The 69,145-nt window shown below is 45.6% G+C and overlaps 7 protein-coding genes and 1 long non-coding RNA gene across 9 annotated transcripts; 6 read left to right on the top strand and 2 right to left on the bottom strand.

Annotated features, from left to right (window-relative positions):
- Positions 1–5,948: 5,948 nt before the first annotated feature.
- On the top strand, positions 5,949–7,520 carry LOC112886818. The gene is made up of 5 exons (XR_003227439.1): positions 5,949–6,179; positions 6,376–6,451; positions 6,627–7,021; positions 7,200–7,278; positions 7,387–7,520. It is a non-coding gene; the product is annotated as an uncharacterized LOC112886818 (long non-coding RNA).
- A 5-nt stretch (positions 7,521–7,525) lies between these two features.
- On the top strand, positions 7,526–10,537 carry LOC112885567 (protein FAR1-RELATED SEQUENCE 5-like). Its single transcript, XM_025951155.1, has 4 exons — positions 7,526–8,411; positions 8,442–9,562; positions 9,659–9,790; positions 10,214–10,537. Exons 1-4 carry the CDS (start codon positions 7,646–7,648, stop codon positions 10,535–10,537), a joined length of 2,343 nt encoding a protein of 780 aa, XP_025806940.1. The 5' UTR covers positions 7,526–7,645.
- A 1,407-nt stretch (positions 10,538–11,944) lies between these two features.
- Positions 11,945–15,055, top strand: LOC112885566. The gene is made up of 5 exons (XM_025951154.1): positions 11,945–11,996; positions 12,117–12,348; positions 13,089–13,434; positions 13,467–14,687; positions 14,780–15,055. The coding sequence occupies exons 2-5, from the start codon at positions 12,137–12,139 to the stop codon at positions 15,053–15,055; spliced, it is 2,055 nt and encodes a 684-aa protein (XP_025806939.1). The 5' UTR covers positions 11,945–11,996; positions 12,117–12,136.
- A 15,706-nt stretch (positions 15,056–30,761) lies between these two features.
- LOC112887981 (transmembrane protein 205) lies at positions 30,762–34,151 on the bottom strand. The gene is made up of 3 exons (XM_025954288.1): positions 33,811–34,151; positions 33,419–33,638; positions 30,762–31,176 (listed from the first exon to the last, which is right to left on the bottom strand). Exons 1-3 carry the CDS (start codon positions 34,005–34,007, stop codon positions 30,961–30,963), a joined length of 633 nt encoding a protein of 210 aa, XP_025810073.1. The 5' UTR covers positions 34,008–34,151; the 3' UTR covers positions 30,762–30,960.
- A 5,990-nt stretch (positions 34,152–40,141) lies between these two features.
- LOC112884028 lies at positions 40,142–43,080 on the top strand. The gene is made up of 4 exons (XM_025949323.1): positions 40,142–40,234; positions 41,075–41,530; positions 42,233–42,348; positions 42,453–43,080. The coding sequence occupies exons 2-4, from the start codon at positions 41,075–41,077 to the stop codon at positions 42,874–42,876; spliced, it is 996 nt and encodes a 331-aa protein (XP_025805108.1). The 5' UTR covers positions 40,142–40,234; the 3' UTR covers positions 42,877–43,080.
- A 6,923-nt stretch (positions 43,081–50,003) lies between these two features.
- LOC112887628 (serine/arginine repetitive matrix protein 1-like) lies at positions 50,004–51,536 on the bottom strand. The gene has a single exon (XM_025953857.1). It carries the CDS (start codon positions 51,531–51,533, stop codon positions 50,568–50,570), a length of 966 nt encoding a protein of 321 aa, XP_025809642.1. The 5' UTR covers positions 51,534–51,536; the 3' UTR covers positions 50,004–50,567.
- A 4,106-nt stretch (positions 51,537–55,642) lies between these two features.
- LOC112886865 (CTP synthase) lies at positions 55,643–62,049 on the top strand. Of its 2 annotated transcripts, XM_025952879.1 has the most exons (23): positions 55,643–55,882; positions 56,740–56,819; positions 56,910–56,996; positions 57,072–57,122; positions 57,214–57,331; positions 57,412–57,468; positions 57,735–57,799; positions 57,961–58,044; positions 58,360–58,410; positions 58,491–58,553; positions 58,669–58,715; positions 59,232–59,301; positions 59,387–59,449; positions 59,755–59,844; positions 60,054–60,092; positions 60,182–60,331; positions 60,429–60,506; positions 60,577–60,662; positions 60,959–61,007; positions 61,107–61,187; positions 61,267–61,360; positions 61,584–61,680; positions 61,790–62,049. In XM_025952879.1, exons 1-22 carry the CDS (start codon positions 55,726–55,728, stop codon positions 61,658–61,660), a joined length of 1,737 nt encoding a protein of 578 aa, XP_025808664.1. In that variant the 5' UTR covers positions 55,643–55,725; the 3' UTR covers positions 61,661–61,680; positions 61,790–62,049. The 2 variants fall into 2 exon arrangements, with proteins under 2 accessions (XP_025808664.1, XP_025808665.1); XM_025952880.1 differs by lacking the exon at positions 58,360–58,410.
- A 1,124-nt stretch (positions 62,050–63,173) lies between these two features.
- Positions 63,174–64,586, top strand: LOC112887592 (aspartic proteinase nepenthesin-1-like). Its single transcript, XM_025953815.1, has one exon. The coding sequence runs from the start codon at positions 63,174–63,176 to the stop codon at positions 64,488–64,490; it is 1,317 nt and encodes a 438-aa protein (XP_025809600.1). The 3' UTR covers positions 64,491–64,586.
- The last annotated feature ends 4,559 nt before the right edge of the window (positions 64,587–69,145 follow it).

The following is a 69,145-nucleotide window of genomic DNA, read 5'->3' as shown; positions in this document are numbered from 1 at the left end:
TCCCACCGCACCCAACCTTCTTTAAGAAGTTCATCCTTCTAGATATCTTATATGTGTACACAATCGCCATCAAAGAGAAAGTAGGGATGCCCTACCACGCCACACCACCCATGCTTGGTACATCCTTTCTTCGATGTTCTCTTGTCTAGGTGAATATGGCCTTATTACACTCGAAAACTTATCGTTCTCTATCTACCAAATCTCGGGACGAGATTTTCTTAAGGGGGGGAGAATTGTCATGACCCAAATTTTAAAAGCACGGGATTAAAAATTAAGCAACATCATCATGAGCATCATCCAAGCATTATGGAGCATCATATGCACTTAATTACATGTTGACCATCCATTTTCTTGTGTGAATTAGGTGCAAGTTGTGAAGTAAGTTTAAATTTTGCTATGTGGCTGTGCCCCCAAATATTTTATTCAAATACTAGATTTCAAATGGTGATTTTTGGATATTTTTATTCAATTTTTGGATGTCTCTGCCGAGCCATAAAATTCTTGGAAAGTTTGAAAACTGCAATGTTGTTTGATTTTTTGTGAGCAATACATATTAGATCTTTATGATCTTGTTGTTGCATTGTGTTCTTGATGATCTAATCTAGCATCAGTAAAAATTTGGTGAATTTTGGAGCCCGGGAAATGCATGTTTTAGATTTTGTAAGTTGAACCGTTGCTTTATTCTTTCTCCCTTTCCTCCCGGCCCCACCTGTCTGCCTCTTTCCCCTCTCCTCCGCGCGCCTGGGCCCACGCGTCAGCCTCCCCCTCCGTGCCGCCCGCGCCTCTGCGCCCGCCCGTTGGGCGCCCGCGCGGCGCGGCACGCCGGCGGCCGCTGGCTTGTCCAGCGTGGCCGCCGCCGCCCCCTCGCGTCCCGCGCGCCGCGCCTTTTCTCCTCCCCCGCGCTCGCCGTTTCCTCTTCCTCCTTCCCCATTCAAACCGCACGCCCCCGCCCCTTCCTCTCCCTCCGCTCCGAGCCGTCCGCCGCCGCCCCAATCCCCCGCCGTCGCTCCGCCTCCGCCCATTTCCGCGCGGCCACACCACCCCCTCACCTTCCTCGCCCCGTTCCGCCCGCCCGCCGGCCTTCCCTTCGCCCGCAACACCCTCCCCCGCGAGCGCCTCCTTCCGCCGCCGCCGTGCTCCGTCGAGCCGCCGCCCGCCGCTCCGTTCCGCTCGCCCGTGCCGCGGGTGAGCCTCGCCGCCTCGCCGCGCGGCTGGCGCGCGCGTCTCCCCGCCCCGTTCGCCCCCTGCCGCTCGTCCCCTTGCCGGCCGCCGCCGCGTCGCGCCGCGCGCGCGCGTTCGCGCGCGGGCTGCGCCGTGGGCGCGCCCCGGCCGCGCCGTGGCGAGTCAAGGCCGCCCCCCCTGGCCTTGACTTCGCCGGGCCGCGCGCTGGCCGCCTGGGCCCGCCTGTCGGCGCCCAGGGGCGCTAGATCCGGGTGGATCTAGCGCTGGCCACTTGGATGCTTTCATCATTTCATGTGATCTTGTTAATTGCGTAGAATTTGTTGTAGATTTCCAAAAATTGTGAAATTTGTTTTGTTTGAATCCTCTGTAATAGATCTACTTAGATAAAATAATTTTATGCATGTTAGAGTCCTGTATTTTAAGTTATAGTTTATTCTTGTTAAACCAAGTGAATTGTTGATCTTATTTTGTGGTGCTCTAAAAATGCCAAACTAAAGTTTGTTATATTCCCTGTCAAATTCTCTTTCTCATAGTGCAAGTGGTGTATATGTTCCAGTACTGTTTGATAGGTTTTTAATGTGTTTTTAGTTTTGCTGCCTGCAATCTTATAAAATGAATATCTTTTGATAGAAAATTGATAAAATGGTAAAACCACTTCTGTTATCCTTGTTATCATGTCCTGTACCTCTGGTGATTTTATTAGGGTTTTTGAAAATGTTTTGCATGGTTTGTAAGATTTATCTTGAATTTAGTGGCTGAAATTTGTAAATATCATAAGTAATTCTGCAAATAAGTTTTCGATGCAAACTCAACTCTCATGAGTTTATTTTGAGATCCTCTGGGTGCAGAAATTAAATCATGATTTGTTCTTGTTAATGTGTTGCATGAGCAAGTTTGCCTTCGGGCTTAGTATTTAAATTAGTAATCGAGCTTGTAGTGCCATGATGGTATTACTTTCGCGTTGATGTGACATTTCTCTTTTATTATTATATCATGGCATATCATCTCATTTTCACATCATTGGCATCATCCTAATGCATACATTTCATTCATGCATTTTAGTGACCGAGACGCCGGAGGACGCACCCGTTGAGCCCACCGAGTTCGTTGAGACCGAGCCGGGAGCCGAGTGTGTGGTTGAGCAAGAAGAGAACCAAGGCAAGCAGCTAAGCATGATTTCCTTGACCTATTTAACTTGCTTAAATTTAGTTATTTCACTTGGGTATCTATGCTTATGATAAATACTTATCTATTGCATCGTTGGTCCTATTTCCATGCAATGTCCTCCCTTGATTTGTATATCCATGTCCTTGGCACACGTAGCTAGTTGCAACTTAATTAACTAAATGCTTAGTTGTGCTTAGAGTTGGTATATATCTTGTAGGGAAAGTTGGAATAGGATCACTTGTTTCACCACCTTTGATTATCTTGAACATATTATCCGGTGTCGGGTTGTTGGTTGGATCGGTCTAGTTGGAAGTGTGTTTTTGGGGTTTGAGCGGAAGGTAGGGCCTAGAGAAAGGAGTCTCGGAGGCTTAGTCCGCTTAAACCGATTAAGGACCGTCCGTGGATGACCTTGGAAATTGAGCACTTATCGTACTACCACATATCCATTCATGGGGTGGATAAACCAAATACCCTCTAGTTTTAATCGTTGATGCACGGTCCTAGATGCGTGGCCGTGGGGCTTTGTAGAGAGCCTTAGGGGTGTCCCCGGTGGACCTAGGTAACTCTCCGCGCAAGTTAGGCGTGATGTTCAACGGTTAGAACTCGTCGGGAAAGGTGGACGCGAGTACCCCCTCACCCCACGTGATCGGTTGGGTGAGTCGCATGGTCCTTGTGTCGTGTGGGTAAAGTTGTACACCCTTGCAAGGTTAATAAATCAATTCGAATTGCCGCGCTCTCGGTTATGAGCAAGCTCAAGTTTCGACGAATTCTTCGTAGTTGTATCGATCTTGGTCGCATGTGGTTTATGATGCTTATGTCACCTCTTATGGTTGGTCAATGTTTAACTAAAATTTTATGGTGGGTTGGGCAAGATAATAAAAATGCTAGGATTGCTAGAATAGGTTTTGGTTAGGAAGTTCATGCTTATGCTAACAACTTAACCCTAAAGCCTTCTTGTGAGCCCTCATTTGCATACTCCTTGTTTATTTATTCGCGTAAGTCTTGCGAGTACCTTTGTACTCATGTTGCTATATTTCTTAACTAAGTTGCAGGTGAGCCGGAAATTGTTTTTGGCCACTTCTACCCCGCCGATCCCGGTGCGGGCGAGGAGTAGGTCCTTGTGGTGTCGACGGCGTCCTTGAGCAAGACTCCGTCTCGTTGCGCGTTTTATTTTTCCGCTGCGTACTCGTCTTTTGGGAAATTATCTTGTCACACTAAACTTCATGATCTATGTCCCTTTTATTTTGGATTGTGAGCCCAAGGCTTGTAACTCGTGTTGAACCGTAATTTCAATTTGAACTTGCTGCTTAAAATTGCTCTTTGTGGTACAATGGCGAAATACTAGATTGTGAACGGTATGTGTATATGCATGATCTTGGGCATATGGTGGAGCACATACCGGGACTACCGGATTTAGCCTCATTTTGGGTGAATGTCGTGTTGGTCGTCACGATTTAGATGTGGGTTAACACGTGGCACGCCGAAGCGCGAGCGCGTGTTAGCTCTCCTCTTAATTATAACGACCGGCGACTCGTCTAAAATGGTGTTAAATTGGGCGGTTCTCACAACAATGGTCTGTTGAAATACAAAGGAAGGATATGGATTGGGGACAACAAACCTCTACAACTTAAGTTAATTACTGCTTGTCACTCCAGTGCCATTGGTGGCCACTCCGGCATTCCTGTCACCTATTCAAGGATCAAACAGTTATTTGCATGGAAGGGCCTTAAAGCTGCTGTTGCTTCTTATGTGAAATCTTGCACTGTGTGCCAGCAAGCACTATGTGAAATCTTCCCTGGTCTTTTGCAGACGTTACCAGTTCCCTCTGAGGCTTGGCAAGTTATCTTTATAGACTTCGTGGAGGGATTGCCCCAGTCTGGTAATGCCAATTGTGTGCTTGTGGTGGTAGATTATTTCACCAAGTATGGCCATCTTATTCCATTACACCATCCGTTCACAGCGGCGGGAGTTTCCAAAGTGTTTATGGCTCAGGTATACAAATTACATGGGTTACCAACTGCTATAGTCAACGATCGTGATAGAACTTTTACTAGCATGTTTTGGAAGGAATTATTTTCCCTAGCTGATGTGAAGTTGCAGATGTCATCAGCGTATGATCCTCAGTATGACGGCCAGACCGAGAGATTGAACCAAACAATGGAAACTTTTCTTCGATGTTTCGTTAATGCTTGTCCAACCAAGTAGCTCCAATGGATTCCCCTTGCCGAATTCTGGTACAACACTTGTCAACATTCTGCTAGTGGTCGTGCTCCCTTTGAGGCTCTCTATGGTTATACTCCTCGCCATTTTGGAGTGTCTACCATTGACTCAGTGTCATCTCTCGACCTGGATTCTTGGCTTCAGGAACGAGAGCTTATGCGTTCTCTCATCAAACAGCACCTGACCCGCTCCAGACTTCGTATGAAGAAACAAGCTGATAAGGGTTGATCTGAAAGGCAGTTCTCTATGGGTGATATGGTTTTTCTTAAGTTGCAGCCGTACGTGCAGCCGTCTCTGGCTCCCCGCGCCAATCAGAAACTGGCCTTCAAATATTTCGGTCCATTCAAGGTGCTGTCCCAAATTGGTCAGGTAGCTTACAAACTCGATCTGCCAAGTTCTTCAGCTATTCACCCGGTGTTTCATGTCTATCAGTTAAAACCAGCTGTCTTCAACCGATCAGGTAATACTGTCTGATCCCACTAATCTGGATTCTCCCAGGGTCCCGGAATCCATCCTGCAGAGGCGCCTCGTCACCGCGGCATTCAGCACGTGCAGCCGGTTCTGATCAAGTGATCGGGCTGGCCGGAAGACATGGCAACGTGGGAAGATCTCATCATGCTGAAGCAAGCTTTTCGCTTTGCGCATGCTTGGGATCAAGCGGCGTTTCAACAGAGAGGGAATGTCAGGCCCCGTGTACCAGAGGAGGCCACCACCGTCGTGGGCCGTCGCATCCGGAGGCCGAATGTTCGAGTCGCAGGTAGCAAGTGGGTTCACTGAGAGTGCATGTGGGCACGCATCGGGCCTGGCTGGTGTAATAGAGTGAGCGTGCTGGTTAAATATTGACGGTGAGAGGAGAGAGGGGGATTGAACAAGTTGTATGAACTCTTACCCATTCTCCAAGTTAATCTGTCCTCCGAACGCCAATCTTCTATCCTCTTCTATTTCTTTCTCTCTATACTCTGGTCATTTCTTCTTCCACTTCCATGCTATCTCTGATGCTAACAGGAGCGCACCTGCACTGCCACCTCCTCCAGGCCACTGGCGCATGCGACCTCGGTGGACGACTCGATGGCGGCGTCCGTATTCAAGGACAAGCTTCTGCGATTCAATTCCACCGTGCCCGACATCGCCCGCGCCAGCGCCGGTGTCGTTGCCGGTGGCAACAATCTTTTCTTCGCCGGAAGAGACAAATTCGGCCTCGTTTGGGAGAGCTCCGGGGTGCTTGGGTTCCACGTACTGTAGCACCCCGGAGCCAGAACTGGTGGAGGTACCTTTTGTGGCTCTACTGGTTTTACGTCTTTCCTAGTTCAACCTCGAATTGCGTTCCGGCTCAAAACAGTACAGATGTCTAGGAAAGCAAGTAAAGGATAAGAGCAGGGTAATATTGTCCATTCACCTAGGTAGAAAAAGGAAAATGAAAAGAAAAGGATGGAAACCTGGAGAAAAAAGAAGCAAACAATTCGCACGGGCAGTATCAAACGTAAATTTCTCCCTTCCGCTGGCACAAAGCGCCGCCCAGAGGCGAGTAGCGCAGAAGCTGCGATGACCGCCTGCGACCTGCCTCGTCGTCTCCTTCCCCGCAAGCGCCACCACCGTCGCCGGGCTCAAGGGTGCGTGCCTCCCCATCTCCTCCCATTTCTCTCCGCTAGAAAAAAATCTGCACTTTTCTTTCTTTGCTTCTTGCTGCGATTCTCTGCAAATTGATCTCCTTTACCCCACGAATTTGTAAGCAATCTTCTAATTTTGTGCGGCGTGGTTGGAAAAATCACGAACTGAAAACCCTGTACCCCAAAATTGAACACGCAGGCCGAGCGAGCGCGAAGCACGCCGCCTGTTTCCCTCGCACCGGGCTAATCGCCGTCACATCCTTGTAGAGTTGCAGGTATGGTGCCGGAATGACAATGTGAATGTGCAAAGGCTCAATCTTTCGCAGCCAATTTCACTTCGGTTGCCTTGTTCATGAAATTTGGGTGAAGGGATTGGGTGAATGCTGTTGAGGAAAATTTCATTTCCTTTGGTTTCATCCACAGCCCACAGGCCACTGCTTCATTTTGCAGGTTAAGCTCGATGGCTCCTGGTTTCAGGTCATATGATTGCCATATGATTTGTAAGATCATTCACATGGTTTGGGGGGAAATCCCTCTGGTGTCCAGGGAACGAGATCCTCTAAAGTCGGCAAAAACGACTTCCCTCTCCAGTCACGCATCTGACCCGTTGCTTTCCTATCCAACCATCAGATGTTCCATCTCCTGTCTCACGGACGGTGCCCCATTAGGCTTGCTGGGCCGGCCCAACATCAGGGACGACGCGTACGTATATCTGCTAGTGGGGAACTGTAAGTTTCCTGGCGCGAATAATCGCTGCTTTGGCGCCGGACTCACATTTTTGGCGCGAGCAGCGAACGTCGTGCGGCGGCGATCGCGGATCGACGAAGGCCGTGCGTCAGGCTCAGGTTTCTGCTTATGCTCTCCATCCATCTGCAAACTGGTGCCAAAATATATTTGGATTGTGCTTGAACTGCTCCCGTGTCCATCTCTTTAGCTAGTACCCTGCATACTGTGCTTGTTCTGTTCTGATTGTTTTTCGTCCTCGCTTGTTGAATTGTGCTCGAACTGATGGATTGAATAAAGACCGGTATAGAAGCTTGAAGGAAACATCAACTCTCTTGCATCAAAATTAAATCTGCATACCGAAGATGGAAGAAAATAGGTGCGTAATGCCATGGTTGTTTCTTTTTATTTATTTGCATAGGGTATAGATTTGAGTCGTTCAATTCGCTGCCTAATATCATGCCATCTTTATTCTTTTTTCTTGTAGGGAAGGCTTGATTTCTAGTCTTTTACCTCAAGTTGGCATGGAGTTCAATACTATAGATGAGGCCTGGATGTTTTGGATTAGCTATGGGGGTCAAAAAGGCTTTGAGGTGAGAAAAATGTACACAAACAAAAGAAAGTCAGATGGGAAAGTTAGGTCTTGCAGATATGTTTGTGCAAATGAGGGGCATAGAAAGAAAGATAAAAGGGATCATCTAACAAAGTGTCCAAGAGCTGAAACTAGAACTGATTGTCAGGTTCGCATGGGTCTTATAATGGACCGGGAGAAGGAAACTTATAAAGTTGCTGATTTGATTTTGGAACACAATCACATGCTTCAGTTGCCACAAACCTCGCACTTGATGGTGTCTCAAAGAAAAATTTCAGAGTTACAAGGTTTTGAAATTGAAACAGCTGACGATGCAGGAATTGGGCCCAAAGCAGCACATGAGTTGGCGTGTGTGCAAGTTGGTGGTTCATCCAATCTCAGTTATACTCTTCGTGATCACAAGAATTATTTACGGGCCAAGCGCCAGCGAGAGATGGCATATGGTCAAGCAGGAAGCATGCTTATGTATTTTCAAGATAAAATTGCTGAGAACCCTTCATTTCAATATGCATTGCAGATGGACATAGAAGAACAAATAGCAAATATATTTTGGGTTGATGCTAAAATGCTCACTGACTATGCATATTTTGGTGATGTTGTCAGTTTTGACACTACTTTTGGAACAAACAAGGAAAGTAGATCTTTTGGTGTATTTGTTGGGTTCAATCAGTTTAGAGAAACAGTGGTTTTTGGTGCCGTTCTCTTATATGATGAGACATTTGAGTCCTTCAAGTGGTTATTTGAGACTTTCCTCAAAGCACATAATGGCAAGCAACCAAAAACAATTTATACTGACCAAGATTTTGCAATGGGAAAAGCAGTTAAGGAAGTGTTTTTAGAAGCATGGCATGGCTTGTGTACTTTTCACATTATGCAAAATGCTGTCAAACATCTAGCTGAACCCGAAGATGAAGATGAAGGCAGCAAGAAAAAAGGCAGCAAGAAAAAAGGCAGCAAGAAAGACCCCAAACATGTAGATGACGAAGGCAGTGAGGAAGAACTAAGTATTCTCTCCGACTTTAGTGCATGTATGTATGAGTATGAGGATGAGGCTACATTTGAACATGCATTTCAGCTCATGAGGACAAAGGCGAGCAAGCAAACTTGGTTGAATAGTATATACAAGGTGAGAGAGAAATGGGCTGAATGCTATATGCAGGATGTTTTCACATTGGGGATGAGAAGTACGCAATTGAGTGAGAGTCTGAATAGTGAGCTGAAGAGACATTTCAAATCTGACTTCGATATCATTAGATTTCTTAAGCATTTCGAAAGGGTGGTGGCAGATAAAAGAAAAAAAGAGTTGGATGCTGAATTTGAATCAAGGAGAAAACAGCCTAGAATAAAAGTGAAGACACCTGTGCTACTCCAAGCAAGCAAGCTTTACACACCAATTATATTTGAAGCTTTTCAAGGTGAATATGAAAGGTCACTGGTAGCATGCACCACAATATTGGAAGGCAATAATGAATACCTTGTAGCAATTGGGAGCCTTGATGAAAATTTTACTTGCTTTGAGAAGGAGTACAAAGTTACCGGTGATCCTTTAAAGCAGACCAGTACATGCAGTTGTGGGCAGTTCAATAGATTTGGAATATTGTGTGGCCATGCTCTAAAAGTCCTTGATTTGATGAATATCAAATCACTCCCTGCACAATATGTATTGAAGCGATGGACACGGGAGGCACGTTGTGGAATCGTACAAGACAATGAAGGTCGAAACATAATAGAGAATACAAAATTAGATGATATGCTTCGTTACAAAGATATGACTCGCAGATTTCTCAATTTAGCACTCCGAGCAGCCAGCAATCCAGGTTGCACTTTGTTAGTAAACAACACCCTTGGTGTGCTTAGCAAGCAAGTTGAAGAAGAAATCAATGGCTGCACTGATAATGTGCAACCTGTCACTGTTCCAATAAATGTTGCTCCCCCAAGTGATTTGGTGAGCACTGCACGTCTAAAGAAAAAAGAGGTGCAAACAAAAACCTGGAAGCGCCAAAAAACATGGCTTGATAAGAAACGCAAATTTACAAAGAAGGGAAGTAAGAAAAAGGGACAAGGCTCAATGGTTTGTAGCAGCAGAAAAATATATCTCATTCTCTTTAATTGTATTTAGTGGAAAAAGGCTTAGTTGTATCTAATTTTTGTTCTCTTTTATTAGCAGGAACAAGAAAATATAAAAGTGTCATCTGTTGATGGTGTACCAGTACAAAATATTTCCACTAGTACATCTCTACCCAAGGAAGGGATGTCTGAAGCATACATGACCATCAATACATTCTCTCAACTATTAACGGTATCTGCACAGAGTTCACTTTGATTTCTTTTATTTTCCAGTGATCAATCTACTGATGACACACAGAGTTCACTTTTCTTTTGTTTTCTTTTCCAGGGACCATTCACCAATGATCTTGATGCTGAATTTGAGAGCTTCAGAGAATAGATGCTGAATTCTAGTAATATTTCGAAGTAATACACTTTTTCTCTCAATCATAGATGGCCTATTATGTTGAATTATTTTTTTTCTAATTCTCAGGGAGCAATCACAGATGCTGTTTTGGATGATTTCTAGTATTATAGATTATATCCCATATGCACTCAAGAGAATGGCTCGACAGCCTCCTTGGCCATCATGTTCTGATAGTTTTGGTTTTCTAGTTCTGTGTAATCAGCCATATGAAAATTGCAGACTTGCACTAATATGCATTCTTTTGTGCAGCCATATGAGTTTGCAGGCGGAGCTGGAGAAACGTGCTGCCACATCGGCGAGCCGGAGGAGGAGCGGCGCGTCATGGCCAGGAGGCTGCAGCGCCTCCTGCGGAGGATGGCCGACGATAGGCGTCGGACGCTAGAGGCCGCTGCCACCCTCAGGGAGGAGCACCGGCACCGCCTCCTGCCGGAGCCCGCCGACGCCAAGCTGGAGCGCGAACTCGGCAACACCCGCCAGTCTTCGCCGAGGTGGAGCTGCTGCGCCGCTGCGGATGCGGTAGGAGATGGAGGAGGAGCGCCAGATGCTGCAGATGGCCGAGGTCTCCGACGCTGAGGTGAGGAACGCCGCCGGATCAGGGAGGCGAGGGTAGCTCCGGCGAGGAACTCCGAGCGTCGCGGCGGCGGCCGGTTGCGAAGGGGAACGGCGACGCGAGGAGCCACGGAAAGGAGTCGCTGGCTGGGCTGATATGGGCCGAGAATAGGCCTGTGAGTTTGGAGTTGGCTGGACTGCTGGTTGGATAGGAAAGCAACGGGTCAGATGCGTGATTAGAGAGGGAAGTCGTTTTTGCCGACTTTAGAGGATCTCGTTCCGTGTCCAGAAGGATACGTCGACATCTGGTGTGCATAATGTTGGAACAATGAATCTGATATCCCACCTGGTGCTGAGTCCATAGAAAGAGAAAAGTCTTCAGACCAAAAAAGTAAAGACAGAGAGAGGTGACGAGGAACCATGGATAGCTGGATGCCTGGATGTGCTGGTGAAAGCAGCAGCAAAAGAACAGATGATCCCCATTGTGTTGAGTCCATGAAAGAAGACATCAAGAGGCCAGCTTCCAATAGCCATTATCTCGACAAAGGCAAAAATGAATGGGACACATCAACTGTTAGCAAAGAACATGTGCCTTGTTTCAAAAGAAGCCAAAAGCGGGTTGTTGTGCGCAAAGTGCCTATAAGCAGGGGAATGCAGATATACTCTTTCAGATAAATCTGCTCTTTCCTTGAGATATAATGTGCTTATGGATGTACACCAATTGTTTTCTAGATTAAATAGTTAGAATATCTTTTGTTTCTGCCCCATAAATGATCTTGAAAGCGAACAATATATTTTTCAAACTATTGTGAAAAGTGCTTGTACTTTAATGTTGAGCATGCAACCAGAGTCAATTCGTTAGAAAAAAATATTGCTATCCATAATAAAAAAAAATAAAGAAGTGTCCAACTTCATTGGACGAGAAAATGCGTCAACTATGTTTGTTCTTTCATCTTCTAATTTGAATACCGACTAAACAGCAACGTCAATTAGTATTTCTTCAGAAGATAGAAACATCTAGATAATGTTCCCTCCTTAGACAAGGTACTGCCTCTGGGAATCTCCATTTTTTGCGTTGTCTTGATGGCCTCTACCTTTTATCTTTCCTCCAGCATTGTCCCTGCCTTGCAGTAGCTTTCTTCCTTTCCTCAAATCTATTCCTTCCCTCCTCATTACACAAAGCCAAGGTCCGCAACAATGCCATATAGCTAGCTTTGGGCATCCGGCCTGCTCTCAGGCTCTCAGCTTAGGTTCTTGTCCCCGACCAAGGAAGGGGTTCTCATCTTCTCATCGTGCGCAACTGTGCAGGGGAGTGAGATCAGAGCTGGTCTTTTCTTTCAAAAAGGATACAAATATACTATTCAGCAAGTAGTCTTATTCTGTGGGAACTCGTTTAATTTTCTATTTACCGACCTAGCTGATTGGAGATTATTAAAAGAGTGCTCTGGGGCCTCCTTGCTTTTGAACAGATTAAGACCCAGAGGTAATTGATCAAATACTCTGCGCTCTACTACTTAATTATATATGATGATCTTACACGCACACGTGCTTGATGAACACACAAAACAACTGATGATTAGTACGCTAACACAGTAGTTCACAGGCCGAGGAAGAATCAACACAATGGACGACCCTTTATATGATGAGTCATGGCCGGAGGTCGAGACCATCAACCAATACGCCGTGTTCATGGGCTACCTGTCGATGGGCGTCAGGGGGCTCGCGCTGCTGGTGCTGACGTGGACCACCGTCGTCCTCCTCGGCGGCTTCGTGTCGGACCTGGAGACGAAAGACTTTTGGGCTCTCACGGTCATCACGCTCGTCCAAACAGCCGGGTCAGTATCGCTCCATCATAATTTAACCATGGATAAATAATACTCTTTTCGTTCCAAATTATTAGTCGTTTTAGCATTTCTAAATTCATAGATTTTGCTATGCACCTAGACTTTATATATATATATATATATATATATATATATATATATACATACACACACATACATAGAAAAACTATAAATCTAAAAAAGTTAAAACCACTAATAATTTGGGACCGAGGGAGTAGATTCCTATTTTATGTTTTCCCTGAGGATCACTTTGTATACACATAATAAACTAGCTAGCGGGGTGATCTGCGCAAGATTGCATAGCTGGCCTTGTTACATTTTGCTTAGCACTTTATTTTCACCATATAAATATATGCATATTTAAGCTTCCATTTCAGAATACACAGGATTCAACCATGGCAAATTCCCTATATATGCCATTATTAGGCAGACGAGAATTAGCAGATATAAATTATGGGAGGTTGGCTGGTTTTCACCCCATAGTAGGCCCCCAAATATATATTAAGAATAGGCATTAAGTATGATGTCAAATGAATCTGGACGTTTAATTTGTCTATAAGAGATAAAGCAATTATTACTTAATGGTAAGATCTTCTGAATGCTTTGTAGTTTTGGATCCAACTGTGCAATATATTGCCTAGTATCTTCTCTTTTTTTTATAAAAAAAATCCACCAAGTACCTCGACAGCAAATATCTTTCTTAATCTAGCTCGCAACCTACGCATTAACAGGGTGTTCGACGTCCTTTTAAAGGAGAAGGCAACCGACATTTTTAGTTTGTGGTTGGGTTTGCTGGTTGCTGTGGAAGGAGATCGACTTGATGACTATAGACCGGTCTATAAACCCCTCGGTGTAGGAAAATATGCTTTATTTTTTGGTCAGATGCTGGTGCTTGCTATTGTGTTGTTACCTATAGTGGTCCTCTATCTGCTTGGGCTCTATGCCTCCACAGCAATATCCTTGTGGCGGCTGATACAACATGACTTTGGTGGCGACGATGGCACAAACAAGAAGCCGGCCCTCGTCATTCTCTACTCCTTAGCCATGGCACAAGGTGTGGTCTTCCTCTACATGACCGTACATGCTTGGGGGCCAAGATCGGCATAGTGAAGTCGGTGGCCCACTCATACGAACTGCAAGAAGATTCAGAACTTGTGTCGGGCTACCTGGATGAAAGCATTAAGGGGTGCATGAAGGAGCCATCTTTCGCCAGAGGAAGGAACCTCATCACCTATGCTGTGGACAAGCTGATGGAATTCGACAAGTCGCGAGACAGCTATATTTGTGGGGTTAAGATTCTTAGCAGAGTGGTCAGGTTGGATCGTAAGGGATTCTATGGGCAGCAGGTCCTGGCAAAGGAGCTGCTGACCGGATCGCCGTCCCTGATCCCGCACCTGCTGGAAACGATGGGTCCCAGGAGCCCGTACGACAGGGACATCAGGGAGCACGCCGCGAGGGTAGTGGCGCACGTCGCCGGCAGCATCCACCTGGACAGCTTCCCGGGAGGGGTCATCGGATGCGTCTCCGCCCTGCTGCCGGAGGAATACGAAGAAGGCGGAGACCACTGGCTGTGGGAGGACCTGGAGCGGCAGTGGCTGCTGGAGGAATGCGAGCGGCAGCGCTGGTTCTTGCGGCTACCGGAACCACCCGTCACCATCGACGGCATGGTTGAGGCTTCCAAGGTGCTGGTGGAGCAAGGCCTGCTCATCCTCCGGAAGCTCGCCGCCGACGAGGACAACTGCCGAGTCATAAGCAACGCACCAGGCCTGGTGTGCAAGATCATGGCGCCTCTCACCTCTGCCAAGCTCCACGGGGACTACCACGATCAATGGTACGACATAGCAAACGAGTCGATGAAGCTCGTTCTCAGCCTCATGGCTGCTCCTGGGACTGGCGAGGTGCAGTCCCAAATCTCAAGCAACATGAAAGCCATCACCGGCATTCTCGATTGCCGTGAATGCGCAGTTCTGCTGAAGAGACGAGCCACCCAGATCCTCTTGGACCTGTCCGTGGAGCCACAGCCACCCGGCTGCAGGGTGTTCATCTGGATGCTGCTGCACATTTTTGTCTTGCCAGATGATTGCTTTGACAGGACGATCTCTTCCGTTGGGCGGGTGAAGAAGAGGAGATACATCCGGAGATTGGCCGGAGAGAAGCTGCAAGCCGCCGAGCAATCGGTTGGTGGCGTCATCAGCGACCTCGGTACAGCAATTTGCGAAAATGACCCATACATGGCACATGCAGCAATGGTCCTTGGGCACCTCTGGGCACATTGCAGTGACGAGTATCGGGAACAAGTGAAGCAAGGCGTGTTCGATGTGATGCCAAAGGTAACCTGTATGCGCCGACCTTTTAGATTGGTTTCTTTTTAGATTTTACTACCAACATCATAAAACTAAAACTGAACCTTTTGCTGCTGCAGGTGCTCAGAGAAATACTGAGGAAGCCTCCTGCGCGACCAGCAGCCGATGACCTGGAGAATGGGAGTGATTCTTCTCGTGATCAGCAAGACTTGGACCGGCGTGAGGACATCAAGCTGAAGAAATCCTTGATATCCTTTTGCTGGACGATATATAAGAAAAGCGGGTGGGAACTAACAGCTCGGATGGATGAGATTGCCGCTGAGGTCCTATCTGGACTAGGGGAGAGTCCCCGTGGGATCACGGGTCTGCTTTACGCCGCAGAACGCCAGGATTAAATACCAAATTGCGCGCGTAAGATAGATGCTCAGGGTGCTTTATAGGTGTTGTAAGGGGACATATTGTACGTGTGGTGTGTGTCAGCTTGTGTTTTCAGCAAGGTTTTAAATAACCAGCCTGTAGCGGTGATGAGCAACTGCTATGGTATTTAGTCCGTTAAAATCAGCTATAGCCTGCTAAACATCGTAACGGCAGCTCTGCCGCTAAACGCCTTAGTCGATAATTTAAAACTATAATTTTCAGCGTGATGGGATTATGGGTATGTTATATGTTGAGCATCTGCTGGTGCTGGTGCTTTCAGCGCGTGCCTGTTGTGACTAAAGTGCATGTGTGCGTGGCTTCTATTATATTCTACCGTGGTAGCTTGCACCTCATCATTTCAATGGTCTACCAGATTATTCTTCTGAAATTGTACTTTGTCGATCTTGTTGGTCAGAAATAAAGAAAAGTCCTAATTATTGTTACGCAATGGGAAAGACAGAGAGAAGTCTTTGTAAAATATCAAGGGAAAAAAGTCCACTTTACATCTACGGATTATTACAAAAGTTTGATCTTCGATCTTTAACTACAAAATCAAATAATAAGAACCATTTAACTGTTGAAACCGGATAAATTTTGCCACTTGAGTGGTTTCAAAGGTGGTTTTTAGTTTTGTAAAAATTAAAAATATTCAAATTTAAATAAAAAGTTTTTAAATAATTTATTTTAAATCAGAAAAATACAAAATAGGTGCCAATATTTTTCTAGAAATGTAACTATTTGTTCGTACTCTACTTATCAGCTATTTAGATCTAATTTTTCTATGTTCCTTATATTTTTTTAATAAATAAGAATGAAATATAAAACCAACAGATATATTTTGTTTTTAGAAAATTTTTTATACCAGTTTATATGTTTTTGATTTGAAATGAATTGGTTTAAGTTTTTAGACCTAACTAGAACTTTTCCATTTTTGAAACATACAAAATCATCTTTGAAACTATCTAAAAGACCGTGTTGTCCGATTTAATAGTTGAAGATTAGACTATCATTTTAGTTCGAGAATAGAAATTGAAATTTTTCCAAATATCAATACACAGCTCGAAGCATCCATTCGTCATTCTTGTCAACTAGGCCACTGATCCGTCAACCTCGTCCTTCACCACGCACCACCTTCACTACGATACATGGGTCATCATTTTACATGATCGAGCTCAAGCTAGGTTTGGTCATGACTGAAACTTTGTAGCTAGAACACATGATCGAGCTCCATGAAGAGAGTCCTTCTCACTACCAGAAACAAAAAATCTTGCTCAAAAGAAGAAGAAGAAACAATCATCCGTGTCAGCTCACTCATTTCTGAAAATTAGAGCTGGCACGGTTGTTGCACTACACATGCATCTGAGATTGTTTCTGGTAACAAGCTTATGCCAACACTTGGATGTGCATGTGCATGGTAATTAACACTTGGATGCCCATCTGAGATTTCTGAAAATTAGACATAAGCTTGTTGCACTACACATGCATGTGCATCTGAGATTTGAGTAAGTTACCATTCAAATGATATTCTGATGAAAATAGCAAGCGTCTGCCAAAAGAAAAAAAAAATCTCTATCCCTAGCTCTAACATAGCTAGCGTAGATGGACCGATCGATGGCTCAACTGTCCAACACTGTTTCCTCAAAAACAAAAGAAAAAAGAAAAAAACTGTCCAACAGTACTGCATGTTGTGTTGGAAGGGACGACGTTAACACACTAGATGTCACGAAGCATAATGACGCTGGTGTGGGAAATTAAATGTGCTCGAACTGTATCAAACGGCAGATGATTGAGGCGGGATGCAGAAGAAAAAAAAAGAAAATGTTTACACAGCACATCACTACTACGTAGCTATCAGCTCTAAAGGACGTGCGTGTTGCAATCAGCACATCACTACTAGCGTAGATGCTCAGGGTGTAGATGTTGTACATGTAATCAGCTAAGTGGACACATTGTGTGTGTGTGGTGTCAGCTTGTGTTTCAAACCTCACTAGGTGAATGCCCGTGTATCGTTACGGGTAATAAAATATTTTCATGAATAAACACATCACCAACCGAGAAATAGAAGTGCTCAAACATAATTTTCTGTAAGAAATATGGTCCCATTAGACTATAATTATAATTTTGGTGATTGTGTGACAACATAGCCAATGGAACGAACGAGTTTGCGAGCTCAAGTTTGTAGGATTCCTAGATCCCACAAATGGAGTCAAATTCATATACAAGATGGTCCAAATCACAGTCAAGATGCCCAAGTTGTAGTGAAAAACGAGAGACTGCAGAACGATTTGGACAAGATTCAGCATAAATATATGCCCTGGTTAGACCAACGGTTTTAGAATATAACGGGTCGGTGCATTGGTAGTTGCAATGCGGATCAAGTGAAGAAGAAGTCAGTAGCACCCGTTGAACCGACGGTGAATAATAGGCGTCGGTGCAATAGTCAATTGATTCCCGAAGGGTTTGGGCAAAATGTGCTTCACCACCGGTTGAACCGACGGTCAAAAAGAAGGCATCGGTGCATTAGTCGTTTAGCTTGCCTGAGAGGTTTTTGGAGTTTAAAAGCAAAAAGTCTTTAGCACGGTTAAACCGTCGGGAGTCGGTGCAAGACATCGGTGAAATAACATCAGCAGAAGATGGCAGTTGGAGTTCAATGGCCAGTAGGTAGGCTGTGTGTGATCGATTAAACCGACGGTGGTGATGGATTTAAATGACGCTTTATGCTTTTCTGGGTAAAAGCATGTAACGGCTAGGAATGAATCTCTAGCCTATATAGAGCTTCACTCCAGGTCATTTGAGGCTGCTGGAGTTCATGAGAAGCTATAGAAACTCTGCTGAATTTCTCCAAGCCAACCAAAGAGCACATTGATCAAATCGTTATGTTTAGTACAAGCTTTGTAAGGTGTAGTGCTAATGTAGCTCTAGGGAAAGTGTGAGAGCAAGATGTTGTGATCTTGTGCTAGTTCTTAAGTGAACCTCAAGCTTGTACCTCGGTGTACCGGCCTCTGGAGTTTTGGTGGCTCGTCGGCAAGTCTTCAACCCTCCGGCTTGGTGTGGAGCTGCGATGACGGCTTTGTGCGGGGGATAAGGAGACCCCTCCTTTGTGGGATGCTCCGTAGTGAAGGCGGCATCAAGGTGACCGGGAATTTGGTGTGAGACTTGGTGGCCAAGCCTTTGTGGCAAGTCAAGAGGAGCCCCAGAAGAGATTTGGTGACTGAAAAGCAATACTCTTAGTGAGTATTTCAACAATGTGGGCTAGGGATGGTTCAGTACCTACGATACCACGGGATAAATCATTAGGTCAAGAGTTTGCTTTCTCTCATCCCTCCTTATATTTTCGCATTACTCTTGCAACTTATGTGCCTTTACTTTTTTTTAAGTATCTTGCTAGGATTAGCTATATATTGCAAAACTTGTTTGGTACAAGGGTTTCACAATAGAGGAATCATAGTTGCACATTTAGATAGCATGTTCCAGATTATATTTTGTGTAAACTAGTTTGAGCCATAGAATTTTAGAATGGCCTAATTCATCCCCTCCCCTTTTAAATTACGAGCACCGATTCCTCTAATTTCCACGCAATAAATAGATCTGCCCGCTGTTGGGTTGACAGTGATGCCCTCAGAGCTCTGTCCCTCTCCTGCCTACGTTTCTTTGGATCAGTTGGTTTTGTACTATTCGACACAAAGGTGTCTGGTACACCTATTCGTATTTATACATTTAGAACCATATATAAGACAATGTATGTAGAGCTATAATGAAATATATTTATAAAGTCACATGGGAATGTACAAAACAATGTACAACATGAAAATAAAATAAGATATACACTTTTGCCATCATATTGTTCCCACTGACCAAGTTAATAAACAACCCATACTTTGCTTTTGTTTTCATTTCCAGTAATAGTGAGTAAACAACCCTATATAGAAACATCAATGCATACAATAATTAGATGCCAAGGTGGACCTCTACTGTTGTATCCATCCTTGTGTAAATTAATCATTCTGTCACCATGCACTGTTCAAAAATAAAACTCTGGCATTTTCAAAACCCAACCCAAACTGATAGTATTACCTTCATCATCCTCTTCTTGTATGGCATTCATATCATATAGACTCGGAGGTTCCAAATCCTGCCCGGCCGTTGTCAAGTGATACTTCTGTTCCTACAAAACGCAGATACCAACTAAGCACGGACACGGATAAAACCCGGTTGTTGTCACCGTGTGGTGTAACCAGCCACATCTGGTAGGAAAAAAAAAATACTAATAGCCGACCACGATCGTACTTGAATTGAGGGGGTTTAGGGGGTATTTGGATTCTAGGTCTAAATTTTAGCCCATGTCACATTAAATGTTTGGTTAGTAATTAGAAGTATTAAATATAGATTAATTACAAAATTAATTGCGATGGAGGCTAATTTGCGAGACGAACCTATTAAGCCTAATCAGTCCATAATTTGACAATATGGTGCTACAGTTAACAAGCGCTAATGATGGATTAATTAGTCTTAATAGATTCGTCTCACGAAATAGCATCATCTGTGTAATTACTTTTATAATTAGTCTATATTTAATACTCCTAATTAGTAACAAAATATTAGATATGATATGAACTAAAGTTTAGTTTTCGGATCCAAACACCCTCTTATTATTATCTTGGTCACCAACATCTTGAAAGACATTCTATTCGGTAAGAAATATGGCCTCATCAGGCCATAATTGTGATTTTGGTGATTGTGTGATAACATAATCAATGTGACTAACAAGTTTGTGATTTCTAGATCTCATGGCTGGAGTCCAATTCATATACAAGATAGTCCAAATCGTAGTCAAAACGTTCAAGTTATAATGACAGCCTAGACGAATTGAACAAGTTTAGAATAAAAACAAATTAATCGACACCCTAAAAAGTGAACGGGTCGGTGCAATGGAAACTTGTTACAGCGACCAAGTCAGTAGCGCCGGATCAACCGACGTTATAAGAGGGAAGGCGTCGGTGCAATAGGGGAATGATATGGCGATCAAGTGAAGAAATGCTAGAGGTACCGGATGAACCGACGCGTCATCCGACAAATCGTCGTTTGATTACTCAGTAAGCATATTTTAGAAAAAGAAGGTTTTCTCAGCAAATCCTTCAGCACCGGATTAACCGACACGCGTTGTTGCAAGGCATCAGAGCGATGATGTCAGCAGAAGGGGGCCGTTAGAGTTCAACACTATCATGCAAGCATAGTGTGACCGCATGAACCGACACTGGCAACCGGATCATCCAGCGCTTTAATGCCTTTTGGTAGAATGGCAAGTAATGGCTATGGCCGGCTCTCTAGCCTATATAAGCGGTTCCCCGGGGCCATTTGAGGCTACTAGAGTTCATTTGAAGCAATAAGACTTTGAGAAGTTCTCCAAGCCACCCAAGTGCTTATTGATCAAATTCATAGGCTTTAGCACATGCTATGAGAGTGTTAGTGCTAGGTTAGCTCTGGAGAGAGTGAGAGAGCAAGGTGTTGTGCCTGTGTGGTTCTTGAGTGAACCTCAGCTGTAATTTTGGTGTGCTGACCCCTTGGAGTCTTGGTGACTCATCGGCAAATCTTCGACCCTCCGTCTTGGTGTGGAGCGGTGACTACGGTTTTATGCAGGGGACAAGGAGACCCTTCCTTCATGGGAAGCTCCGTAGTGAAGGCGGCATCAAGTTGACCGGGGGACTTGGCGTAAGCCTTAGTGGCCAAGCCTTTGTGGCAAGTCAAGGGGAGTTCCGGAAGAGACTTGGTGACCGGGAAGCAATACTCTTTGTGGGTGCTTCAACTACATAGACTAGGGATGACTTAGTATCTACCGATACCACGGGATAAATCATCGTGTCAAGAGTTTGCTTTCTCTCATCCCCTCCTTTACGTTTTCGTATTTCATACTTGTATCTTGTGTGCCTTTACTTACTTAGAGTAGTTCTAAGCTACGATTTGTCAGACCCGGACCTAAGGGACTATGCACATAGCGTACATATCGTAGGATAAGGGATGAGACATGGCCCACGCCCTACATCTATTGTAACTACTCATACCGTAGTAGGACTATTTATACAGTAGTAAAACTAGTCGGGGATAGTAGAAAGCTACCTAAAAAATACTCGGGTAGGACTCATAGGCTTGTATCTGACTAAGACTTCCATGTAACCCTGTCCTCCCAAACTATATAAGGGAGGGCAGGGACCCCCTCCAAACAGGAGATCACCCAATCACCACCTACAAACGGCCCGGACCTGTCTAAACTTTATGTTCGTTGCATGTTCGAGTTCCTGATCTCGGCGACACCCTACCTACAAACTCACCGACTTGGAGGAGGACTAAGATCATTTGCTCAAACTCGAGGATGTGGGAGCCACCGTCTGTTAGGGGGCCCCCATTTTCGATAACTATCCAGACTCCAACGAAGAGTACTCGTCGACTAGTACTACACCTGCAAGCTAGAGCCGAGGAGGACTTGAAGACGATGGAGCCACCGCTTGTCGGGAGGCCCCCATTCTCGACAACCACTCGCAACCTGATGACCACCCCAAATCCTTTTCGGGTAGTCACCTGGGTTTGACCATAACATCTACACCGCAAGACCGTTTCGTGTACTGGAAGGGCTTAGAGCCCTCTGAACTACTCAAGTACGACTCTCGCCTTGTGGCCTTCACGCAGGAACTGCCCTTCTAGGAGGGCAAACCTCTCTTTCCCATCTCGGAAGAGGGAGATGGTAGCACAGAGCTACTCGGGTACAACCATACGGGTGACAACTCGCCGGATCGTCAAGTCTACATGGCTTCCCTTCGCAATGCGGATGACAATGAGTTGGGTCCCGAGTACGATGCTGAACTAATCACGGATGTGTCTGCCGACGAGCGTACAGCGGACGCCCCCCAGGATGAGAACAAGGAGCACCGAACAATCCGGTGGTTGAAGAACGCCAAGCGCGCCCAACGCAGGCAGAACGCAGAAAATTGCGCTCGCAACCCAATGCACCAAAGGAACCTCAACAATGCTTTTGCAGCAGCTGCGGATCGGGAATATCGCACACCGATTTGCGCCATTGCAGAAGCAACGCTCCTAGCTCAACAACTACCACCCAACCCCTAGATACAAAGGCTGCAATATGTAACCCAACGCGCGCTTGTGCAACTTGATGGGCAACATCCAGTGTCCTCCACGCGGAACATACTCTCGAGATCTGAGCGCCATGCTGACACTACGCAGATTAGCTGCACCCCTGGAGGAGGCCCCGGATATCGGAGGAACGGCAATCGCCACCGCAACCAGGACAATCCAGTCGGCCATGGCAATCCCCAAGGCCAGCAGTCCGCGCGTGGCAACGTTGAATAAGAGGTGTAGCAATCCACTCGCCCACCTCGCAAACGGCGCGATGCAAGGCCTCAAGGCGAAGCTCCACCCGAGGCCAGCCTCCAGGACGTTGCCACGATTGATCTTAGGAAGATGATCAATGAGGGCTGCGATGCGCAGCGCATCATCGAACCAAGCAAAAGGGAATGTCCCAACAAGTACCACGACGACAACAATAATGACCGCTTCCCTACCTTCACCTCCAACATCAGTGAGAAATCCTACCAAAGGATTTTAAACCGGTCAGGATCCCCAAGTATGACGGCGAGCAAGACCCGCGCCAATGGATTCGATGCTACTCTGTTACCATCGAGGTCTCAGGGGGATCCAACTCCACCAAGGCACTCTACTTCCCGGTGGCCTTAGAATCCGCGCCACTCACTTGGCTTGAAAGCCTCAAACAAAACTCCATCGAATCCTCTGAAGACCTCAAACGGGCCTTCATTGACAACTTCCAGGGATCCATGATCTGAGCAGGTACTCGCCACGATCTATCCTAGGTCAAGCAGGAGATGAACGAGACCCTGAGATCCTACACCCGGCGTTTCTTCAAGATGTGTGCCACCATCACCAACATCACCGACGAGGACGGCATTCACTGCTTCTAGAACGGCCTCTTCTCGAAGCACACGTACCATGACTTCGAACGCAACCGCCCGACTACTGCCATGGAACTGCTCGACATGATGGCATGGTGGGATGATCAGGAGGACAAGGAGAACGATCCCTTTCCCAAGCACAACAACGACAGGCAGGGCAACGGCAACAACAACTTCGACAAGGACCAGCGGAACCACTCAGGGAACCTCCGAAAGCGCAATCCGCGGGGCAAGAAGCCGGGGAGCAATCAAGCTCAGTTTGAGAAAGTCTTGCACAAACAATGCCCGATGCACCCGAAGTACATACGCTGTTCGAGTGCGTCAACCTCCGCAAGTCACTCAACGCTCCACCGCTTCCTCAAGATGGAAAGCGAAAGGATCAGGAGGACAACAACGAGGGTGACAAGTCGAGGGCTCAAGATTTCCAAGACCCAAAGAATATCGTCAACGTCATCTTCGGTGGAGACGGCGGCTTCCCCTCCAAGCGCGTGTAGAAGCTGACCCTGAGCGAAATCCTCTTGGTTGAGCCCGCCATACAAAAGCCTCTGAGATACAGCAAGGTCCCGATCTCCTTTTCTAGAGATGATCAGTGGACCAGCTTCTCCGAGCCGGGAAAATTCCCGCTCATCCTAGATCCTGTCGTGGTAGGCTCACAGCTGACTCGAGTACTCATCGATGGCGGGAGTGGCCTCAACCTGCTCTTTACGAGTACTTTGAAGAAGATAGGGCTGGACATTCCCAAGACGCTCACCCTTAGCAGAGCTCCGTTCTACGGCACCGTCCTAGGAAACGCGGCTACACCACTCGGGTTAGTGGTCCTGCCAGTCACCTTCGGGATGAAAGATAACTACCGTATGGAGTACATCAAGTTCGAGGTGGCCGACTTCCAGTCATCATACCACGCCATCCTCGGCAGACCAGCACTAGTCAAATTCATGGTCGTGCCCCACTATATCTACCTACTACTCAAGATGCCCGGCAAGACATGTGTACTCACGTTCCGTGGCGATTGGAAGAAGTTGTACGACTGCGACCAAGAGGCGATCGAGTACGCCGCAACATCACGCGTGCCAGAACCTTCTGCGGAAGTCTTCACGGCTGCGCGAAAGCTCACCGACTCAGAGATGGAGATCTTCAGCTAGAGGCCTAGCTAGTTGAGGATAAAACCTAACCCCAGCGACATCGGCATTAAGGCCATCCAGCTGCAAGAAGGTGACTCGTCCAAGACTGCTTTGATTGGAGGCGGCTTGAGTGACAAATAGGAAAGCGTACTCGTGAGCTTCCTTAGGGCTAACCGTGATATATTCGCGTGGAAACCAGCGTATATGCCAGGGGTGCCCAAGGAGTGATCGAGTGTTGCCTAAAAGTTGACCCCAAAACCACTTCGAAGAAGCAATGACTATGACGCTTCGCTCCCGACAAGAGGGAGGCCATCAAGAAGGAGCTAGCTAAACTACTCGCGGTTGGCTTCATTAAAGAAGTCTACTAGCCCGAGTGGTTAGCCAACCCTGTACTAGTCTTGAAAAAGAATAATAATGAGTGGAGGATGTGTGTAGATTACACTTATCTCAACAAACACTGTCCGAAACATCCCTTCGCACTCCCACGCATCGACCAAGTCATCGACTCTACGGTTGGTTGTGTCCTGCTCTCTTTCCTTGACTGCTACTCGGGTTATCACCAGATCACTCTCAAGGAAGAAGACCAGATCAAGAGAGCATTCATCACCCTATTTGGAGCATATGCCTACACAACCATATCCTTCGGGATGAAGAATGCAGGGGCCACCTATCAGTGGGCCATCCAATTATACCTTGCTGATCAGCTACATCGCAACGTTGAAGCCTACGTGGACGATGTGGTCATCAAGACTAGAGCCCACGACGAGTTCATCCCTGACCTCGAAGAAACCTTCAACAGCTTATGCAAGTTTCGATGGAAGCTTAACCCAACCAAGTGTATCTTTGGCGTGCCACAAGGAAAACTACTCGGTTTCATCGTTAGTCACCGAGGAATTGAAGCAAACCCGGAGAAGATCACTATCATCACAGACATGGACGCTCCACGGACGATCAAGGATGTCCAGAAGCTCACAGGCTGTATGGCGGCCCTTAACAGATTTATCTCGCGACTAGGAGAACGGGGATTACCCTTCTTCAAATTGCTCAAGCACCACGACAAGTTCCATTGGATCGAGGAGTGAAGCAGGCGTTGGAAGATCTCAAGCATCATTAGCAGCCGTCCCCCATCCTAACGGCTCCACAACCAGGCGAGAACCTGCTACTCTACGTCGCCGCGATTACTCACATCATCTGCACGGCAATCGTGGTGGAACACCAAGAGGAAGACCATGCCTTCGGTGTGCAGCGGCCAGTCTACTTCGTCAGCGAAGTCCTTTCTAAATCCAAGGTTCGTTACCTGACAATTCAGAAACTACTCGACGGTATACTCGTCACCTCCAGAAAGCTTCGCCACTACTTTGACGCATACAACATCTCAGTGGTCACTGATTTTCCATTGGCAGATATCCTTCACAATCGGAACGCCACCGGACGCATCTCCAAGTGGGTTGCAAAACTTGTTTTGGATGGGGGTTTCACACTAGATGAACCATAGTTGCACATCAGCATATTAGTTTATATTTTGTGCTAAATAGTTGAAGTCATAGGTTAAGCTTTTAAGTTTACCAAATTCACCTGCTCCCTTCTTAGGCTACGAGCATCAGTTACTTTCATATTTAAAAGCTATTTCCACATCTCGGTGTACCGATTCCTGCTCGGAAACACAACCATGTTGGAATGCTATCACTTTCACTAAGCTATGAACAAAATAGGATATCAAGAGTTAAAGGTTACAACCTAAAGTCTGTTTGGTGATGCGGTAGTCCCAATCCTCCATATAGTCATTTGTTTCATTAACCCCTACAATTCAGTTAGCAACCAAATCGCATACAACCCAAGATTTCACACATGACACAAGCTGTAGTTTGTTAATAAAACTCATTTGCTCTAGATACTCTAATGAAAACATTTCTGAATATTCAGCTATGTAACCAGCATATGTAAGATGACCTTATTTTACAGGAGGCAGGAATACTGTAATGAAAACATTTCCCCATATTACAGAAATAAGGAACTGGCAATGATTAATACCTACAACCAGCACTTCCTTCCCCCCTGCTCAATGTAGGATAGTAGCTACCAGGATACGTTGTCTCGTCTGATGCAACAAACTCGTATCCTCAAGTGGGAAACTTCAAAAACCAACAATATGTAAGATGACCACTGGTGCCATGGTAAAACTTCTCGATCACAACAGCAAGGAAAAATATATGCATGTAAGGTGTGTCATTGTGCCCAGAATTTCAAATTCTTGCTTTGGATACTATAATGAAAACAGTTCTGAATCAGTCCAGTAAGTGGCACCTCTGAAGCCTCCATATGACAAATTTGTACATCGCCATTGTCAATTAAATTGCATACATGGCAGTAGCTGTAGTTTGTATATAAAATTCAGTTGATCTGATTATACTATAATGAATACATTTCTGAATATTCAGACATGTAACCACTCCTCTGAAGCATGCTTAACATATTTAAGCGGTTCCTAATATGTGAACAGAGTGCAATTCCTATGATCTTGGTGGATGCAAAGCATTAAAATTATACCGTGTATATGGAATATATATGTACTTTTGCGCTGATTAACCGAAAATGAGCACCTTCAGTCAGAGAAGTTTACTCCAGAACTAAAATTAGCTGGTTAACAGTATATAAAAAACTTAAAATATTGGATTAGACTTTTAGCCATCAGCAGGCCACCATGACAAGTGTTCATGGTTATCTTTGACCGGCTACAGTAACCAAAAAGAGCAGGGGTTTTCTGCATATTTTGCAAGGCACAAAAAAGCTGCAGGAGTTACATGTTTCTCCAGGGCCAAACTGCAAAGGCTCGAAGAACACAGCCATGGTGGCCGGCGGCCACTGTTGGCCGGATTTCCGGCGATTCCGGGCACGGGAGAGCGCGGGGAGCGGGAGAAATGAAAGAGGAGAGGGAGGGGGTTCCGTTTTATATCTTACCTGCGGCGGGGATGCATCGTGGCGGCCGGAATCTGACTGGGAAGTGGCGGCCACGGTTCTGCAAGATAGGTGGGTGGCGTTGGGTATCACGGGTGGGAGAGGGAGCGGGAGCAGAGGGGGCGGCGCGACAACAGGAGGCGCGGGGCCGCAGGTCAGAGCGCGCAGGGCCGAAGCCGGGCAAGCCCGCGGGGCCGGCGCACGGCGGCAGCGGTGCTGCGCAGAACTGCGGCGTCCTGGTGGCGGCGCGTGCTCGAGAGGGGGCCGCGATGGGTCAGGGCGAGGCCTGGATGCCCAACATGGAATCCCGGGGGGACGATGGTGGTGGAGCGCGGCGCGATGGTGAGGCGGGTGATTTTAGCTAGCGGTGATGCCAGATCATCACGCGGCCAAGATTTGCTCCTGGCATGACGAAGGACCGAGGGGAGCATATCACCCTCTCACCATTATTAGCAGTATATAAGTATGTGCTCGTGCGTGTTACGGGTAGCACAAAATATTTCATACCAATATATAACGTATGTGCGATACATGATATTTTGTAGCTCATTAATATTCACATGCGACCCATAAATCTTTGTCAGTCTCTCCCGATTATTAGCACTATATAAGCATATGCCTGTACGTTGCTACGGGTAGCAGAAAAAGTTTCATACCAATATACAATATATGTGTGATACAAGATATTTTCTATTTTCTAGCTCATTAATATTCACATGCAATCCAAAAACCTTTCAACACATCCATACTAAAAACCTTTCAACACATACATGAAGCATGGAAAACAATAAAGTTGATCTTAGTATAACAGGTTTTGTTGCAACCAGCATAAAGTTACAGTATAAATGTAATGCGCTATCTTTGGCGGAGGAGGAGGGAGGGAGGATCTGCGCGGAGGAGAGTTGCTGCCTGTGATCTAAGGAAAGCGAGGAGCTCGCGCAAGTAGACAGGGAGGGATGGAGGGAAGGGTTCGCACTTGAGATGGATCGCGCGTGAACCCAGAGGGGAGTGGCCATGCTGGGGTTTCCTCCTCCTCGCCAATGATGGACGGCGTCATGGTGGGTGCGGTTGGTGGCGACGGGCGTGGCAGATGGACTCCGCCGGCTTGATCCGCCCACGTCTCGCACCTCGGCGGCGCGGCGGAGGAGGAGTGTGGCCGCGGCTCGTGGAGGAGGAGGTGGGTGCCGAGCGCGCGCGGTTGGTGGCGGCAGGCGTGGCAGATGGACTCCGCCGGCTCGATCTGCCCGCGACTCGCGCCCTAGCGGCGGAGGAGGGGGGTGCCAAGGCGCGCGAACAGGGGCACCTCGCGGTGGCGGGATGGCGGGATGGCGGTGCGGCGGGGTGGCGATGGCTGGACGACGCGACGGCGGCCGCACGAGGGGGAGGGCGTCACGAGGGGGAGGGTGTCAGGAGGGGTGGGGATGGCTAGATGACGGGATGGCGGTGGCATGGACCGGCTCGTGGGCTGCGGCGTCGCGAGGGGAGGGCGGCGGCGGCGCGAGGGGGAAGGCGGCGGTGTTGGAACTCTAGGTGCTCACACGCACTCAAAACGCTTAAGAACAATAGCAGGAGAAGGCAAGTATATGCGCCCAAACACACAGCGCACAAACGCTGTTCTTTTCTGTATTATCTTGCCTGCTAAATAAACAAGCAATACACGGTCGATTTATAGCTGGGCTCGCTGCTAGCACGAACTGCACGATCCCCTGCTCGGCCGCTTGATCCGCATGCTCCGGCCGCGTGCACAACGACGCGCACTAACGCGCATGACGCGGCTGCCTCCAACGGATCACAGCAACCCCCACTGCATGCGCCTACTCAGTCCACGTTACGTACACGTCAACTACGCGCATGCACGCGCCACCGGCTCACCGTCCGTGCGCACGCACACACATCGCCGAGCCACCCGCCAGCCATGCACCCACACGAGCTTGGTTTATTCCTAATAATCTCCCCCTAAACCCAGCGCTGCTAACGCCGAGCCTTCACAGCAGAGTTTGCTCCTCCTTGACGTCCGCAGTGGCCGCCATGACAACCTCCTTCTTGGGCTTGCGGCAATCCTAGGCAAAGTGACCCCGAATCCCGCAGTTGAAGCACTTGACGATGGTCGACTTCTTCCATTCCTTCTTGTCCGCATCCGCGAGTAGAAGCTTGTCGCCGCCGGCCTGAACCCAGTTCGCCACCTGTGCGCCGATGATCTGCGCGCGCCGTCGTGAACGCTCGTCGAATGCCTTCAACCTGCCAAGCGCCTCCTCGAACACCATCGTCTCAACGTCACAGAACTGCTCAATGCCAGCCACCATCGGGTACAGGTGATCAGGCACGGTGTCGAGTAGCTTCTTCACCATGGTGACGTCGTCGAGCGTGGACCCGAGACCGGCGAACTTCGCGCGCGTGCCGCTGATCTTCCCGGCATAGTCGTCCAGCGCGTCGCCGTCACCATGCACAGCTTGTCGAACTCCTCCTTGAGCATGGCGAGGTGAGCTGTCTTGACTCGATTCGCGCCGATAAACCTTGTCTTGAGGCTCTCCCAGACCTCATTCGTCGTCTTCTTCGTCGACACTTGCATGAGGATGTCCTCCATGAGTGCTTGGAGAAGTTGCGCCCGCGCCACCTTGTTCTTTGGCACGTCCATCGCGGCATCGCCCGATGGAGACACGGCCTCCCAGAGGCCCTGCGTGTCGAGGATCGCCTCCACCTTGATTCCCACGCCGTGTACACCGCCGGCGACAACTCCGGGTACGACATGGACACCGTGCCTCCCGCAGTGCCGTGTGGAACCACCGCTATTGCTTCTTGCTCGAGGTAGTAGCGCAGGATCTTGGGCATACACGGAACCAGACTCTGGTACCGATTGTTGAAACTCTAGGTGCTCACACGCACTCAAAACGCTCAAGAACAATAGCAGGAGAAGGCACGTATACGCGCCCAAACGCACAGCGCACAAACACTGTTCTTTTCTGTATTATCTTGCCTGCTAAACAAACAAGCAGTACACCGTCGATTTATAGCTGGCTCGCTGCTAGCACGAACTGCACATCCCCTACTCGGCCGCTTGATCCGCATGCTCCGGCCGCGTGCACAACGACGCGCACTATTACGTACATGTCAACTACGCGCATGCACGCGCCACCGGCTCACTGTCCGTGCGCACGCATACACGTTGCCGAGCCACCTGCCAGCTATGCACCCAGACGAGCTGAGTTTATTCCTAACAGGCGGGGCGGAAGAGATGGAACCGTCGGACGCGTGCGGGGTGGAGCGGGTCGTGGGAGGGCTGAGATCGTACAGGGAGATGATCAGACGATTGACGAGTGCCGGTGGTTGGACGAAAGGAAGGGGCCGCACCAGGGGATGACGAACGAAAATTTTGTCACCCTTAACCTCTTTTTAGTAGTATAATATATATATACATATAATATATATTAATAGTAGTATAACCTCTTTTTAGTGGCCTCTTAACTTACACCTCGACAACTCCTCCAAGGATCGGAGGAGAGCAAGGCTGGAGGTTCTTGCCCTCTTTTGATCAGCGGTGACATTTGTGCTCATAGCATGATCAAAAGATGCAAAAGGGCCAGCCATCTCAGATTCAATCAACGGCGCACAGCAAGCAATGCTCCAGTCATCGAGAAAGATCAAACGGATAGATGCCGTCAACGCGACTGAATTATTTGGATTTCCAATTGCTGGTCTGAGAGCAGCATGCATTTCATGGGATTTCTTTCAGCTACAATTCATCTCCTGTGAAGTCAACAGTATAGTACAACTTAATCTACTTGGGATCTCAGTGCAGGACGTGCACAACCAATTTGGCGAGGAAGGGTGGCTTCACAGCTCAATCTTGCTGGCCAGGTACCACGAGTGCATGGCCAGGCTGCCGAAGGACATGATGTTGGCCAGGGACGAGAGCCCGTGGATCATCCCAAACTTCTTGTTCATCGCGGCGAGGGTAGGGTTGGATTTCGCCACTTGCTGGTTCTTGGACCACCCGACCTCCTCGCCGATGCTTAGGTCCCGCTCGATCTTGTGCCTCTTCTTCATCATCTGCAATGAGCAATCAACCATGTCAAGTAGGTGCGCAACAGAAGATGTAGGTGAAGAAAGAAATATTACCATACTACAATCGACGAAAGAAACATGGGCAGGTTTGGCCACACAAAACATAGAATAAAGATGTTTGCCTGGTACAGTCGTACAGGGCACCCTCTGCTTGCCAACTACATGTGCACTACACATGGTTCACACTTCACACAACATCCCAATTACTTGCATCATCCTTAAAATAACCATCATCCCTATCATGGGGTGATGGAAGAATTAACTGCTTCTAAAAGAGCACAGATCCTGTAGTGCACATGTAGTTTGGTGATATTCACTCTAAAAGAGCACAGAATAAAAGAAGTTTGCCTGCTACCCTGTGCCTGCAAACTACACATTCGCCGCACAGGATTCAAGCACCCCAATCAATTGCAAGAAATGATGAGTAAGACATTCCACTCTCAATCTCAGTCATAGAACGCTAGCTTGAATTCCAGCTTCAATACCGAAGTATTCAATAAAGAGAATTTTTTGTCATCGCAGCATTACAGAGTACCAACTGATTAATTCTTTAATTAATGCTTTGAATAGTGGTGATGAAACTCGACACGTAACCATCTGTGCAATCAGTTGAAGATATAAAACCACAACCACCGCTTTAGCATACCATTAAAGCTATTCAACAACAAATATGGGCACAATCATTTGAGAACAGTGGTTTACCATAGAAACAACCAACATGTCAATTGTCAACAAAGTCATATTTGCGTGAAAGAAAATAAGCTTTAGAACACCAACCAACACAAAATGATCATGTATTTTGCGTGTAAAAAATAGTTTTGGCTATAACTCCAGTTTAGTTTAAAAAGAACTACGCAAAAAAGCAAAAACAATAACCCAAAGTTTATAACTTGCTCATTGAATGTTACACCAAACACCATATGGCGGCAAGCCAGCAAACTAAACCAAGATTCTGAAAGCTGGCTTTATAGTAGAGTAACATGAAACAGTAACCTTTTAAGACTCAAGAAGTCCAGACACAAAGAGAACCCTGTGCCTGGTATTACTACCTTCCAGCAACTAGTTTGCTAGTATTAGCTTACATGAAAGCTATCAGATTAACATAAGTATGAGAACTACACAAAATTATTATTAGTTCATTGACTACATATAGATTTTGCATTCAATTTTCAATTATAAAACAGCACCAGTTATTTTTACTATCTAATAAACTGCATAACAGATAAAGTACTACTCAATTTCCTTTGAGTTAAGATGATTAGTGAGAATCACTTATTACTAATTTGTGTACACTCCTGCAATTGGGAAAACAAAGCAATCACAAATCCTGAATTCTTGTAGTATCTGTTCTCTTCTAGCATGCTAACTTATACCAAGTAAATAGCATCCACTCAGTGTGCCGTGTGAGATGTTGTGATGTCAAGTTCTGTCATTTAATGCTTAGCTTGGACACTAGAATAAGTCATGAACTAAACTTATTAGTTAGACGAAAAAATATAAATCTATAATGGTAAATTGGTAATCTTCATCACAATATCATAATAAACAATTGGATTTACAATATGTTTCTCCTACTCTGACACCCTTAGCCTAGGCTTCTCAGAATAGTGACAAAATTTGAATGTCACGCCATATATGGACTTATAACTGCATAATGTAGAACCAGCACTGCACACTTGGCATTTAATTGTGAAAACTATTGAGAAAGCATTTTAAGAACAACTGTGTATCATAGTAAAAGGCATATTTGTCAAAAGATTTCGTTTTTTAGACTGAACATGATACCATATGATTAAACAAGATACATTTGAGTGTAAAAATAGCTTTAGGCTGCATTAACGAGCACTAGATTACAACTCCCATTTTACTGAAGAGGTTACACTCGAGTAAATGCAATAACATAAAGGCTGTTTTGTTCAATAGGCATCACCTAACAATAACATATCTGCCCACCGAACCATAACCAACCAGAAAACCAAAACTAACCAAAAATAGCTTTCTAGTATCACAGCACAAGTCAGCTGACAACCTTACAGTATGACTTAACTGCTACTGATAGTAATATATACACTAAGTAATGCACACTTCTGCAGTCATATGAACTCTATAAACCATCGCCATCACAAATCCTAGATTCTCATAGCATTCGTTCTTCCAAAGGAAAGAAACAAGTGCCTTTTTAATTCTTTCTTTTTGTAAAAAAAAAAAAGAAGAGGAAAGCGCTTACCTCGATGGTCATTGGGGTGAACACGAGCAAGTTGGAGAGGTTGCAGCCGAGCGCGGAAAGGAGGAATCCAAGCTGGTAGCGCTCCACTGTGGACGCCGTCTTCCACGGGTGGAGGTACGCGAAGGCAGCGACAGAGATGGCGGCGCAGGCGGAGATGAGCGTGAAGTATGCCGGGAACATCTTGCTCTGCAGGTTACCGAACATGTGCCTCGGCAGGTTCCTACAAAGACCAAAGATTCAACACCACCACAACACACAACACGGCTTCAGCTCAATCAATCGATCCATTCGTGGATATCTTCCTCCTCACAATTAGCAGTTCCTAAAATTTGGGGCAAGAAGGAGGGAGGAAGAAAGGTGGGATTTTTAGCCTTTTACGGACGGGAGCTTACTTGAACATGATGATGCCGCCGATGAAGGTGGCCCAGAGGGCGGCGCCCCATGAGGTGGCGAAGGAGAGGAGGTGAGCCAGCTTGGCGGCGGTGAGGGCCCCGGCGCCGGAGGCGGAGCCGAGGATGGCCTCGGGGACAAAGAGGACGCCGGCGGCGAAGAAGCACACCGCCGCCAGGAACCGCGTCGCCCACCCCATCGCCTCGACGCCGGTCGCCGGTGTAGAGAGAGAGAGGAGGGAGGCGGCGAGGGAGGATTTGCGAGTGGGTAGTTGGGGAATTGTGCAGCGGAGATGGGGGCAGGAAGGAGTTGGTACTTGGTAGATGGCGCCGACGGGTGGACTCTGGGGGCAGGAAGTGTACAGAGATTATTGTTTTTTACGGTCTTCGCGATACAATTTTGTCCATATTTATTTAATTAAAATAACATCTTAATAGCTAAAAATATATGGGATTACAAACTTAATTCTCAATAAACATCCACGCATGATTTGTATGTTTCAAAATCAAGTATTCTGAAAGCAATCAATGGTTAATGCCCGAAAGATGAACCGGATATGATCAAAGCGTCAAAGTGTTTCTAACTTAACGATTTATCAGATACTTCAAAAAATAGATAGTCTAAAGGAGTGTCCATGGCTAGTCTAGGCTAGCTCATGATGCATTTTTTTTTTCACCACCCAAGATCGCTTTACGAAAAACAAAAATAATTTGAATGCTTGTTGACAGTCCGAATGTTAAGCCTTGACGTGGCGAATCAGACCTCACGCGTTGGACATTTTCACTCAAAAGTGTTATATGCACAATTTGTTAACGTTTATAAAAAAAAAGAGAATTTATATTAATCTATTATAACATCTAGTAAGATAATTCGTCCAAATCACGCATGCTGGAGATAAATATATTGCTATTATTGACTTAACACCTGTAATTTTGAACTGTAATTGTAGACAAATCACGGTGGTAGGTTGATATTTATTGATCTGAGATAGTCGCCATACTTACTATAAAAGAAAAGATGCATGATTTGAAATAGCTACTGGGAGAGTATTGTTTTTAGCGTTGCGATTAGGATAAAACCGCATGTATCATGGCATGTATTATTTAGCGCAGGACTTTATAGTACCTTCCATTTTTCTCTTATTCGGGCGCGCACACACCATTCTCTAATAGAGATACGTGAATGAGAGTTTATTTTTCCTTCGCAAAGTAAGGAACACCAGAATGAGAGTTGATTATAACTTTGATGATAGTAAAATCGTGTCAATGAACTTCGCGCAATATGCTGATCTACAATTTCTCTTAACTGCATGGTCCTTACAAATAATCAAATCCATATAAACATTGGTCCACTCCCATACCTTACTATTTGACCCATATGGCTTCTAGTTCACATCTTAATGCCACGGCCCCACTATATATATGTGGTCTGCAAATTATGTCTTGCTTGTTGGGGTTTTAACTTTCGTGTAGGCAGGATCCACATCAAATCCTCTAGTTCTAGATAGCCGCACGCTTCATTTACTGCTTGCATGCAGCCCATGCACCAAGGCAGCTTTTGCTTGGAACTTGCGCCGAGCCTTGTATCCAACGCCTCCTTTACTGTAACTGTTCCCTTTAGGACCTCTATTTTAATAAAAGCACATACCGGAATCCAGTCGGAACCCTACAGCAGTAAACCTCAAAGGTGTGAGTATGTTCCTCCTCTCCTAGAGCAGGCAAACCCTATGGTTGTGCCTGAGAAACCACTTGGTAGGTGGTAGATTTCCAACAATTGGTACCAGAGCCTAGGTTTAGTATCCGTTGGATCAATATTTCCATCCAGGAAGCATGTTGTGTCTAGGCATAGCTTGAGGGAGAGCAAGAAACCAGTCTAGGCCAAGAGGGTCTCCATGGGAAGGAGGACCTGACGCCCAAGGACCAGCGGCCAGAAGACTCAAGGCGGCAGGTGAAGAAGGAGAAGAAGCCAGTCGGTGAGAAAGATGCAGGGAGTCATCGTCAAGTGACTCTGTAACCCCGCATCGCCACCGGGGGCGTCCCTCCCCTTCCCCGCGTGGGCGGCACTACCGGGATGGGGACTGGCCAGCCGTTCAGAGAGTGGTAAAGGAGTCGGGTGGCGCAAAGTACCCAACGCTAACGAGATCCAACTACACCCACTGGAGCCTGGTCATGAAGGTAATGCTCCAAGCCCGCAACCTTTGGGACGCCATCGAGTATGGCGACTGCGACCTCCAGGAGGACTGCATGGCTAGAGAGGTTCTCTCAGTGCCGCCAGAGATGGTGTCGCAGGTGGCCAAGAAGCAGTCGGCTGCAGATGCTTGGGACGCCATCAAGACGATGTGCGTCGGCAGCGATAAGGTCCAGAAGGGCAGGGCCCAACAGCTGCGAAGGGAGTTTGAAACCATGATCTGTCGCAGTGGTGAGAAGGTCGATGACTTTGCTCTGCGTTTGTCCAACCTCGTCATCAACCTGGAGGAACTAGGTGAGGAGATGGAGGAGCAGCGAGTAGTTGAGAAGCTCCTTCGGTCGGTGCCACCTCGGTTCGACCACCTGGTGACGTCAATCGAACGTTGCTGGACATCTCCTCTCTCTCTAGAGGAGGTGACCGGGCGTCTGAAGGCGCAGGAGGACCGCATGGACCATGCCGACTCGTCTCGCGACTCGGACAAACTATTGTATGCAGATGCACCGCGCCGGCGAGATCGCGAGTCAGGTGAGGGCTCGTCCAGGACCGAAGGCAGGAGGAGCCAGCGGCGGTGCCCCCCGGCTGCAAAGAAGAAAGCAGTCGAAGGCGGTGAGGTGAAAAAGCCATCGCATGACGACACCTGCCACAACTGTGGCCGTGCTGGCCACTGGGCACACGAGTGCAAGCAGCCCAAGAAGGGGCAAGCGCACCTGGCCCAGGCAGAGGAAGAGCCATGCCTCTTCATGGCATACCCGAGGTTATGCGATGGCTCTTCCCGATGGCTTTGGACTCTGTGCCGCTCATGTGGTTGGAGAGCCTCAGCAACAATTCGATCGACTCCTGGGAGCGGCTCAAGAAGGTCTTCATCGACAACTTCCAGGGGGCGATCACTCGCGCAGGTACTCGTCACGATCTTGCTCAATGTAAACAGGAACGTAACGAGTTCCTACGGTCCTATACACGCCGTTTCTTCGACGTTCGCGCTACTATTGCGAATATCTTGGAGGAAGACATCATCGACTGCTTCTACAACAGCATCATCGACCCAGGCATCTACAGAGACTTTGGGCGGAACAGACCGAAAACTGTTGCAGGGCTTCGTGATATGATGCACGACTGGTCCGAGCAGGAAGAAAAGATGCGGGAGCAGTTCCCAAGGCGCAATGATAGCAACCTGAGGCATCCAAATGACAAGAGCCAGCGGGACTACTCGGGTCCATCCCGAAAGCGCAAGCCAGATGATCTCATCGCGGTTGTGGATCATCCCTCGCGAGGCAAGAAGATAACGACGCAGGAAGAGTTCGAGAAGCTCCTGCAAAAGAAATGGCCATGGCATCCAGGTGCCAATCATGCGGCAATCGATTGCTACCACCTCCGGAGGACATTTAGCAATCCCGGTGGCGGCAAGAAGAACATCACCAAGGTCATATACGGAGGGTCCCAATGGCGCAAGATCCAAAGCCATCAAGTATACGACTTTTGAGTTCCTGATCTCGGCGCCACCCTACCTAAAACTTACCACCTCGGGTATAACCCTCGGTGGGCAGACGGTAAAACACCGACAGCTGGCGCGTCAGGTAGGGGAGAGCATCGAAGATCCACCGGCGAACTCGATGGCATCGTTCAAGTTCACCAGTGCCGTGCCCCCTCAGGGCACGATGTTCGTTTTGGGCTCGTGGGTTTGCATCGCAGATGGTGCGGGCAATTTTCATCGTTTCATCATCGACATGAAGCCGAAAACTCTTGCAGCGAGTTTTCGTAGCGACCTCGACGAGTTTGTCGATAATCTCGATGACTTGTCAACCCATGGTTCCGCTGCGAGGACTGAGGAGGACTCCGTTTTCAACGCAATTCCGTCCAGCGCTGCAACAACCTTGCTCAGGTTGGACTCTTTCCAATCTGAGGACTTGCGTAGCCGATTGCGACTCGGTCTACGCAATTCGGCCACTAATCATTAGGAGGCCAACGATTCCGAGTCCCTCTCTGCATTGGAAAAGGATTTAGACTATTTACTCCGAATCGGAAAGCCCGAAGCCACCGCACGTCGGGGGGCTGCGGGTTGTCTTGGTGACAATAGTCTGATGATCACCTCCACCCCGATCTGCTGGCGCCCACCGTGAGGCCGATCGTCGCGATCATTGGGCGAATTTGAAGGACCTCTTCATCAACATCAATCCACTCAAGCGAACGGCTACATCGACCTCGACTACTCGGCTCAACTTCACCTCGCGCTGCAACGTCGATGCACCGCGGCCGTCGACCTCGATGACCCGGTTCAACTTCGGCTTGTGCTGCAATGTCCGCGCGCAGTAGCGACGAGTTCGACTACTTCGACTTCGCGAGAAGGCTTGGCGGCCCGCCAACGACTTATTCGACTACTCGTCTCGACTAGAAACTAGTCGAGGGCGAGCCTCACAGCAACGACTACATCAACTACTCGTCTCGACTTGAAAACTAGTCAGAATCGACTACGACTAGTCGAGCTTCATCAACAAACCGTTGCAGCTCCATCAACGAGCTCCACGGTTTCGTCGACATTCGTCCACGAATCAAGCTAAGTGACTTATACCTTTTTCAACTTGTTCTTCACAAGATCGGCTACCTTTTTGGGTACGCCTCTCGACGGGCATGAAACCCTCGGGGGCTACACTATGATCGACTAACTATCTGTGTACGTCTCTCGACGGGCATTGAAACCCTCCAGATCTACACTTCGCCGACTACTTATCCGTGTGCAACTCTCGATGGGTATTGAAACCCTCCAGAGCTACACTTCGTCGACTACTTTTTGCGCAATGCGCATTCATTCTGTCGTAATGTCGACTACTTTTGTGCACTGCGCATCCTCTTTGTCGCATGATGACTAATTTTTGCTCGTTGTCTCCTCTTAACGGTCGCTAATCTACTTGAATAGCAAATGCGTTAATCCGTGATACCTCGAGTCTCCAGTCATGACCTAAGCGACCCATCTTGTATGAGCGAAGGCAAGAGACCTAAGCGACCTGTAAATGCTATGGGCGAAGGCTAAACTGGGATCGGGTGAATGTAGAGGGTGGACTACTCGGGAGATTTAAATGGCCTCAAAAAGAGCTCGACATAGCAATTTTTACATCGAATAAATTTTGATATCTTCACATTATTACTGAGTACTACTTGGTATCTTCGCATTATGCTACATAATATATGCATTGTCTTTTTTTAGGTCAAACTTCGGCAACAACCCTCCAGGCAGCATGGCGTGCCTTCACAGTTCCGCTAGTTCCCAGGCTCGGGGGCTGGGCGATGCACACTACTCGACATGGCTCCTTCGGCTCTCCTAGCTCATAAGCTTGGGGACTGGACGCTGCAAAACTACTCGAAGACGACTCATATAAAAACTGAGAGTTCAGAAGAAACCCTAAGTCACCGTGCGGTTAAATAAACCAGCGGGAGGCTCAATTTTACTGTGCGGAAGGGAAGATTTTTCACTGCATGCCACGACTTTTGGAAACTTTTTTTCCAACCGTGCTATGGATGTGATCGACAGTCTAATTGCAACATGCACTAAATCTTGAAACTCTTGCTCTCCAAAGACTGCTGCGGGAAAAAAAGTTTGGACGACAGTGCCTTGATGAATTAGTCTATTGTGTAATGGCTTGTGGTGCAGGTATGTGTCTATGTCTGCGATTGGTCCATGGTGTAATGGCTTTTTAAAATATCATTAAGATAGGGCTTCGAATTATGTTTTCGGTTATATAGTTCCATTTTCGATATTATCAGAAATACGGCGCTGAAGTCATTTCTAATAATATCTTATCATTTTTATTTTTAAGAAAAAAATTATACGATGGAACCTTGTACGTTTTCATTCCTACTCTTGTAAATAAAAAAAACTTCCATTGAGATTGTTACACCATGACTACAAGGTTGTTTCCTCCAACAAAGCCAGTATCAGACGTCGGTCATATCTCCAGTCGACTGCCGACATGGTTGGCTGTAGAGGCAGCTCCGAACGTACGCCTGTCACTGTAAGTGGTCCAAATTGACGAAGTCTTCTGAGAGCAAAAATAGAACTCCCCTTTTATGCAATAATTCAGGGTGGACCTCAAGTGAAGTCTTTGCCCGCAGAGCTTATAAAAAGAGCCAGCAAAGCCAGAAGCAAGCAAGACTAATATAATCAAGCAAAACCAGCGTGGCACTTGGGAGAGCTACGAACCTAGCTCTTCTCTCTTTCATTCCAGTTTGCGTTCTGACAAGGTCCTGGTAAGTGACTGACTTATTGTACCTACTGCTTCCGTTTCTTAAATATATATCACCATCGAATTTTTTCTTCGTCTGACTATCTATAATGTCTACAAATATTCATACAAATACATAAATCTAGAAGTTAAATCTAAAACAATTTTGATGAAAAAAATTAAAAGTGTTATATATTTAAGAAGGTAAAATAGGTATTTTGGTTCCTCAACTTTAGCCTGAGGATTAAGTTCATCCTTAACTTTCAAATCGGCCAATTCAGTCTCTCAACTTATGTTTTCAGGTTAAACTCATTCTTATGCTAATGTGGCACTCTATAATGACATATAGAATGTTGGGGAAAGTTGCATAAATACTTACTGCTATACAGAATGTTGCAGAAACTTGACCGAATAGTAGCGCAAAAAAATAAAAATTGAGGAGAGGAAGAAGAAGCCAAGGGCAAAAAGGATATTTCACATTATCATATGTTATTATGAAGTATAATATTAGTGTTAGGATGAATTTGATCAAAAAGTAAAAGTTGAGGAACTACATTGATTTGAAAGTTAAGGAACGAACTTGATTCTCAGGATAATATTGAGGGACCAAAACTTATATTTTGGCTATGGTTCAAAATAGCCGGCTATAGCCTCCGCTATCTCCCGCTATAGCTGATTGAGAAGGATACGCTATTTGCTTCCGTGTGCAATTTAGCCACTATAGCTCTATTTAGCCAGTTATTAGCTGTTTTAAAGGACCAAATACTAAATGGCTTAGCCCACAATTTTGTACATTAATTTACATTTGCCTGAGATGTCTGCTGGTTAATAATTGCATAATATTAACATATGTGCGTGCAATTAGATGCCGGTGGAGTGGATCCCGTTGGTGGGGCTCGTGCTTAACGTGGCCGCACGAGTGGGGCAGTACGCGGGAGAAGCTCTGCGCTACAGGAAGAAGTGCCAACTCCTCCGGACCCGCGTGCAAATGATCTCGACCCAGCTGCGCGCTCTGGATGAAGCACAATGGACGCCGGACCCGCTGGCGACTAAGGACACGCTGGAATGCCTTCGCGAAGTCCTCGGCCGCGCCGAGCTCCTCGTGGTGTCCTGCCTTCTCAGGAAGAAGGCCTTCGATTTCCTCAAGACTTTCAAGAACAAGGGCGAGTTCGCATTCGTGAATCAGCAGATCAGCCACATCATGGAGGCCTTCCACCTGGCCAACCATACCCTGCTTCTTCTCGCTCGCAACGACAGCATCTTCATGGTCGTGCTTGACACGCTAATCAAAGATGAAGCCTGCAGGCGCCTACCACAGGTTCGATCGTTTGTTGATTTAGAGCATATGCATGCATGTTTGGTTCGTGTACTGAGGTCGCCACCATTTCTCATAAAATCTTGCTAAACTTGAGTAAAGCATCAAATTCTTTACCACACTTTTATAAGTTTAAGAGAATCTCGTCACACTTTTATTTACGAGTTATGGACAAACAGACCCAGTTTACCCTTTTTTTTAACTTAACAGAAGAGGTGTGATCTCTACTCTACTGGTTATATATTAAAAAAAGAAGAAACAGAGTTTATAAGTCAAAAGAAAAAAAAAACAGGGTGCAATGGGATCATGCCACAACTGCAGCTAAAACCAAGCACTTGCATAAGCTGGTTAAATCTTACCAATCTTAGACCGGCATGATAAATTGTGAAAGCTATGGCTTCAAACCAAACAGCCTTAGGGTATTCTCAGTGCATAGTTTTAGTTTTACTGTACGATTACCAAAACTGAGAACTTGGTAACTGTGCCGGCTAGATTTTATGGGGATGGAACCCCTCTGTTATCTATCTTATGATACTCTTACTCATCTCTCCTCTTAATGATACTGCCAAGTCAGCAAAATTGCTGATATGGCATATTATTTAATGCTTATAAAACTCCAATTAAGAATAGCCTTAGATGCTCTCCGAACTCATTGGATTTTAGGTCGTCGGATTTGGAACGGTGGAGTCAACTTTTTTACCTTTCAGGATAAAGAATGTGCTGGAGGAATCTATGAGCGGATTGCGGCATAGTGACAATATGCCATCGGAGAAGAAGAGGAGGCTGGAACTGATAAGAAGGGACCTAAGAGAGGGATTAGACTGGTGACGATGGCACACCCCCCTACACCACACACACATCATTTAAACAAACTTGCAAAAAATAAGTTATTAGAGCAAATGCTAATCCGTTGATGTTGGATCAGCAGGGACGCAGCGAAAACATCATCATCAGGAAGCAGGGGCCAGAACCAGAACGACCCTGTGCTGAAGGAAGTTGCCGAGTTCGCGGGGGAAATTGTGGAGGAGGCGAAGGCTGTGAGCCACAACAAGGAGGAGGTTCAGCGGGTGGCCCAGCTCGTCCAGAAGGTGATCTACCTCCTGCCCCATCTGCAGCCTCCCCTGTTGACGCAGAATCAAGCGACGATCACGAAGCTCCTGGACAACCTCAAAGGCGCACACCAAACCATCACGCAGCAGCACAGGCCCCTTCACTGCGGCCCTTCGGCCCTGGTGCCCAGCAGCTTCTGGAGGCAGCAAGCCAAACGGATCGCCGAGCTTGGAAACACCATCGAGGAGGTTTACCAAACCCTCACACTCAAGGTCGTGCGGCACATCACGGCCAACGCGTAACCTGCACGCAGGTCACGCTGTGCACATTATGCCACAGAGCCAAATCCACGGACACCTCAAATTATATATGTTCCTCTCGACTCTCCTAGTATACTTGAACGAAGATTGATGAACTATACATTTACAAATGTATGCATTTACTTGCAGGCATGCATGTAATCTGGCCTATATATAGATATGTTGCCTATGCCGTCTCTTTTGTTATCCATCCGTTCCAAATTATAGCTCGCTCTAGCCTCATCTTAGCAAATCCAACTGAATTTGATTAATTTATAAGAAAAGCATTATCACCTACGATATTAGATATCACTACTGCAGAGCGCGCATGATTAATTTCAAGCGCGCATTGCTAATTAACTCCTTACGCGTCGGGGAAGTGGAAACACCAAGTATCTTTGTGTACGGCCCCCATTTTGCATGTGAATGAGATCAACAGTAGCAACCAAAGCAGATCAATTCAGAGAGCAGAGGCAACAACTAACCGAAGCGACCAAAGCAGATCCATTGAAAGAGTAGAGGCCATAACCAAGGTGATCAGATCAGATCGATCGCGGAGCAAAGACGCCGAGCATGGATGTCAAGTTAAACCAGTTGGTCCCGAAGCAACTCAGCATTAGGGCTGGGCATACTTAACAGATAGAAAAACTAATTGAGATACCTAAGAACCGAACCGAAATATTCGAAACCGAGAAATTTAGTCACCAATTCGATCTTAGGTCATTACTAATCGAAATAATCTCTATTAATTCGGACCTAACCCTCAGGTAAACTAATAAATCAAAGAAATTAAAATATGTTAAATTGGCCCATCGTCAAATTCTAACTCAGCTCATGAGCAAACTCTAGCCCAGCCCATGAGTAAACACTACATATATAAACTCCCATTCCAATCTTCACAAACTCCACTCCCCATTCCTCACCCTCCCGACCTTCCCTAACCCTAGATAGTGACACAGTAATGGCGGCGGCGGCTCTCAGGCCAACGACGTGGATCGCCGGCGCCTACTCCCCCCGTCGTGGGTGGCCTGCGCCTCCTCTCAAGCTCGGCCACGGCTAGGTCCTACATTTCACGGCGGCGGGCTGATGATGTCTGCTCCCGCCCGGGGCCTTCGCTTCCTCTTCAGCTCGGTCGTGGACTGGTCCCCCACTCCGTGGCATTCATTGACGGCTCGCAGGGCAAGCCGGAACCGCTTTTAACATTTAGCTCTAGATGTTGCTGTAGTAGCATATATAAGGAGGCAAGAGAGATCTTGAGCTTGGAGATCGTGGCCTTCGACCTCTATGTTATTAGGCAACGTATCCGCTGCAAACCACAATTTCGTGCAAACTCCGTGCAAACCAACTAACAAAAGTTATAAAAAATTCTCAAAAAAATTATAGATGTACTTCGTTGCCTACTCGACCACTCTATAAAATTTCAAGTTCAAATTCATCATACTTTAAGAGATACAAAAAAGAGAAAATTCATCATACTTTTTTGTATCTTAGAAATTTTCTCTTTTTTGTATCTCTTAATATATGATGAATTTGAATTTGAAAATTTGTACAATGGTCTAGTAGGCAACGAAGTACATCTATAATTTTTTTGAGAATTTTTTATAACTTTTGTTAGTTGGTTTGCACGGAGTTTGCACGAAATTGTGGTTTGCAACGGATACGTTGCCATGTTATTATGTCAAGAATAGATGGACGGACAATGATAACTTTAATTTTTTTGATTATTTCTCGTTTTGGTCCTCTATTATCATTTTATGAGTAGCTGATAAACTTTGTAATAAAAATGGACCGTGATGAATGGGAACATTTTCCTTTCCTTCATTTAGAAAATGATGCGGCTAATTTACGACTGGCCGTATTATAAACTGTTCGTACGGCTATCTCTTTTCTAGTAAAAAGTATTTTACACAATCACTTTACTTTTATATAGAGCAAATCAGTTTGGAGCCCCGGGCAAACATATTAGAATATCTGCATGCATGCGAGGGATAGAGAGAGAAAATGAAAAGGACGGATGTCAATATATGCATGCATATATGAGAAGAAGAAAGAGAACGGATACGCATGTGCATGCACACAATTTTAATCATAGAAAAGACCATAGTTTCAATTTCAAGCATCCAAATCAAAATCCGGTGATACGGTTGCACTTGTTTTAATTAGAGTTTTAAACAAACAAGATCTCACACCACTATATTTTAATAATATATTTTTTCATCTGAGAAAATATTTTTTAGTGTATTCTAATTTGCTTATGACTTTTTCAAAAGTTGCTTATGTCTTTACAAAATGTTGCTTGACTCATCTGAATTCAGTTAAGTGGATATTGATGTTTGTATTGAGAAGATAGATTGGATGTTGTGATTAGAGAATGATGTCAAACAATTGTATCGAGGTAGGTGGATGTTTATTGCATGATGAGTGATAGGCAACTTTAGCCAGTCAATTGAGCACTTTTACTAGTTTAAGTTGGTATTTTTATATTCTACATAAGCAACTTTTGTGTCTTTAAAAGATATTACCGAAACGTATGCAAGTGATATCTTATTTTGGAGGTCCTTTTTAAAAAGGAAATATAGTTCTGCAATCAGAATTTAAATATGATGACCGACTTTTCTAAATTTTGAAACTACTTGTATATGTTGCCGTGGGAGATAAGAGTCCTGTATTCCAGTGGGAGATAAGAGTCCTCTAATTCAATGCAGATATATACTGCGAGAAAAATAAGTGTACCAAACTATTCCACATGGTGTGGCGTAGTCTACGCGCCTATCGATACAAAGGATACGTACTTAAATAAAATTACGACCAAGTCATTATCTTTAAAAAAGCATCCGTAAGCTGACTATAACCCTAGCCCCTAGCCACCATCTAGGCCTGTCACACCGTTGTGCACTAGTAACCGTTTGCTCTGGGCCCTGTCAAAATAGCCTGGGTCACCGTTCGAATGCATTGGCCCAGTAGAACAGTACAACCCAGCCCGTTTAAAGTTGAGCGAGACTGGCCCAGGTCCACTCCACCGTCCGCGGTTCTCCCACCGCCGCGACCCGCGACAACGGCGCCATGGCCTCGGCCTCGACGGCGGCGGCGCAGCCGGTCCTCCCCGAAGATCTGGTAGCTACTTGAGGAGATCTTCCTGAGCCGCGACAACTTGAGAATGGCGGGCGCCCCGCCACACCGGCGATGGACGCGTCCTCCTCTCCTACGCGTGTGGCCGCGTCTACTAGATTCCAATGGGCTATGCGCTTGTGCTTGGCACGCACGCATGAGATGGAATTCTCCATCTTTCAACTCCGATCGCGCCCAACAATGGAGGCAGGGGAAGGCAGGCTTTGGTTGTTGACTTTTGGTGATGGCACAATAGACCTCTCTTGCAAGATTGTGCAAGACAATGGTTTCCTTTATTGATCAATAATATGTGATACCAGAAATCCGTGTGTCGCACACATTTTTTGCTTGCTCCCATCGCCGTTTCAACTGTCTTCAAGGACCTCATGTTCTACGACTTCAGGATGGGGAGGAATCGTCGTTCAGATTGATCAGACCTTGCAGTTCGAAAACAAGGTCAAGGCATTGTCTTCTCTTCGGGAACACTTGCGCATGTTTTTTTTTTTGTCTCGAGATTACTAAACAACTTCATAATTTACCTAGTATATTTTAGAACTAAAGTATACCGTTAAATATTTTAATTTCTAACATCCATTTCGATTGGCTATTCATGAACTATCGTTGATCCGTTGATCCCGACAGGCTTATTATTCCCTTCATCCCTTGTGCTCGACAGACACACGTGAGATAAAATTCTCCGTAGCTGAACTCCCTCCCAACGACGACGGTTCAGAGCATGCCATTGTGGAGGGAGGGGAAGGCAGAGCTCGGGATGTTAACTTCAGTGCTGCTGACAATAACTGTGGTTCGATGGTCCATCCATGATAGAACTACATTTTCTGTGCATAGTCCCTATGTTTAGAGATGAACTCTTTGGCCTTGTGTTGCACAAATTCTTTGCCGAATTTTGTGCGTTGCTACACATTGTTCCTACCGCGGTACCGCCTCAAATGTAGCTCCTCTGAATGTGGAGGTTGATCTTCCCTTGAGCTGATGCACCATGTCGTTAACATCGATATGAACCAACATTGGCCGGTAAATATAATTAAACATTTTCTTTTCATCTATGGTTATTTGTGCTTCCATTAGAAGTGCATCTCGGAGTAAGATTCACAAAAAGATGGATGTGCCTGCCTTCATTTCTTCATGCATAGTATGTTTTCCATGCGTGTTACCCTTTCATTTTGCATTTTGCACATTTGCCCCATCCTCAGGCCAATGGATGACTCCCCAAACCACACATTATGTCATTATGTGCAATATGTTTTTTTGTTGTTGGAATATTTAGTATGCTTTCTTGAAAAAGCAATCCCACCAATCTTCAATGCATTTTTGGTAAGGGCCAAAATTGGTGTCTACTGTCTAGTACACTTTTCTTCAAGAACAATAACCCCCAACAATCTCACCTATATTTTTGAATGGCACAATACTTGCATCTGCAACTACACAAATGGGAGCAAACACCACATTAATTGGACATTTCATAATTCAGGTGTTAGTTTCCCTCTGCTTGGTACTATTGTAGAAACATCATCTTCTGCATCTGCGGCTATGCTACTAGAGACAACCTCTATTTTCCTTCGTATGAATGACTTAATGCGGGATATCTCTATGCTGCTTAATATATTTGTGTTTGTTTAACCGTGTGAATAGAGAAGTTTCAGTTACCTACATGCATTATTTTAGATGTTTTTCCTACAGTTAGAAAAAGGCGTGCCAAATATATAAAAAGTGTATTTTGTGTGTACTTTACTATGAGATCCAAATATTTCAATTAGCGCCCTGCATTATTTAGATGACCAGTATGAAGGTGTGCCAAATGATTGATAGAAAAATACATAAAAAGAAACACACACAAGGTGCGCATATCGGCATGCACATGCTTGTTTGTGGTTTATTACTAAACATTCCTGCATGAATGTCCTACTAATGGCCCATTACGACAGATAAAAAGAGACTGCTGATCTCTTCCAATGCTGTCGTCAAACTCAATTATGGCTTTAAGATACTCTTGTTTGCAAGCACATTTGGTTTGCCTCAATTCCTGACTCTTCTTTTCTACATTTTGGGTCCACAAAAATCCGTATGATTAACATTCAAGATCATAATTGCCACGTTTCTTTATGATTTTTTTTGAACCATCTCATAAACACAGTGGCGGTTTGTTTTATTTCTTCATGATTTAGACACCATTTCGAAAACACAGGGGCGGTTTGATTTATTTTTCTTACAATCATCTCTTCTAGTGCAGTAGTATCTTTCTTTAGAACCTCAAAAACTATTTCCTGCTAAACAATTGCGTACATCTAAACATCATGCAATTACTATGTCATGATTTAGAAAATGGATTAGGAATCTCGGAGAGAAAAAAGTTAAAGTGACCAAGTATCTGGGCGAACACATGACACATCAGTTAAGCTTCCCATCAGACGCTCCTCATCGTCATGATAGAAAGCGTGCAATTGGATGACAGGCAGCTAGCTTCTTTCCCAGTCAAAAAGGGGCACCGGTCTTCAGGTAAAACACACCTAGACAGGCATCATCAACTGGCCATTGGATGGACTAATCATCTACTAGGCATCATCATTTTGTTGGCCATCTTGCATCTGATCACTCCGATCCCTGTGATTATGAAGGAATTCTCATTGCTTGTCATTCAAAATGTCACATCAGGAAGGAATTCGTAAATTATGGGCACTGAATATGATCTCAATGAACAAAGAACTTTGCCGTTTTAAAATATCCATTTAAGAAATTTCTTGGACGCCACTTTAAAAAGATTTGTATGTTTAGTAGCAAACTTCAGGTGCTCCAAACTGTAGTGAATTATAGTCGTGACAAGACGAGTTTGAACAGCCAAACTAACATCCTAAGGATAACTTGGCCTCTGCTATCCATTGAACGCTCATCAGATCAGATTTAGGGCTGAGGTTTAAGATTAGGGTTATGGATGTAGGGCTTCGTTCTCTAAAGTTGGGAGGTGGTGACACCAACCACTTATAGACAGTTTGTTTTTTTTATTGGATTTGAATGAAGTGGCACCACTGTAGCAAGTACTCACATGCCTAGTACCGGTACAGTTCACGCTTCATGCAGCATTGCCACACGGTTCATCTGTTCCGGCATCCTCTCATCCTCTGCATTGTTGTTTCAGTCAGAACTCAGGACATGGAGTGGCATGCCTTGCCGGGTTGCCCCCACAAGGCACACAAGAATCAGACTGGAACATTGGAAAAGATACTAGAGGTAATAAAAAACCATATCCATACCCCTACATTTCGTGTTCAGAGTAAGTTGCAGCACAAGTGTTCCTCTTGTCACTGCACAGTAGTCAGCTCTCATGCTCTCTTGCCAAAATTTTCCATGCTGAAAAAACTGGAGCGAAATCACAAGGAGGAAAAGAAAAGGAGATCTACCAGTACCACATTTTGCAGTGCCCAGCCTGCGCACTGCACAGAATCACTCTTTGGCTCTTTCTATCAGTGATCATTCATCACTTTCACCAACTTTCTCCATGGCCCTTGCCCGGCTACATTACTCCAAGAAGCCCTTGCAGGCTTTTACCAGATTCTTCACTACTGGTTTCTGAAGATCCAACAATCCAACTACACAAGCCATACAGTGATCCAGCCCCAGCTGCAACTGCAAAACAACCTTCACCAACCAGCGCTGAAGTGACGAGATCAGGAGAAGTAGCTCGTCATTACTTTCTCTGAAACAGTTACTCCAAACAACAAAGAACTGTTTCTGTAGAGTAAACAGAGAGAGAACATCGCAACCGTCTTGATTTTCTAACATGGTGCTATGATTGTGTCTTGGAAGTTACCGAACCCAAGGAGCAGCAGGATCGAAAAAGAACTGTCGTGTCAGCTGGCCTTGCCCTCCCAATGCAGGAGTACTTAGCGGCAGCATTAGTGCACTGCTTGTAATTAGGCTGGAACCTGCTGGAAGATGTTAGTTCTTGGAGAGGCTCAGCTCACCGACCAACAGATGTGGCTCATTCATCACCTCAGCAGCTCAGCTGCGCGAAGCAGCAGCAATTCAATGAACAGAAGAATGCAATGACAGGAGGAAACAGAGTATCTTAACACCAGATTCTTGCTGGTTCCTTACTGTTGATCTTCCTCCTTACACTGCTCACATTTAAAAAGAACACAAACTTTCAGTTCCTCGCTCTTGCCATGTCGGACGCGTCTTCCCTGACGTCAGCCCTGGACACTGACGCGTGGGCCCGGGACGGTAAGAGGAACCGTTTCCGCCATGTCACCACAATAACCTCTCAACCCACAGAACTCCATCAGGCAACAAGAACAAGAATCACCATCAAAAGACCAACTTTTCGGGCAGCCAACACTTAGATTACATCACCATAAGATTACTACAAACAGAGATCACACAGCCCACTGATCCCTTTTCTGTACAACAAAAAGGTCAACCCCTTTTTCCCAGCTACTCACTTAATTTACATTACAATACTTAAGACTAAGCTAAGCCATGAACAGTTGAGCTCCAAGAACTGGCAGCTCGAGGAGGAAGAGAAGGAGAGGCGTTCATGGAGGTGGAGGTGGAGGTGGTGACGGCGTACGTCACGGTCTTGACTTGCCGGCCGCTGCCGCGGCGGCGAGGCCGTGCATGGCGCCGTAGCCCGGGGAGCCGAGCCCCAAGCAGCCGAGGAGGAGACCCTGCCGGTACGGCAGGAACGTGCGCCGCCGCATCTCCTCCGCCTCCGCGCGGCGGGCCTCGTACAGGCGCGCGTGCGCCGATGTCCTCGCCCTCCCGCGGCCTCGCGACGCCGCCGGGGAGGGGTTCCTCTTGGGCGCCGGCGGCGGAGGCGACGGATTAGAAGGTAAAGGAGGGTGCTTGCCGCTGTCGGACTTGCTCCGATGGAGGAGGTCCTTCAAGAACCCCCACCTGCGGTAGCTTCTTGAAGAGGAGGACGACGCAGAGGACGCAGTCGAGGAAGAGGACGACGACCTGGAGGCCGATGGGGCAACTTCCCCAGCCGCTGGCTCGCCCGAGCTCGCCACCGGAGCAGGCGACGACGACGGAGAGAGCCAGTGAGTGCGGAACGGGGAGAGGGAGCGGGACCGGCGGTGCACGGACCGGCTCCGGAAACGGCCGCGCTCGTCCGCCGGCGCCACTTTCGCCTCCGCCTCCGGCAGCGGCGGCGCCGGATGGCCTTCGGGAACGTCTCCGTTGAGCGGCGGAAGCGCCTGCGGGCGGAGGAGGAAGGACGCGAGCCGCATTGGCCGGATCTGGCCGTTGTGGAAGAGCTCGTCGGCGGAGGACATCGCGGCCGCCGCTGGCGACGGGCAGCGCGAGAAGTCGAAATTGAAGTCGAACCCCAGCTCGCAGCCATACTCATCGTTGGTGCCGGGTCCGCTGCGCGCGGGGCTCGCCGGCGCGCTGTAGAAGCAGCCGGCGGCGGAGAACGACGGGTCACGGGCGGGGCTGGACGGCGCGCTGACGAAGGGGGTGGAGCACGCGCTTTCGTCCCCGACGCCTCCGCCGCCGCTGCCGCTGGCACAGTGGTCGCCGGAGCTGGCGGCCATTGGGCCGGCGATGTGGTGGTGGTGGTGGCCAGTGGGGATGGCGAGACACGGAAGTAATGAGGATTTAAAGCGCTCGCGAGGAGTTGGTTGGATACTGGATGTTTTCCGATTTGGCCCCCTGGAAAACCAGAATTCATGTACCTCTTGAACATCAGTCCCTTCTCCAAACTTTGAGTAAATTTCAAAAAACCCTACTACTATTTTATTTCACATGTTGTAAAAACCATACCTTATTATGCATGTTGAATAAATCTATAACTATTTCGACATAATTTTATAAAAACTACAACTTTCTTCACAATACGTGAGACTGAGAACATGAACACCACCTATAGGATTGTGTGTGGATCCACATTGAGGAATTTATAGTTCATGCAATATTTTTTAAACAGTTACGAGTTTGTTCAATAGACATCAAAAGTTGTAGTTTTTTGCAACACATGTAACACATAGTTGTAGGTATTTAAAAAATTACTCTCGAAATGCTTTTACGAAATTAAAGCAAAATCAGATATAAACAAAAGTGAACATTCAAATATATGTCTTTTAACTCACTCTAGCTTTACTCTACACTAGAAAGATAAAACGGTAAAGAGAAAAAATGGTATTTAGAAGATAAATTATTCTTCCTTTTCTTGAAACACAAAATATTTAACTATATATTGATAGAGTCACTATATATGTCTCTTTGTCAAACAATTTTTATACCCGCTCTGTTTCAAATTATATATCATTTAATTTTTCTACATACATTGGATTTTCTATGCACCTAGACACATGTTATATCTAGATACATAGAAAAGATAATATATTTAGAAAAGCTAAAACGACCTGAAATTTGGAACGAAGGGAGTCAGTAATAAGATTTGCGGCGTGCTTCCTTATGTTGTGTAGGTTATGCCCAACAACTAGTACTTCTACAGCGATCTCTTCAGCTGACTAAAGTCATTAAACCTCTAGCAATGAAGTTTTGAAGAAAAGGAAGGAAATAATTTAAGTAGTGGAAATGATGGCATATGTAAGCACAAGAGAAGGATCCTATGACTATATTGGTTTGATGCTTATAGTATAGTTTTGATTAGTGTGATTTGACCTACGGCATCCATCTTAGCTAATATAAACATTAAGCTAGGAGAACCTGATGCCGTTGTGGCATTCATTGTCCTTACGAAGTGGCATAGTCTTTGTTCAATCACTTTTCTTTTAGTAAAACCTCGATTCCCAATAAACCACTTCAATGGGATTTTTATAATAAAAAAGGACTCAATTCTAACTATCTCAAATTATCTCGAACAATTCATTTTGCTGTCCCTTTCTGCGAAATATTGACATGTATTTTGAGGTAATGTTATCAAGGTCGTATTTTTTTTTTGGAAAATGGGAGGTGTGATGTCATGTATCACCCAAACATTATAAGCTACATATTGACATACTCAAATTAATGCTTCAGCAAGAAACATCCCGCGGTGGGCCATCGGATTTTTTTTCCTCTTATCAAACTCTTATCTGGTGCACTCTCTTGGCTCGCTTGTAGCGTGTGTTTGGCTTTAAACAGTCTGAAATCACGCTTCGATCAACAGTAATAAGTGATCTAATAGTCCATGAATTATATATGTTCCATGAAATTTGTACTGTTGGATTAAAATTTGAAAACACTTTTGGCGACTATAATTTTTTGTAGCTATTATTTCCTTGAGAGTAAATTTTATAACTATTACTAATAGGTTGTCATAGATAGAATTCACGGTTGGATCTCTGTCAGCTTTAATTGGAATAGTCAAACTAAAAAACAAACATGTGGAGTAGGTAAACCCAAGACCTCTCAAAAACTTGGAGGCCCGTCTGTAGTCGATCACCTTCTTGTTTTTGAAAGCTTAAATCCCATTGTCAGTTTGTTAGTTAATTCAGTTTGTTTGCCATGAAGCATGCATGCATCTCTTGGGATCGGAGATGGGCTTCGCTGTTCTGACTTGCCGTCGCAAAGGCAGAGGCGTACTTCATGCGCGCGCGCGCGGCAGCTTCAGGGGTTCGGACGGTACGACGTATGCCCGTACGCTTTGTTTGGTAGAAGCCGTCACTGACTTCCATTACGCACGGCACGGTTCTGGCCTCTTTACATGTTAGCCCTGGCCTATCATGCACATCGGGTACAGTACATTACATGCATGGGCATTGCGTGCTTGGAGCAGTAGGAGAGAGCATTGCGCGGCCGGGCATTTTTCATGCACTCTCATCAGATATTCATTCGATCATGCTGCGAATAAATAGGAACTAGGATCATGGTCATCTATCAACATATACAACGCGGATCAGACTCGATGCAGAGCAGGAGCAGCCCCTGGAGATTAGCGTGAATCAAAATGATCTGTAATTTGGAACGGAGAGAATACTTAACTTTGCTGAACGCAAGTATCCAAAATAACTGCGATTTTCTCAAACGCGCATAATTCTTACTAGTACCTTGTCGAAATCATATTATAATAAGCTTTTACTTGCAAAAAAGTATATTATAACAAATTTTTCCCAACCATGCGTGATGTTCTGGACACCAGCACGACCTCCAAAAGATAATTGTGGCTACTAATTGACGTCATAATGTATCTGTAATAACACATATGGAGGATATTGCTGAGAGGAGTACTGGCGCTGGGACTAGCACGGCCAAGCGGGGAGAGGGCGGCAGCCGTCCGCGCGCGATCGTACGGCCGATCCGCGGCGCCGTCCGTTCCGTGGGTCGACGTCACCGGTTGGTCGGCACGTTGCCCCCCCCCCCGGCACGGCGAAGCCAAGCGCCGAGCTGGCGGGCTGCGATTGGGATTGATTTGGCGCGGCGCCACGTGGTTTAATTCTAATCACCTGCGGGCCCGCCCTGCCGTCTCCGTCTCAGGTAGACGGGTTTTTCACATGAGACATGACCGCCGTTTTCAGCTCGGCGTCACGAAAATCTCTCCCTCTCCCCCTACGCGACTCCGTCTGAGGCCTGGTTGGTTCAGAAAAAACTTTAATCCCATCACACTAAAGAGAATATTATTTTTTAGAAATATTAAATAAAATCTGTTTATAATTTTTTTCACACATAGGTGCTAATTCACGAAATGAATTTAATAAATCTAATTAATCTATAATTTGCAACAGTGATGATTTAGTAACCATCCGCTAATTATAAATTAACTATCTCGTTGGATTCATCTCGTGAATTAGCTCAGGGTTCAGCAACTAGTTTTATAATTAGACTTTATCTAATATTAAATAATAAAATTTGTTTTATACGATAGAGCTAAAGTTTAGGCCTCTAAAATCCAGCAAGCTTACAGTAATTTGCACTGGAAGGGCTCCGGAAAAGCGCGGCCCGTGGAATTTCGTACGGCTTGCCGCACGCCTACTTCATGGAAATCGAGCCTCTTTTTTCTGCACAAATCCAGTCGAATATGCCGCGTGTGCCAATATCTACTCACGTCCCGTACAGCATTCTACCTCCTCCAGCAATTATTATGTTGCTATTTCAACCACAAAAGACCCGTAGGAACTTCATAAAAGTCATGCTTTTTTTATTCCACACGAATAGTTTTTTTTTTCCTTTTTTCTTCCAAGAACAGCAATAGCTCGACCTAGACCCGAGCAAGCATGTGCTGGATGGGACCAATAGAAAGCTCGATTTGTGCTGGGTCCAGAATGGCTGCCCTAACCCGGCCCTAAAGTTCCCTTGGATATCAAATGTGGGCTATGGTTTCAAAGTTTGGAAAATTTTAATCGATTCGATGTTTTGGTTTGAGCTTGGGTTAGCCTAATGGTTTTCTGCCAACTGCTTACCAGTTACCACTCACAATACTCTCCATAAGCTACTTCAGCGGGACAAAAATCGAGCTATGTTTGGGCCGGGCTAGGTCCTTTTTATGCTAAGGCTCTGCCCAGTCCAACTGGTCCAAAAACACGCCTTGGGTTCGGCAGGGTCAAAAATCAAAACCTAGATATAGACCAAGAGATCTAGAGTCCAGATCCAGGCCCAGCAGGTTCAACACCTAGGCCCAGACCCATACCTGGCCCGGATTTTCCGGGCCGCTCCCATACAAAAAGTTGGGCACACGGGGCGAGCGTGCGCTTGCTGCTACAGTATCCCTTTTCCCCGCGGAAGCGCAGCAGCAGCAGCATCTCTCCCCCGCTCCCCGCCGGCATATCCCCCTCCTCCGGCCTCATGTCCTCGCCGCCGGGAGAGCAGCCGCGGGCCGCGGCCACCAAGTACGTGCTGATCACGGGCGGCGTCGTCAGCGGGCTCGGCAAGGGCGTCACCGCCAGCAGCGTCGGCGTCGTTCTCAAGGCCTGCGGCCTCCGCGTCACCTGCATCAAGATCGGTGCGCCGCCTCCGCCTGCTCTCTCCCCTCCCCCTCGCTTCTCCTGGAACCCTCCCTCCGCGGCGTCGCGAGGCGTTCTTTGCGGGCGCCCCCTTTAAACCCTAGGAAATCTTGCGGGTTCTTGGGCGGGGAAAGCTGGGGCGTGCTATTCTTGGAGTGAATGCGACTCGCTTCCATGATCCTACTAGGATTTAACCTTTTCCTGATTAGGTAATCGGGTGCGGAAAGCGGTAGTTTGTTGGTTTCTGCCTTGGCGTCTCGGTGGTCGGTGGCAATTCTTTACTGATTCTTGATGGAAATTGGGGCGACAGTCAAAGATTACCTCTTTGGGATTCCAGTTACTTCCGTCTTCCTCCTCTCTGGTGAAATTTAACGGTGCCTCATGAATTCATGAGCCCGTGTGCGATCGATGTCAGGTATTGAAGGCTGGTCGTTGTCCCACTAGTACAGTTGGTTGCTGCTGCTTTTAGTTGCCTTTGGAGGTGGAACCTGTGGCGTGTTTTAGGTAAGCTTTTGGTTCCATTGTGAAGTTTGGTGTTGGGCCTTTTAGGGATAACATGTGTCCTTTGATTTCGTCTTATTGGTGGGTTGGTGCACTGTGTTCAAGCTTTACAGCCTCTGGATGGCCTTTTGTGATTGGCTTTTTCATGACTTCTGTCTAAAGATGGGCACCTTTTAGGATGTGATTTGTGAACAGGTTGCATTAGCAAGTTCTTTTTTTTCCATGTGATTTGTGAACAGGTTATATCAGCAAGTTCTTTTTTCATGTGATTTCAAGAAATCCACATGTTCTCCATGTGTAGACGATTGTTCATCTCTCACTTGTCTTAACGATTGTTCATCTCCTTGTTTTGTAGATCCATACTTGAACACAGATGCTGGTACTATGTCCCCCTTCGAGCATGGTGAGGTGTTTGTTCTTGATGATGGTGGAGAGGTACAGTCCCACTCCATGCTTTCATCAAATAAACGATGCTTAATCTTGCAATGTAGATGCTGAGTTATGACTGACATGTGCCATTTGTAGGTTGATTTGGATTTAGGAAATTATGAGCGTTTCTTAGATGTTACTCTGACTAGGGACAACAATATTACCACTGGAAAGATATATCAGGTGAGTGTATGCCCCACGGAAGTGCTTGGATTTTCTCATTTTAGATTGTAAACAGATAGTTTCTGTTTCTTTCAGTCTGTCATTGAGAAGGAGAGAAAGGGTGATTATCTTGGAAAGACAGTCCAGGTAATTCCCTTGTGGCATGTGTTGCTAGAGTTGCATAATATGGTATGCCCATATGGCAAAATATGAAATGCTTACAGTTTTAAATATCCAGGTTGTCCCTCATGTAACTGATGAAATAAAACAGTGGATACAGTCAGTGTCCTCCGTCTCTGTGGATGGGCAGACTCGTCCAGCTGATGTTTGTGTTATTGAGTTGGGAGGCACTGTAGGTAGGGTTTTATGATATCTCATGATCTGACATTTTGTAATTATTAATGTAGCCAATAAATTGATTTTGCTCTTGTTTCAGGTGATATTGAGTCAATGCCATTCATTGAAGCTTTGCGCCAATTGTCCTTCTCTCTTGGTATAGCTGGCGTTTCAATCGTCATTTTAATTTCCACATTTTATGGTCTTCTAAGACTTGTGTTGTTTCTCATGGTCTTTTTTTTTCTTCTATTTCTTTGGGAATGGTTGAACCATAGATTAGGGTACACTTTCTGTGCTGCCATTTTTTGGTGCTAAATTGCTAATGTGCCGTTCATATGGCTTACATTTTTTTGGAAGCAAAAGCATCTTTCTTTTTTAGTGACTATCATGAAAGTGACTGATACACTTATATATATTTTCTAGGCAAGGAGAATTTCTGCCTCATACATGTTAGCCTTGTTCTGGTATTGGGTGTAGTTGGTGAGCAGGTAAATAATTCTTCCTCTAACGTCAATGATGAATTCTGCCTATCACATCTTCTATTCATACATGAGGGAAAAAACACATTGCACTTTTCAAGTCTTCTATCATGACAAATAATTGCTGGTACTGGGAATCTGAAGTAATTCTTTTTTTTCCCTTTTTGTAGAAAACTAAGCCAACACAACACAGTGTACGGGAATTGAGGGCCTTGGGTCTGACTCCTGATCTTCTAGCATGCCGGTCAGCACAGGTAATGCAAAAAAGTAAAATAATAATAATAATTAATAGTAGAAGCTTTGAAAATGCCATATTTGAAGTCATTATAGATATTTCTGATCCTTTTCCCCATGCATTCTACTTGTGATGGCACATTTTCTGTTCAGTTTGTATTTTGTTTTCTCATAATGAATTTTGTTTAAGCAACCATTAGGTTATCCTAATCTTCCTTGGCTTAGTAGTATACCTTTTGTGTTCATGTCTTTAGCGCTGTAATCATTTTCTTCTGTTGTCCAATTGGATTTAAGTGTTCCTTTCCGATCTGAGCTATATCTGTCTGCTTTTTCAGCCACTAATAGGATCTGTTAAAGAGAAGCTTTCACAATTCTGCCATGTCCCAGTATGTTTCATTATTAAGTCTGGAAAAATGCCATTTATCCACATTGTTTTCTGATTTACATTCTGCCTTCATTCCTGTAGGTTGAGAACATACTTAACATCCATGATGTTCCAAATTTATGGCATGTCCCGCTTATTCTTAGAGTGAGTAACTTTCACAGGAACCTTAACCTTTACCTTTGCTAGAAATATATTAAGTCTGTATTGTTTGCATTTAGTGTTGCTTGCAACACAAATTTTGACAAGTATTATTTTGCAGAATCAAAAGGCTCATGAAGCTATAATCAAACAGCTAAACCTTGCAGGGTGAGTCAGACAATTACTTAAAATGAGTGCTCATCAATGCATTTATAGTATTTTGGATATTTCTTCACATAGAATTTGTAATTTAGTCATGTCAGTGTTTTTAGAAGGGCTAGGCACTTTTTGGGTGGTGAGGACTTGAGGTGGTACCTAGCGCCTAGGGAGCGATTTGGTGGGTTAAGGAGGCCATGCCTTGACAGTCGTAAGCGGCAAATAGGTGCTAGGTGGGAGGCTTGTACCTTGCACCTAGGCACCCACTTAGATGGTGCTAGGTGACGGTGACTCGTACTGTTGAGGAATTATATATTACCAATATTGATAGATGATTGGCTTAACTTCCAATGTTGGACCTACGTTTGAAGTCATCGTTAATTAATGTGGAAAGGCTTACTCAGGCATCTGTGGTGGTTGACTTGACATGGTTACATCATATTTACTGTAATGGCATTACCAATTTTTGTGTATGGTGTTATGGTTAGTATGTGTGGGAGGTATATCATCTTGGCTTTTATTTCATAGGTCTGCTGGACCACCTGAGTTACGAGATTGGACAGAGATGGCTGAGTCATATGACAACCTTAAGAACTCTGTTAGTATTGTCACACAGTATTTGATTGTCGATTGGCTCTTTTATTGGTGCAGAATAAGTCTGAGTGAATTTCAATTTTATGCAGGTTAAAATTGCTTTGGTTGGGAAGTATACTAACTTGACAGATTCTTATCTATCAGTGGTGAAGGTTGGTCCATATATACTCAACTGTATTATAATATTAAAAGTTCTACTGTTTTTTTAAGTAGCTTGCCAATGGTGAAATGTCCGCGAACACAAGCTTTTACTTATATTTTATGTGGTGCAATAATTATTATAGTTACAGTTGTTTCCATGATTTCCTAGAGTTGAGACAATTGTTCTCCAATAGTTAAGCAACTGAGGTTTTTAGCTGCCACATTATTGTGTTTTACTGTTGATTCAATTTGGGCTTATGTACTATTATGAAAATGTTATTTGTAATTTGTTTTTGCATGTGTCAATTTGTTCCAGGCTCTCCTACATGCTAGTGTTGCCTGTTCATTGAAGCCATCTATCCAGTGGATTGCAGCTTCAGATCTTGAAGATGAGACTGCAATAAATGTAAGCCACTATTCATGTGTTCAGTAAGATAAGTATCTCAGTACAACATCACATTTGTATCTTTGCTGGCCTATCAAGTTTCTGTATCATGGATTCATGGTTGTTGCACTTTCGCTCGCATTTGTAGCCACACATTTCCTCCTATTATATTTTCAGTTCATTCTTTGTTTGTATGTTGTTGTATCACATGATGACAGTTTTTTTTATAGGCACCAGATGCGCATGCAAAAGCCTGGGAAACTCTTAAAGTGCGTTTGCCCATTGTATCTCTTTACTATTTTAAATTTTTATAAACTCAATTTGAAAAGTTAATATTCGTGAATGCTGAAAACTTCAGGGTTCAGCATGTGTTTTGATACCTGGAGGATTTGGAGATCGTGGAATCTCAGGGATGATATTGGCTGCCAAATATGCCCGTGAGAATAAAGTTCCATATCTTGGTATTTGCTTGGGCATGCAGATATCAGTTATTGAGATGTCCAGACATGTGTGTTTGCTTCCCCCCCCCCCCCCCCCCCCCGCCTCTTTCTTATACTTATGAACCTATCCATATAGATTTTCACTTTGATTATGCTTCGCACTAGGTCTTGGGCCTGGGAGATGCAGACAGTGAAGAGTTCAACAAGGATGCACCAGACCATGTTGTTATGTACATGCCTGAGGTACTTACTTTCCTGCTATGATTATGGAAGAGGCAAGCTTTTATTCATGCCTTGACAATGAACTGTTCAGGTTTCAAAAACGCATATGGGAAACACGATGAGGTTGGGCTGCAGGAGAACATTCTTTCGCAAACCTGATTGTCTTACATCAAAACTGTATGGACATTCGATTCCTTCTTGGTTAATCATATCTTCTTTGGCACTATTGAATTTAGTTTGCTTGGAAACTCAACCCATTGACACCACCATACAAAAATAATTTCTCACACAGTTATGTTTGTCTGGAGCTTTCCATACTTGGAAGTTTATGTTTTTGCTGCACTGCATTCAAAAATGCGGCTTTTGTTTGGTTGAATTTTGGTGCAAGCCCTTGGTTATTGACCATCTCTAGGAGTTGCCTTATGCAAAATTATTATGCACATTCTAACTTGGAATATTGTACGAATTCTTAGGTATGGATGTCCTCCACATGTAGATGAGCGTCATCGTCATAGATACGAGGTTTGCCATTAATCTTCATTTCTAAACATCCTGTTATTCTTTGCGTACACTGTAAATCTGATGCTTTCAACTGATTATTCATTTCTTTTGTTTAAATAGGTCAATCCTTCTTTTGTTCCCATGCTTGAAAATGCTGGTCTTCATTTTGTTGGCTGTGATGAAAGTGGAAAGAGGATGGAGGTACTAAGAAAACAGCATATGCCATTCTTGTCTTGATTTTCTTTTTTCAAAGGCTGAACCGGCTTGCACCTGTGGGCAGATTGTGGAGCTACAGGGTCACCCTTTCTACGTAGGTGTTCAGTTCCATCCAGAGTTCAAATCAAGGCCTCGAAGACCTTCACCTCCTTTTACAGGTGAAAACTTCTTTTTGGTTATACTTAATAGTTAACTTACAAAGTCAAAACCGAAAATTATTGAATGTTTAGATCCCCTTTCTGAGAAAATTTATTACTTTAATCTGCACTAGTTGGAATGCTGCAGCACCATCATGATCTCAATGTGCTGAGTTATTTTTTTACCTGCATAGTCTATATTTGCTGTGCAGGTCTAATATTGTTTGTTCTGGCAACTACGCAGGGCTAATAATGGCGGCCACTAAACAACTGGGAACAAATTCAAATAACTCGAATGGTTACATTGGAGCTTCTGAGTAATGTCATTCTATTGATGTCAGGTAAAGGGTTCTGAGACACGGGTTATCCCTCAAAGGCATTTTCTCAGGATATATAACTAATGTTTCTGGACATTCAGTTGAAGAGTAGTACTCTTGTTTCTTTTTCCAGATAGGGATCTCCCTTTGGGTGGAGTTGAAGCATTTTGCTCATTGCTGCTGAGGTTCAAGCTGTTTCTGTACACATTATATGTACCGGAAATGGAACTGCACTAGAAGAGACTTTGTGCCCTTAGAGACCACTTAACTTGAGTGGCGTAGCTGATGATCTGTATACGGGGTTGAACCTCATGATTTTGTTGACAGCTATGAGCATATCATGTCACCCTGTGAAATAATCTGATTGCGAATGAAGCTGCCATTTTAATTGCCTGTTTGACAGGGTTTCTCCACCGGCTTTTGTGAAAGCCCTGTCAAATAGGTAAAAGGAAAACGGCTTCACCTAAGAAGCCTCTGAAACCCCAAAATGGCTTACGCAGGAGGGAAGAATTTTTTTAAAAAAGTTGTTTCACTGCCTTCTCCTTCCTCCACAAGCATTAAGTACCACTGAAATTATCGATATAGCCACTTAGAAGTAATTTTGTCAAACGTATCCTAAAGGGTTTCAACTCCATAAAAAAAAGCTAGTTCACCATTGAAGCCAAAACTAAGTCATTTTCAGAGCCAAAGCCTAGCAAAGGTCACTGACTTGGCCGCTGCATTTCCAAAGGGTACATTGTCTATAGAATGGTTTTTTTAAGAACCATTCTATTTATTTTCTTAAAAACACAACTATTGTGTTGACGCTTGACTATAGACATATGTTTGGAGATTTAGGTAGATTGTTGCTGAGCTTCTACAAGACGAGAATCAGTACATTTAGCGCGGAGTAATTTCCAGGAAATCAAAATTGCTTTGACATTTCGAGATTCCATTGGTCGAATAATTTCGATTAGTAGGTTTTTATGACCAAGTCAGTACAACTAAAATGCTACCTACTCCTGTTGATAGCAATGTCCAATTATATAATTTTATCCATAACAACAAAAATGGTCAAATGGTATGAAAAATGGCCTCTGTATTATCTCTTGCGAGACCTGAATTCCAATTCAACAATGCAAATGTATGCCATACATGACATCTGCTCCAAAAGAATACAACATTTGAATTGCTCCATTTAAACAATTTAGTAACCTATACCTGAAGTCTGGTCAACTTGATTCATTCCGGAAGAGAGAAACGAAATTTCTCCGCTAATCATGTAACAGTACACTTCATCATCATCATCATCATCATCTCTATAAAATCTAGTGTTTATCCTCTCCAAAGTGTTTTTTAACCTTCAAGTTTGAATGTTAACCTTAGAAACATATCCACTTGCAAATTGCAATGTCAACATGTCGACATTTGATCACTTCTTTTCGTACCCAATAATCCCTCACCCATCTTCATGCTATATATACACTTACTACCTGCCCACCATGCACACACACACGGGAGCTGACACAAGCTTAAAAATGGCGAGACCTTTGCTCTGGCTCGCGCTCTTGTGCGCCTCCCTGGCGTTCGCCACCTGCGCCGGCATCCGCCTCGAGCTCACCCACGTCGACGCCAAGGAGAACTGCACGGTGGGGGAGCGCATGCGCCGCGCCGCCGAGCGCACCCACCGCCGGCTGACGTCCATGGGCGGGGTGACCGCGCCCGTCCGCTGGGGCGGCGCGTCGCAGTACATCGCCGCGTACCTCATCGGCGACCCGCCGCAGCGCGCCGAGGCCATCATCGACACCGGCAGCAACCTCGTGTGGACGCAGTGCTCCCTCTGCCGCCCCGCCGGCTGCTTCCGGCAGAACCTCCCCTACTACAACCCGGCCCGGTCGCGCACCGACCGCGCCGTGGCGTGCGGCGACGCCGCGTGCGCCATGGGCTTCGAGACCCGGTGCGCGCGCGACGGCAGGACGTGCGCCGTCGACACCGGCTACGGCGGCGGGGACATCGCCGGCGTCCTCGGCACCGAGGCCTTCACGTTCCAATCGGAGACGGTGAGCCTCGCCTTCGGGTGCATCACGGAGAGCAGGCTCGTGCCCGGGTTCCTGAACGGCGCTTCCGGAATCATTGGGCTCGGCAGGGGCGCGCTGTCGCTCGTCTCCCAGCTCGGCGACACCAGGTTCTCCTACTGCCTCACGCCCTACCTCCGCGACACCATCAGCCCGAGCCACCTGTTCGTCGGCGCGCCCGTCAGCCTGGACACCAGCGGCGGCGCTCCTCCGGTCACGTCCGTGCCGTTCGCCGAGAACCCCAGGGAAGCGCCGTTCAACACGTTCTACTACCTGCCCCTGGTCGGGATGTCGGTGGGCGACGCCAGGCTGGCCGTCCCCGCGTCGGCGTTCGCGCTCCGGCAGGTCGCGCGCGGGGTGTGGGCCGGCGGCGCGCTGATCGACTCCGGCGCCCCGTTCACGCTGCTCGTCGACGCGGCGTACCGGGCGGTGAGGGCGGAGCTGGCGCGGCAGCTGGGCGGCAGCGTCGTGCCCCCGCGGACGGAGGGGTGGGACCTGTGCGTGGCGCGCGGGGACACCGGCAGGCTGGTGCCGCCGCTGGTGCTGCACTTCGGCGGCGGCGGCGGGGACCTGGTGGTGCCGCCGGGGAACTACTGGGGCCCCGCGGACGACGCCACGGACTGCATGGTGCTGCTGAACTCGGAGGCGCTCAACGCGACGCTGCCGCTGATGAAGGAGACGACCATCATCGGCAACTACATGCAGCAGGACATGCACGTGCTGTACGACCTCGACAAGGGCGTGCTCTCCTTCCAGACGGCGGACTGCAGCACCGTGTGATGGACGCTTTTCTACGTGTTTGTGTGTGATTGTGGATGCACGATATATATACGTACCGACGTACGATATGGATGATAAGTAAGTGCATATTTCATATTTGGCTCAGAATTTAAAAAAAAATCTATTTTTTTCCTCCGTGAACTACGTATTATTACATTATTAAGAGGAAGAACAAAATATTTACAGAACACTACACACACATCAAACCATAACAGATTATATTCACGCTTGGAAAAAGACTAACAACCAGCTAGGACAAAAATAGGTGGAGACTATATATCGCTTATGCTGCAAATCGACAATCCATTACCTGAAGAGATTGCGGTAGCGTGAATTAGACCTAATAGCGTGAATTGACAGTCCATCATGTAGTAGTGTGAATTAGGCCTAATATCACATCACAGCCCATCGCCATATGCTTTTTCAATTGAGTAAAATATATGAATAGTTATTGTACTTGTCAACCTGTTTTAGTTCAGCCATTATACTTAAGGAAGCGTAAATTACGACCATTAAGTTTGCCCGACTATGTCAGTATGGTTATTCGCTCGTTAACAGTTAACTACACGTGTTTAGATGATGTAGAGTAGACTTTAGTATCTTATCATGCAATGTGGTAGATCACAGCACTGTACAATGGCCAAATTGAAACATCTTGGTCAGACCAGTATAATTCTATTTATTCATATTTAATAGCGAGTTATGTTCAATGTACACTAATTTATTTATATTCTAGACTTATTAGTTAGTCCGTGAAATAATTTATTTACTTTATATAGTAATTTGTTTAGATCGTGTATGCCTGTAAAAATAACTTTTTTCAATGTAGAAGAATTTTGTGTCTTCATGTAAAATTATTCGTGTACATGTAATTAATTTATTCGCAATATCAAATTATTTGTCCGCTTTGTAGATTAAATTGTTCGGCCATGTTGACTCATTTGTTCGCAATATTTATTTTCTATTATTTATCCTATACAATCAAATATACGTGATATTTAATATTTTGTGCATTGTACATAATAATTTATCTGTTATGTTTGATTTTTTATTCATAAAAATAATTATTTGTACGCGTTGTTAAAATATTTGTTCCAGTAGCCGAAACGAATTATTTAGTATTAAAAAAATAATTTTTTAAAATATTATGCAAACATAGGCAAATGTGGTATTATTTTAAAAATCTTGTCGCAAGAAATATAGTGGTGCAATCGGAATTTAATTTGGATGCTCGGTTTAATACTTATTGCTTTTTTAAATTCTGAATTTGCATGCATATGAGTAACATCACGCATACACAGAATCTTTCTCCACCTGGAGCGCTCGATTTGCGGAAACCCTCTAACTCAGCAACGGGCCTAATTACAACAATACAACCCATAACGTCGCCATCCGCGGTCCGTCTGCTTCAAGATTATCATTACCTGAAGCGATATATAACCACGCCCCCAAAAATACATCACGTGGCTGGCATGCAACACCCTCAAGCTATAACAACTATATAAGGCCAAACGGACCACCCGGCCCAGCATGGCATGGGCCCGTTATGGCATGGCCACATTAACGGGTTGTGTCGGCCGATCTTACGTGCCGCACCATCAAGGCACAAGGGCAAGATAATTGTGTCGGGCTGGCCCATTGAGCTTGACGGGCCGTGGCGGCCTACTAGCTTGTTGGAGGATGGAGCGGCGGGCGGAGCGGAGAGGTTGGGCGGCCAGCAGGAGGACAAGCGGCTGGAAGGAGGTTGGAGCAGTGGCTGGCGAAGTCGCTGCATGCGAGAGGAAGGCTGGAGCGCAGGAGAAACGCCGAAGTGGTGGTTTGTGGAGCGGAGAGGCCGGGTGGGAGGTTGGAGCGAAGGATGGCGCGGAGAGGTCGGAGGCTGGAAGTGGAGGCCGGCTGCATGGTTGCGTGGAGTAGGAAGGATAGTGGAGCCGTGGGTGCGGCCGGCGGGCAGGAGGGTAGCGGCGACATTTGAGTGGTAAGACCAAGGGGAGGGGACGACGACCGGGTAGAGGTGGGGACAAGACGACTGGGATGGATTAGGGTTAGGATTTGAGGTTTTTTTATATGGGGCTTGGAATAACTAAACAGATCAATCAGACCGTCGAGTTAAAAGGGCCCTGCCTGAGCCGCCCGATGGGGCGCTGTTGGGGTAACATGCATGACTGCGTGCTCCTCCATCACATAAGGAAACCTGCCAAGCCTGCCCCACCTGTTGCTGCACGTGCAGCAGCCCAGCCGAGACAAGTAGCACGTATATGATTTAATTAAACACTAATGGTATCTTGTAAGAGTGGAACAAAACCGAAAATTATTCTGAAAATAATGTTGCAACAAAATTATTATAAATAAAAATACAAATATTCTAGTGGAAAATAGAAATTATTTTAAGAATAAATAAAATATTCCAAAATAATTGTTCTAGAAATAAATTTTTCATCTAAATATAGTCAAGTGTGGTTTAGTTTTGAAGATCTCATTATAAATAATATAATGGTAAAATTGGAATTTGATTTGGATCATTGGTCCGTTTGCATTTTTTATTTGAATCTACGTTTGCACGAAACTCAATGAATGTCTGCATGTGCGTGAGGCTGTAGCACCATGAATTTATTTGCTGGGCCGCTGGCGCTCCATGCGTGGGCGTCGCTGGTTGGGCCTTCTGTGATACAATGACACCCAGTCACGCACGTGACTCCTATTATTTCCGGCCCGATGTGCCACGTATGCGGCACAAACAGAGCATGTTCTATCGGGCCGTGCCGGACCAGGCACAACGTGAACCAGGGAATTTTTTTAAAAAAGTTAAAAAATATTAAATTCGAAAAGGGATGCCGTTTTGAAAATTTTTTAAAAATGGGTGCCTCCCGCCTGTTGAGACCTCCCGCCCATCCAACGGGCGGGACGTTCCACCACCACTATATAAGCCCCCACCTACCCCTAAATTCCCATATTATTCAGCAAAAATCAGGAAAAAAAAAGAAAGGGAGGAGAGGAAAAGAGGAGAGGAAGCGGCGAAGTCCTGTTCACACGTCGGTTTGGAGGTATATTCTCGTTCTAGTCCTATAATTACTTAAAAATAACTATAATCTAACAAATATTTCTTAGGGTAGTTATATTTTGAATAGTTTTTAGTATTTTCAATAGGTTTTAGGAATATTTCGTAGGGTAGTTATATTTTAAATAGTTTTTAGTATTTTCAATAGTTTTTAGAAATATTTCTTAGGGTAGTTATATTTTGAATAGATTTTAGTATTTTGAATAGTTTTTAGAAATATTTCTTAGGGTAGTTATATTTTGAATAGATTTTAGTATTTTGAATAGTTTTTAGAACTATTTCTTAGGGTAGTTATATTTTGAATAGTTTTTAGTATTTTCAATAGTTTTTAGAAATATTTCTTAGGGTAGTTATATTTTGAATAGTTTTTAGTATTTTCAATTGTTTTTAGAAATATTTCTTAGGGTAGTTATATTTTGAATAGTTTTTAGTATTTTCAATTGTTTTTAGAAATATTTCTTAGGGTAGTTATATTTCGAATAGATTTTAGTATTTTAAAAAGGTTTTAAAACTATTTCTTAGAGTAGTTATATTTTGAATAGTTTTTAGTATTTTCAATTGTTTTTAGAAATATTTGTTAGGGTAGTTATATTTTTCATGCAGATATGGCGCAGACACCGGAGCTTCTTGACGCGAACACCGATGAACGGCACAGGTCGAACCTGGCAGCGGTGGAGGGGTAGCAGCTTCACGAGTTGCGCCCTCGTGTAGCAAAGGAGTTGTTGCACCTGGACGACCGCTGGCTTGACAGGTGATACTTTGTATTTTCTTATGGAATGGATGTATTACTTGTGCGTGTTGTCGGTCAAAACCCACCGGCGAGCAGCGACAGGCAACACGAGGAGCCGGGAGGCTTCCGGGACTGCTGGTGGATCCCGGTCCCTCGGTCAACGGTCCAGAAGTCCGGCACACGCCCTGGCTTGAGGAAATGCTAGGCGTGCCACCTGACCTGTACCTGATCAGGAAAGTGTAGAAGTCGTTGTCAAAGTCGTTGTCAGTTATTTTCCTGCATGCACAGCCACATTAAACATTAGTCCGAGCCGTGATCGGCTCTTAAAACGACTCCCAAGATCGGCTAGAAGAGCCGATGGAGCCTCCAAATTGGGTCGGACCTCCGGGTAACCCCCAGAATCGGCCAAAAGAAGCCGATTGCACCCGTTTAAAAGATCGGATCTATTAATATTCGATTGTCTTGTACGAATCCGATAGAAAATATAAAAGCATGCTCTGAAAATACTAAGCTAATCCAATCCACGATAGTAAAAGCCTTCACCGTGTGACCGGAACATCCTACGCGTAGTTAAGCCTAACGAACATGAAAGATAATAGGACGCTAACCTAAAAAGAGGCCTAAAAACCAACTAACAAGTCGATTTCCGGAACAATCTCTCCTTAAAGTACCATAAAGCACCAATCATGCAGCCGGAACGTTTAATCCCTTTGAAGAGCCTAATGATACGGATATTAAACCAAACTCCTGTCATACAGAGAACTACCATAATAGATCAGATCTACTAAGCAAGAAAAGAGCAAGGTGCTGCCCTTGCACCTGAGATCACGTACAAAGGCAGTTAAATGATTATGAACAGCAAGCAGA

The sequence above is a fragment of the Panicum hallii genome, chromosome 3 (genome assembly GCF_002211085.1).
Source record: "Panicum hallii strain FIL2 chromosome 3, PHallii_v3.1, whole genome shotgun sequence".
Taxonomy (NCBI): Eukaryota; Viridiplantae; Streptophyta; class Magnoliopsida; order Poales; family Poaceae; genus Panicum; species Panicum hallii.
This window is presented reverse-complemented; position numbering and strand designations above follow the sequence as displayed.

What these genes read in the sequence shown, in the direction of transcription:
- LOC112885566 (XM_025951154.1), top strand. Translation starts at nt 12,137, where the DNA reads ATGGACGACCCTTTATATGATGAGTCATGGCCGGAGGTCGAGACCATC. An exon ending in ACGCTCGTCCAAACAGCCGG is followed by an intron (nt 12,349 to 13,088) that starts GTCAGTATCGCT and finishes ACGCATTAACAG; the next exon opens with GGTGTTCGACGTCCTTTTAA. An exon ending in TGTTCGATGTGATGCCAAAG is followed by an intron (nt 14,688 to 14,779) that starts GTAACCTGTATG and finishes TTGCTGCTGCAG; the next exon opens with GTGCTCAGAGAAATACTGAG.
- LOC112887592 (XM_025953815.1), top strand. Translation starts at nt 63,174, where the DNA reads ATGGCGAGACCTTTGCTCTGGCTCGCGCTCTTGTGCGCCTCCCTGGCG.
- LOC112884028 (XM_025949323.1), top strand. Translation starts at nt 41,075, where the DNA reads ATGCCGGTGGAGTGGATCCCGTTGGTGGGGCTCGTGCTTAACGTGGCC. An exon ending in GCAGGCGCCTACCACAGGTT is followed by an intron (nt 41,531 to 42,232) that starts CGATCGTTTGTT and finishes TTACCTTTCAGG; the next exon opens with ATAAAGAATGTGCTGGAGGA. An exon ending in CTAAGAGAGGGATTAGACTG is followed by an intron (nt 42,349 to 42,452) that starts GTGACGATGGCA and finishes TTGGATCAGCAG; the next exon opens with GGACGCAGCGAAAACATCAT.
- LOC112887628 (XM_025953857.1), bottom strand. Translation starts at nt 51,533, where the DNA reads ATGGCCGCCAGCTCCGGCGACCACTGTGCCAGCGGCAGCGGCGGCGGA.
- LOC112887981 (XM_025954288.1), bottom strand. Translation starts at nt 34,007, where the DNA reads ATGGGGTGGGCGACGCGGTTCCTGGCGGCGGTGTGCTTCTTCGCCGCC. An exon ending in GGCGGCATCATCATGTTCAA is followed by an intron (nt 33,639 to 33,810) that starts GTAAGCTCCCGT and finishes TGGTCTTTGTAG; the next exon opens with GAACCTGCCGAGGCACATGT. An exon ending in TCACCCCAATGACCATCGAG is followed by an intron (nt 31,177 to 33,418) that starts GTAAGCGCTTTC and finishes TGCTCATTGCAG; the next exon opens with ATGATGAAGAAGAGGCACAA.
- LOC112885567 (XM_025951155.1), top strand. Translation starts at nt 7,646, where the DNA reads ATGGGTCTTATAATGGACCGGGAGAAGGAAACTTATAAAGTTGCTGAT. An exon ending in ACCCGAAGATGAAGATGAAG is followed by an intron (nt 8,412 to 8,441) that starts GCAGCAAGAAAA and finishes GCAAGAAAAAAG; the next exon opens with GCAGCAAGAAAGACCCCAAA. An exon ending in AAAAGGGACAAGGCTCAATG is followed by an intron (nt 9,563 to 9,658) that starts GTTTGTAGCAGC and finishes TTTTATTAGCAG; the next exon opens with GAACAAGAAAATATAAAAGT.
- LOC112886865 (XM_025952879.1), top strand. Translation starts at nt 55,726, where the DNA reads ATGTCCTCGCCGCCGGGAGAGCAGCCGCGGGCCGCGGCCACCAAGTAC. An exon ending in CCAATTGTCCTTCTCTCTTG is followed by an intron (nt 57,469 to 57,734) that starts GTATAGCTGGCG and finishes TATATTTTCTAG; the next exon opens with GCAAGGAGAATTTCTGCCTC. An exon ending in TGGGTGTAGTTGGTGAGCAG is followed by an intron (nt 57,800 to 57,960) that starts GTAAATAATTCT and finishes CCCTTTTTGTAG; the next exon opens with AAAACTAAGCCAACACAACA.